General features: G+C 45.4%; 2 protein-coding genes across 8 annotated transcripts; both read left to right on the top strand.

The window, feature by feature from the left end:
- Positions 1-20540: 20540 nt before the first annotated feature.
- On the top strand, positions 20541-29155 carry simc1 (SUMO interacting motifs containing 1). Of its 3 annotated transcripts, none has more exons than XM_049029224.1 (10): positions 20541-21102; positions 22775-24067; positions 24152-24453; positions 24858-24930; positions 25423-25619; positions 26234-26344; positions 26739-26870; positions 27609-27765; positions 27890-27974; positions 28259-29155. In XM_049029224.1, exons 1-10 carry the CDS (start codon positions 21004-21006, stop codon positions 28465-28467), a joined length of 2658 nt encoding a protein of 885 aa, XP_048885181.1. In that variant the 5' UTR covers positions 20541-21003; the 3' UTR covers positions 28468-29155. The 3 variants fall into 3 exon arrangements, with proteins under 3 accessions (XP_048885181.1, XP_048885182.1, XP_048885183.1); XM_049029225.1 differs by having other exon boundaries at positions 20542-21102; positions 24185-24453; XM_049029226.1 differs by lacking the exon at positions 20541-21102 and adding an exon at positions 21163-21347.
- Positions 29156-36990: 7835 nt separating this feature from the next.
- LOC125750612 (CCR4-NOT transcription complex subunit 6) lies at positions 36991-56905 on the top strand. 5 transcript variants are annotated; one of them, XM_049028712.1, is made up of 13 exons: positions 36991-37115; positions 47280-47401; positions 47732-47918; positions 48534-48619; positions 48714-48818; positions 49113-49181; positions 49619-49776; positions 51101-51255; positions 51432-51586; positions 51729-51962; positions 52286-52488; positions 52604-53781; positions 53836-56905. In XM_049028712.1, the coding sequence occupies exons 2-12, from the start codon at positions 47290-47292 to the stop codon at positions 52814-52816; spliced, it is 1677 nt and encodes a 558-aa protein (XP_048884669.1). In that variant the 5' UTR covers positions 36991-37115; positions 47280-47289; the 3' UTR covers positions 52817-53781; positions 53836-56905. The 5 variants fall into 5 exon arrangements, with proteins under 5 accessions (XP_048884669.1, XP_048884668.1, XP_048884667.1 ...); XM_049028711.1 differs by lacking the exon at positions 36991-37115 and adding an exon at positions 37163-37521; XM_049028710.1 differs by lacking the exon at positions 36991-37115 and adding an exon at positions 46912-47033 and having other exon boundaries at positions 53856-56905.
- The last annotated feature ends 14712 nt before the right edge of the window (positions 56906-71617 follow it).

The raw sequence follows: 71617 nt of genomic DNA, 5'->3' as shown, positions 1-71617 counted from the left end.
TGGCATGATTATGAGTTCCTATGTACTGATGTACAAAGGGCAAATAAAGAATGTTGATATAAGGGAGGTCAGCTATATATTATGTAAAAGTATGTGGAGTAAGCTGCCCTGCCTGAGGACACAGATGTCTGTTTGTATGGGACGTGCCGGAAGGACATGTGGTCTGAACTGAGCCGCTTTGCTGTGAAATTCGCCCGTTGGATCAGCGCTCGGCTGGATGACTCAAGGGAGAAGACCAAATCTGCGTTTCAGAATCGGCGTCTCCTTAAAATAGCCGAGTCTCAGAGCTAACTAGGGGCATCTGTGTTCTTCATGTACCTGCTGACGATCCTGGTGGATCGAAGCTCCTGCATGTTGAGTTTTATGCCCCTGCCCCCGTTCCCATGCCAACAGGTGCCCCTGAAGGAATGCATAAGTGCGTAACAAAAGGAAGACCAAAGTGAGAAGTCTAACGGCAGACGGCCTAGGGGCAGTCTGCCAGGCGGATCCCGGTGCTGCTGGAGGCGGTCACGTTGGAATGGGGCTACCGAGGAAACCGTAAACCGCCGTCATCGCTGCAGGGTCGTCCTTGAGAAGCAAGCGAGCCCCTGAGTGATGCAAGACCAGCAGGACAGATGCGTCACCAACATAGATCATCTTAAAAAAATTATAATATAAAAAACCCATCGGCTCGGACCGCTGTTGGAATCCGAAATACACATTACGCAGAGGGATTGGCCAGGAAGGTAATTGGTGTGGACTAAATGCAGTATTATACACTCTCAGCCACCATCTATGAGGTTTATTTATTATTAACTAGAGTAAGCATTTTTTTTTTATAATCCTTTACTGGCTGTTACATAACGAGACGCGGCGAGGCTCAGCATTAAGCTGAAAGTTTCCTCAAAGCCGAGATCCGCTCCGCTCCTCCCATTTAAGGGGGCCGTGACGCTAAATTAATATATGCGTTATTTCGTTTTCAGGTAAACCTGAGTCCTCGGGGCCGTGCGAGCGGCGTGATAAATCAGCGCTAATCCTGCAGAGGAGATGAATGGGCAGAGGCTTGTGCCTGCGAGTGTGTTTTTGAAATTTTCCAGTGGGTGATTTGTCTGGTAGATCCAGCCTTGGGAGTTGAGTGGTGAGTTGTGGCGGGAGGAGAATGACACACTCCGTCAAGCCGATCTGAGAGTGCGACGAGAAGGGCTGATTTTGAGGAATAAGCAAACCATTTTGGGAGAGACGGCCGCCCTGGTCTAATGGCTTGTCCCTTGAAGCTGACGCCTTCCTGCACGGCTCTCTGTCACTCTGTTTGATCTCACTGTCCCTCTCCCTCCATCCTGTGTCTGACACTTTCCCCCTTCCTTGGTTTTCTGGGTGGGGGAACATTGCTCTTACAGTGGATAACATCAAAATGCAAACATATTCAGACCTTCGCACGGTGCTTTCCAGAGCCTCAGCTCTCCAGAGACGACCCCCCCACTTTTACATGTGATACAAATAAAAAGTTCTTAATGGAAATAGGGTCCCGTTCTTCAGCTGCAGATGTGACCCTGGGGACCCGAACAAGATGCCGGCACATTCCTGTGTCTCTGCTTTTGTTCTCAGTAGCAGATTTACCGATGCATTTCGAACTGATGCTTTTGGCAATTTATTGGTGAACCTTTTCTATTATTGTTCCGTTTAGTCTTAATTGTTTAGCAGACAGTCTTAAATGAGCTGATTTGCATGTATCTCATTTTTTGCTCTGACTGTGACCCGATTTCTTTCACGGAGCTATTTACATGAACCCGTGACCCTGCTCGGCGTTAGGGGTTGGAAGATGGATGGATATTTACATTCAGCGGCTTGTTGGATGATATCGCACAGGGCCTGCATGTCCGTGCCTTTAGCCTCTCTCTTGTTACTGCCCTTTCACAGCAAATGCAAATACAGACATGGATGGGAATAGATGTGCCAGCGACCTGTACCGAGCAGAGTGACATCATCGTGGATGTGGAGGTAAAGCGGCAAAGTGTCAGAAAGCAAAGTATGTGATGATATCAGAGTGATCAAGAGGACGACGTCGCCTCTCTCCTGACACACGTGGGGGGAAAGGGTGGGGGTTAGGGGGACGGCAAAATGCCCACGTCTGAAGCTCAAATCCCCAACCACCAGAAATAGTGCCAAGGGTCCGTCGGCACCGTGGTGTGGAATTCCTCCAACAGGGGGCTCTGGCATGTCCCACAGCAGTCAACCCCCCCCCCCCGGGTGAGAAAACACAGACTGGGGATAAAGGATGGACCCGACTCCTCTGTGAGTGGGGGAGGGGGTTATTTGGCGTTACATTATATGTTTCCTTTCCTGTCTATCATCACATCTGAGAGGATGCTGCGTATTTTAATAAAACTGCCAAAAACCCCCTGGAATATCTCACAAAACTGATAAAATGCTGGGGAAGTTGCAGGTAGAATATTTAAAGCCCGTTATCGTAAGAGTCCGGAAATAAGGGATTTATCTTAGCTGTAGCTATAATGAGAATTTAGTTTGATGCATTTCATATGGGCTCATCCTTTTAACGCGAAAGTTTGACGTGCCATTAATGCGCGCAGGATATTTTTAATGAGAGCCCTTTGATAAATGGCATTAAAAAGGGAATTGAAAAACAAAGTGGGTTAATAATTGATATGCACGCTGTGTTTTGCTCTCTGCAGACGAGTGCCTACAAGCGCTTTTTAAGAAGGTGGGTTTGCGATTACGACGAGAGGTGACATAGCGGAACGGGACGGAGAGCTTGGCGTGTCGTGGGAGCCACTGGGAGAGGGGCAGCGTGTCACCTGCGAGGACACACTGGAGTCCCTGTGCCTTATCGCCATGGCAATGTGTGCAGGAGAGCTGAGACCCCAGACCACAGTCTATGCGAAAGAGGGTCAGACTGACCCGCATCCTGTCCGGGGGGCGTGGTCTCTGTGCTGGCAGTGCATACAGGCACTCCCCCAAAGCGTACTACCCATCCTATGGCCCGCGCCCTTCAGTTCAGCTCAGCCTATCAGCATTTCCTAGCCTTTTATCTCCGCAGTGTTTTTATTTTTTGTGTATCAAGTCCCTCTCAGCTGCAATCAGTTATGAAAATCTCTCATTCTCTCACTCTCAACCACAAACACAGTCCCGATATTACCTTCCCCAAGCAAAACATCCATCAAAGGATTCAAAGACTCAAAGATTTCAAAGGATTCGAATGGATTATTGCCATTTGCACTGGTGCAAGTATTGAATTCAATGAGATACTCATTTGAGTAGCATACAGGCACAGGATAAGACTGGGCAAACAGTAACAGGACACAAGACAATAATCAGCTAAAATAAGCATAAGAATACTTGTGTAGCAGCAGACAATAGTCCTGGGGGTTGGGGACTGTAATAGAATCGGCGTAAGAACAGTGAGCAGCGCAGTGTCACTTATAGGTCAGAACGCAGTAGGGAAAAAACTGTTCCTGAAAGGGGAGGGGCATATCAGCTGACTTCAGCGGCTTGCCGGACGGGAGGAGAGTCAATAGTGTCAGCATAGGGTGCCTGTGATCCTCTGGGACGTCTTCACCATGTCCTTTGTGACCCCATGAGGATGGACTGAGGATAGATTGTGCACATGTGTGGAAGATGGTCTGGGCTGTTTTGGACGTCTCAGTCCTCTAGGGCAGTCGGCTATTTTGGCCGCTGTTAAGATCATGTCTCCCTTGCCCATTTCCTCAAGCTTCCCTTCCCTGCTTCCTCATTCCTTCCCTGCCTGTTTCCCGTTTTGGCTCCCTGTCTCTCTCCTTGTGTTTTTCCTGTCTGGTGGAAACCCCCCCCTGACAAAACAAGCCAACTCCACCCACATGGAGCAATGGCAGAGGGGGGAGGCAGAAGTGCTAACCACTCGTTCCCCTAAACCGAAGTGCCCATTCTGGCCTCCAACCCCCCATCGTGGAGATCTGCTCGCTGTCCCATCTGAAGTAGTTCTCGCTCTATTCAGCTGGTTATTATTAAGCTCTCCCAAATCGGTGCAGCTCCAGTTCTATCTGCTGGGTGGCGCTGTTGCTCGCTGCGAGTTACCATGCCACACATGAGACATCTCCGCACACAACTTCTGCTGTATTTTGATCCATTGATGACCCTTTTGACTGTGTGATGTCACTGAAGATGTGCCGGACAAATAAATTCTTGTGAAATGCAAACAAAGCCCCAGGCAGGCGACACACAGGGTCGGCACCCAGGCTGTGGTTGTTTGTCATTTTTCGGTGTAGAGCTACGGATCAACACCCATCAACTCCAGGAGTTTGACTCCTCTGTCCAAACATCGATTCCACTCCAGTCTCTGCTGCTTGGGGTAGTTGTCGGTCTTGGTATGTATTGCCTGGGCCTGATTGTGACCACTGGGTGCCCCATTACACCACGCCCCAAGGCTTTATAAAAGCAGTCGACCCTTCCCTATAGTATATGTTTGTCCTGGACAGCCGTTCCCCTCCCGAAACTGCCTGTGCTCCATTCAGCATTTTCTCCCGCTCAGGGTCTGATGTAACTTTTTAACTCACCAGCCAAGGTGACTGGTGCATAAAAAAATGCACCGGCCAAGTCTGTTTATTCCAGCCAAATTAATAAATTGCTTTTCTGTGTGACATATACATTTGTTTTCATTGTAAAGGTGGGTTACTCCTTATAAATATCACAACATTACTTTTAATCTTTTAATTAGTTTGACTGTAACTAGCAGCAGAATCATGGTGTGTGATGGTTACCTGCATTCCGCAAAGACCTGCCCTTATTCCGCCTTTATTGACTATTGTTCGTTGTTTGGTTTCGGTTATTGTCAGATGGTTAATTAGCCAGGCTTAGACAATAAATTCAAGCTCGGAGAGGCAATCAGAGGCAGAGCAGGGGCAGGTCTTCACAGAATACGTGAATATCTGTTAATTTGACCTTTTGGGGACCAGTTTCCTGACCCAATTTTCTAAAAATCTGTGACTGCAATGAAAAAACTAAAAATGCAAAAACTTGTATTTCGTGTGGTTACTTATGGTTTATGCTGAGTTAGGTATTAAGGGTGTCATTGTTGGGATTAGGGATTTGCCCAGAGAAATGAATGGACAGTCCCCGGAGATATGATTACATGTCTTTGTGTGTGTGTGTGTGTGTGGTGTGTGTGTGTGTGTGTGTGTGTGTGTGTGTGTCTTGGACTAGGTTTATATTACATTCTGGGGACCAATGTGCCCCACAATGTGATAAAAACCTGTGATTTTGATGTTGTGGGGACCATTTTTCAGGTTCCCACAAAGATCTGTGAATGCAATCAAAAAACTAAAAATGCCAAAAGTTTCTGAATTTATTTGGTTACTTATTTGGTTATGTTATTTTGGTGTGTCAATCTGAGTGCCAATCAAATGCGCTAGAGACTCTCAGGATTGTGTTTTATTACGGTGTACGTGATTTTTAGTACAAACATTTACCCACGAAAGTGGCAGACAGTCTTCCAGAATTTACGCACCATAAAGAAAATCTACCCATATTTGGCGCCTGCTGGGTGTTAAGTTTGGACCCCTACTCTTTTAATCTTTTCTCATCCCTCTCTGTCTATCCTACCCGCTACTTCATTAACCTGAGATAAACTCCCCAGATACTCCCTCCCCTCACCCTCCAGGGTAATAAATAGTGCCCCTCCCCCATCATGCAGTGTTACAGCACTGCCCCCGGATACGGCTGATAAGGGGAAATTGCCTTCTACTTTTTTCTCCTTTCATTTACACGATTCCTTTGTGAGCTTAGAGTGCGTCGCGTGTTTTCAATTCCCCCGCGTGTCCTACTTCTCCTCCCCCAGGAGATTCGGGAGCTGGCACAGCAGCTGGTGTCATTACCAGAGGGTTCCTGTACATCTCCTTAACGTCTCTTAATGAATAAAGGAGATGGGGCATCCTTCTGCATTTACCGCGAGCGTTTTCAGCGGGCCGGGCGAATGCTCGCAACGTGAAAGAGATGAATTCGTGCATCTGTTCAGCTGTGACTGAATTAGACTTGGGCTGATGTTCAGCTCAGGGTTTTAAAGTTGCCGTTTAAAGTTTCCCATTAATCTGGAAACAGTAATTCAGACCGGCAGCCAAGGCAATATTGTCCTATAGGGTAATGACAGCGCCCCCCCCCCAGGCAGCTGATCCACACACACCCCCTCTCCAGTCAGCCATGATCCATTCACCATTAACAAAGGTTGAAAGCCAAATGGATTCAGCCGGTCAGGGGGTGTCTGTCCATCGCATGCTCTGTGGTTTAGCAGGAGTTTCATTGTCTTGTGTTCCGAGGTACGCAGTGAAATTCTTATTCAGTTGCAGGGAAGGGGACAAGGGGGCACAAGGGTGTATGGGGGGACAATAAAACGGACCACAGTAAAGTAAGGGACCAAACATGACAAAAGACAGGACAATGTCAGAAGTTTACTGACAGACCGTCAGATGGAGCGGCTCTTCTTTCGACTTTACACGTTATCACGGGAGAGTTTGTCCATGTGACGCAACACACTGCTGCAAAACAGAGAAGGGCAAGATACCCACGGAGATCTTGGGCGAGGGAGAGAGAGAGCCTTTGGCCCCCGTGGACGGATCCCCATGTGTGATGCGTGGCTCGGCCCTAGCGGGAGCTCCTCACCAAGCCTGGAATGGGGTCGCTTCCGAGTCCACGGAAGATGTGAGTGGCACCCGGGGAAGAAGCCCTGCTCCTTCATACTGGGCTTCTAGGATTAAAAATGGCCTCCGGATCTTCTGCAGCGGTGGGTGTCATTATTGGGGGGGAGGGGGGGGGAATCTCGCAGACATCTGCAAGGGGCGGGGGAGGGAGATCTTCACATGTCTAAAGCCAAGCCGATGGAGTAATTAAAATAACAGATTGTTGATATTATAATATGTGACATCTGTGGCAGGGCCTCAAATGACAGGCATGCTAACTAATGTCTACAGCCAATGTCATAACACTCCATTGTTATTGCCGTTTGACTACCGGGTGTGTCCATTATGGAAGAGCCAGCCTGGAAACAGCCATTAAAATTATTAACAGCCCTGAAAGCACATGAAAAAAACACAGCGTTCCTCATGGGGGGCGGGGAGCTGCGGACGCAGTGAATGCAAAGCTGGGGATGAGACACAGGCAGCCTGATAAGGGGATTCTGCCCGTCGTGGGATTGTGGGAGTTACGCTGCGAGGGGTCCCGCGAGTCGCTTTGCAAGCTAGCTAGCAGAGTGGCTAAAGCTGGAAGGGACGATTGCGCTATAAGCGGCTCTTAGGCCCGTGATGTCAGAATCCCGACCAAAGCAACACGGTGACAATCAACTTCTCACTGAATAACAGGCGATCGAGGCCTCTTTTGATGCAGACAATTTCCATAAGCAGGACTGACACTTGCTCACAGAGCTTGCATGGTGCATAGTGGATAGGGCGGCCAGACGTCCAGATTTAATTAGCTGAGTCCGGTTTTTCAGCTCGATGTCCCTCCATCTGGTGCAAAATCTGCCCGTTGGCTTGTCCTTCTTTTCATCATTGATGTAAATTGTAAGGCATAATATATGGGCCCTTGCCAAATAAATTCATTCACACCGTGAAACATTTAAATGCTTGTATTACTGATTACAAAAGCTTAAAAAAATAGTCCAGCTGTTACTTTAACAAGAATCAACGAGCGACAAAAGTCCTGTTGTTTCCTCAATGATGCACCTGTTAAACGAATGATGTTGCCTTTCATTGGTTAACAATGCATGACCTCCCACCTCACTGAGAAAAAAATTATGCGACTTACATTAATGGTTGAACCCCCCCCCCCCTCACTCAGATGATTTTGCCTGCATTAGATGCTCTCTTTCAAAACAGAAAACCCTTACAGTTCAAAGAATGCATGTTCATTTTGAAGAGTGGGAACAGATTCCATGCTTTGAAAAGGGGTTCATATATCACTATCAGGCATGATTGTATGATTATTCACTTACTTTATCTGTTTTTCTCCTTAAATTGCTCTTTAGGGGGGTGTTAGGTTGAGTGAGCTCTGTCCCTCTGATCAGAAGGTCATCAGTTCAAGCCTCAGCCAAATCACATGCCCTTGGGTCCCCTAGCTCCAGGGGCACTGAACCCCCCCCCCACACACACACACCAAATGGCTGCCCAAATTTTCCCTCATCCACATGTGGGTTTGTGCATCTCATGGAGATCAAGCTGGCAGAAAGCTACAATCTTTTTCATTTCGATTCCTGTCAGCTAGAGTTTCCCATTGTTGGGACCTGCTAAACGTTATCAAAGGAGACCTGTCCAAGGCCCAAGAAGTGACCAAAGTCAATCAGATGGTCTGGGTGTCTGGTTGTGACCCGGACCCTCTCTGAGCCCCAACTCAGATGTCCTCCCCGCTCACCTCAGCTTACAGTTGCACCATTAGAAGATCCAGATGCATCCCACAGATGATCTCCTCTGCCGCTGGTGCCGTGCGGAGCTGAAGTGTGAGGGATGTTCTGTCGTTCTCGCTCATCCCCTCAGGACAGCATAAGGGGAGACTGGCATCGGGGCTGTTTCCTCTTCAGCACAGTCTTTAAACCTCAATTGTCTGCACTGACGGAACCAATTCCTCAGCATTTTTACTTTTACCTGAAGCTCAGAAACCATTCCATTCCCAGCGCTAATGCACATTAAGCATACCAGAGTTAATTAAAAGCGCAATATTAAGAATAATATTAGTGAGATAAACTGCCGGGAAGGGTTAGGGCTGAGAATTTTAATTAACAGGGATTTGTTTGTCTTTGCCTGCCTTCCACTTTGTTCGTAATTCTTATTTTAATTTTTCAGTATGTGAGACTCCACTTTATATTCAAATGCATTTTACCACAAGTAAACTTGAGTAATTCAGGTCTAGAGAGTAAAAGTCCAGACCGGGATTTTGGTTCAACCAAGCAGTTGAATATTCTGTGACTGTGACCTGGACCTGAATTAACCAACTCTGAGCACAAGTTAGCTTTTCCTGATTATTTGCACTTTTTAAAGCAGATCCTATGTTGCAGTTTCATAACGGAGTTGAAACCTTTTTGATACTCTGTCATTTTTTTATAACTTAAGCAACGTTAAGGTGTTCTAGTAGGAATTCAAGTAGGTCCTTGCTGGAGGATTTTGGCCTTTTAACCAGCAGCCCTCAAGCTATGTGACAAACAAGTAAACCAGTAAACCAGTAAATCACCATCAGGTTATGCGAGCCGCCACATCACCCCCATCTGCATGCACGCTCGCTTATTAAGCAGTAAACATGCACCAGATTCGCGATCATAACCACAGACTAAGCCACGCTCCCACCGGTTTCATCGATCCTCTAAAAGCCGAACACCACCGAGTGAAAGAGGCGGTTTGGATGACGCTGTGATCCAGTGTCGAGAGGAAGGACATGTTTATGAAGTTGTCTGTCTTCTGGAGTGACTCAGAAATGAATCACAGTCAGACGGTAACAGACATGCCTGCAAAACCGCTCAGCCCTGGCCGCTGTTTGCTAATTCTCTCCGCATCGGTGTTCGTTCACCACCATCGCAGTAGCCCTGGTTCCTGTCCACCACGCCGCTTCTTCCATCTGACCGCCAGACAGTTCACATGTGTCTTGCTCACATACTGCAGTTCCCTGCGGCCCCACAGGTAGTTGCATGTGCATCATTTATGGATGTTACTTTGCAAGGATCACATGGCCCCCCCCGTCCTTTGACCACAGGGTTGCGGGGGGGGGGGGGGGGGGGGGACACTCAAGCTTATCCCAGACAGCACTGGCTGGGGTACATCCTGCACAGGAGGCCAGTCTGTCACAAGGCACCTCCACAATCATACACTGCCGGCAGTTCAGAGATGCCCGTTAGCCTAACCACATATTTTCAGACTGTGAGAGAACCTGAAGTACCTATAGGAAATGCACAAACCCTCAAGCCTGGAGACGTGCGGCACCAGCGGTAGCCACCGAGCCACTAGCATAGCACAGGCTACATATTAACTCCACTAGATCAAACAGAAGACTTGTAAACATCAAAGGTTTCCTTATCGATGATAACAGTGAAGCACTTATAAAATAACAGCCACAGTGCTGTACTTCTAATAGTGCCTAAGTCTATGTCAGACAGAGCATCTCCCAATTACCTGCAGCTGAGTGTCCCCTACGTGGCACAGAGCCACTGGACTGTGTACGAACAGCATTATGGCTGTTAACTCAGCTCCTGCTCAGCACTAATTTTCTCCATAGACTGAGAATCTGCTCATTTGGATGTTAATCCCTCTAAAATCCTGGCTGAAAATTTAAACTGGTTCACTGCAAAGCCCCCCCCCCCCCCCCCCCCCCAGTCTCCCTATCTTCTCTCCCATGGGTTCACAGCCCAGTAGTTTAAGTTAGAGTTTTGTTTACGTCACGTCCTTGGCATAAGACGTAACTCTGCTGTGTTGTCCGGCAAACAAGTGCTATAGGGTTTAACGAGCTTACGTAACTCGGTTAATAGCGTATTATGAACATAATCCACAGTGTTATGCATTTAATAGCTGTCCTTTGCAGAAACATACATGAATCATCCATCCGTCCATCCATCCATCGACCATTTAATACAGGGGACAAAAATAAAGAAATTGGCCTTGTCAAGTCATCAATGCTGAACTTTAAAAGCGGGTGACGCGATGAAACAGGATCTGTCTATCAGTATGCTACTGATGGTTCGTCTGGGCTCTGGAAGGAAAACGCAATCTTCCATGTCAGAACGCTGTTTTTTATTTAATGAACATTTGGCTTCTGAACTTTTCAGTGCACACTGTACGTGCAGGGCCTGCATAAAACCCATACATCCATCGTCTACAACTGCAAGGTGAAAGTGAACCTGGAGTTGATCCCAGGAGGGGGTGCCCTGGATGACGCGGAGCGGGTCATTGAGAGACACCAGCTCGTCCTGGAATGGAATTTTCTCATTCCATGGAAAACATGAATAGGTGAACAATTCCTCATACAGCTAGGATTGGGATCAAGCCTACAGCCCTGGACGTGTGAGGCCAAATTACATACACGAGACAGCAAGTTCAAAGGTCATGATGTCCAAACTCTTTACAGTCACGCTAGCCTGACTGCACATTTATCGATGTTTTTTGGCAAATTCAAGGGAGATTTTAAACCCCTCCAAAGCGTCACTGGCTTGTTAATTCGACAGCCAAAGCACAGCCTCTCACACGAGTCACAAAAATTAATGAAAACTGGGAAACAAAAGACTGGTTGCTCTTCAAGAAATACGTGTGTGGGGAGAGGGGCAGGCAGGCTCATGTGGTCACCTCTCGAAAACGCGCGGCTTTAATGAATAGTGATGAGGGCTCTGTAAATGCAGAGAACAGCTGAGCATCTGGAGTGGCGTCTGAGAGCTAGGAGAGGGCAGAATTACAGATGGGAAGCTCTGGCTGTACTGCTATCGCTCAGGCAGGCATAAACTGCCCTGAGCAGAGGCGCTGCCCAGGTGAGCCCAGCAAGGAGGGCAAGGCAATTAATAATCCTTGGGGTACCATGCCAACCCCCCACCCCTGAAATATTGGCAGATCCCACGACCAGACTGATCCAGGAAAATCAGGATTGTGCAGTGGCAGAGTCAAACTTCCTTAAAGCCTGCATCCTGCTCTGGAGAAGCCAGGGAAGACATAGACAAGCCCCTGCCATATTCCTATGACCTCATCTGATCATTGCTGGGCACATATGGGCTTTGCTCTCAGGACACCCCCTGACCAAATAGCGGCAATTTCACCTCGACTTATGCGAGCCGACGTCACAGATGTTGAAGGAAGGAAGAAAAAAAAAAAAAACACGCAGCTTCCAATTGCAAACTCCGTAAGCTGCTAATCGCATTTGGAGAGAGCCGCGCTGCGGCGGAGCTTCGGAGCATGGCTCCTTTTGTTGCGATTGCTGCGTCTCGGGGACGATGCCTATATTTCTCTGTCTTATCTTCTCTCCCAGGACAGTTCATATAGGATCAGTGACCGGTGGGGGGTGGGAGGATGCTGGAAAATCGGCGGGGGGGGTTATGAAAGTGGGGATAGATGCACTTTAAAGCTAATTCTACACTAGAGGCGACAAACGTGGGAGACTGTGGCCCGAGCCAGCCCTTCAGAGACCCTGCTGATACGGTCGGATGTCTTCTTGAGAGAACAGAGGACTGCAAGTAATCAGGGGCATGAGACACACAAAGCTAAGTCAGAAAATCTGAAGGTGGGGGTAGTGGGGGGGTGTGGGTGTGTGATTGGCCTCCTGCGCCGAAGAGACTGGAGGCTGCTCGCGGGATGATAAATACTGAACAATCCATTCTCAAAGCGCTGCTCTATAAGGACACTGCAGGGTGTGTGGTTATGTGCCGGATTGAAGAGCACAGTGCTGCCATGACGGTAAACCCCCCCCCAACAAGATCAGCCTCATCCAGCTCCCTACAGATACAGCCTTCAGCTTTGTAGGTGCTCTTGTGCATCTAATGCACAAAATCATGTGGAATGAGGAACCCATGACTCGGATGCATGAGCGGGGTGTCGGAAATAGGGGCAGAATCCCCCTCTCTTCCCAAAAAATGAACATGACCAGAAATCTGTACAGAATGATTCTGGTAAAAAAAATCTAATTGCAGTATTTTGGGGTTTTCTGATCGCCTTAAGCAATATGAATCTGCATGTTATTGAAGCCAATTTTGCTGTGCAAAAAGACAACTCCCCCCCCCACCCAGCCGATAGTTTTAATGAATTATTATATTAAAATCTTTCTTACATCACATCCTTTCACTTGATTATTGCATGTGTGCTCATTGCGATGTTACAATACACATCGTCCCCTCAAGCCCCCCCCCCCCACCCCAGGGCAAATTCCATCCCCTCCAGTGTTAAACTCTAGTGCCACTGTGTAAGAGTTATGTGTACAGGAAATCATATAAGGAGCCACATGTGTTAAGACAATCACTGGTGCTCCAGAGAGTGACCCCTACACTCACGATGCATTACTTCCTTTGGGAGTGATTCCTGACTTGTCATCAGTAAGAAACAAACACATACAGCTGTGAGGGCTCAGCGAGGAGCATCGCTGTCTCCTACCTCTAGGGTTGTGTGTCTTATTCCCAAACCCATCTCTGTGACTGTGGAGTTTGCTCTCTGTTTCAGTGGGTGGCCGCCTTCATGCAGGTAGGTGAAACTGTGCCTCTATATCACTTATAATGAGCGCCTTGTGACAGACTAGCCCCCTGCTTCAGGCTTCTTCTCGTGCCCTGTGCTTCTCGGCATGGGTTCTGGGCTCAGCGTGACCTAGATCTAGGTAAGAAAAATGGACGGAGGGACAAGTTGAACACACCAAACAGTCCTGGCACTGCCCCTTCAGAAACATTGTTGTCCTCTTCCTTTACCAAGAGAGCTGTCTTCCGTTTTTTTTTTTTTTTGCTTTTATGTTTACGAGAATTTTTTTTTTCAAAATCCGTGAAACCTCCGTGAACCATGAAATGCACACACCCAGGGGGGGACTAGTACCTATTACAGGTAGGAGCCTGGGAATTTGCTGCAAAAAAACTTCCGACTGGGATTGGTGGAGCGGAACACTGTTGGTATGTCTTGCAAATTGCATTCATATTGGCTAAATAATGGCAGTGTTGGGGAAGACAGACCAGCCTATCAGGAACATTCCCGGACTTCCCAAATCCCCTAATTCCTGCCCTGTGGCTCTCGGTGCAGTTTGTCCTGCATAAAGCCTCATATTCCCGGGCATGGACCATCAACTGCAGACAGAAGGACTCTGCTGGCCGTCAAACATAAACCCATCTACTGTAGATGCAGAAACAAGACTGAAATAAGACTTATCAGTCCACTTACCCTTTACTGTTGCTCAGGGGTCCGGATTTTATGCTCCTTGTACCGAGTTATGCATCTCAGTAAAGCCACTGGATACAACTGGCTTTCAAACAGCAGGCCAGACATAAATTACAGCTTTGTGAAGCTCACAACGTCACGGCAATGGAGACTAGCTCACAGAGGTGCTAACTCGGTTCTATTCCAAGTATCAAGTTAGGTGTCCATCTATCCCTGTCAGTGAGCATCGAGTCTGTTTCTGCACTGTTTCTCTTTGCCTGGGCAATCTGTCCATGTCTGGAGGATGCGGTCATGTTTTGCGGATCTGTTCCCCATGACGCATTAAATAACTGCAGCTTTCCTAACTGATGCATCCATGAAACTTGCACTAACTCTGAGCCTGCCACTCTGAGCATATAACCCTGAGCCTGTAACCCTCATTGCCTCACATCCTGAGGGACAACTATTCTGTCGTACAGCTTTAAAAACTCTTATATCAAAGTTTTGATTATCAGACATCTTTTATCATTAACCCGAACGACTAACTGGCATCCAATCTGATATGACTCACTTTGCAGCTACATTTGTGACGTCAAAGTTAAAATATTTTTTCAAGGATTGTCTCTAGAATTTTGTCCACCCCATGTAACTTCCTTGATTTTACATAGATTTTATGACCTTGATTATAATTCTATATTTGTAACTGGTTACTACTGCAATTAAATAAAAAAAATAGTAAAAAATTATGACTTTAAATAGCTGAGGGAAAATGTAAAGTCCTGCATATTGCAAGGAAGAACTGTGTGCTTGACCATCTTTGGGAGGGTTTGCCAGGACGTACCTGAAGTGGATGGTCCTCCGAGGTCTGCAGTGATATCAAGGGTAGATGCAATGCTTTCTCGTACAGCTACCCTCAGCTACAAAAAGATATACGCAAGACAAAACATGTATAAAACAATGCATGAAGTGTACAACAATACAAGAGAGTACAAAACAATACAGATAGTGTGAAAAAACATATAAAAACTGTGCAAAAGAGGATGATGTATGGTCAGTGGCTGATAAAGTGCAGTAATAGATCATAAAATGCATGTGTCATAGATATCACTGTTAAAGGAAATGTGGGTTTTCTCATCCAGCTGCACACCCTCCCTTCTGGGGAGCCAAAGACCCAAAATAAGTCTGATAATTGTGATTTATTTGTATGTATAACCCCCACCTAACAACTCAAAAACCTCATTTTGCTTCTATTCCCGAGAGGGACTTAAATCCCAGCACATTCTCTATGGAAGCGTGTGTATGGACCCACTGCTTGTGGGTTGGTCGGCTGTGTAAATGTGCTTGGCGTCGCCATAATAAACACACAGCAGCGCAATCGAACATTTAGTGCAATAGTATATTACAGCAGTAACTTTATTTATCTTGAGACTGTCTACAAGACCCAGCATGCCTGAGGCATTCATTCAGGGTGGGACAGCGCAGGTCGGAGTAACACTCTGGATGGGATTCCAGTTTGGGGCCAAACACTACCGGCAAGTTAGAGATGCCCGTAAACATGTCTTATACCTTTTCAGGCCAATTAGATTTAAGCTACTTAAAAGCAAAAAAACAAAAAACATGTAGCATTCTTCATGCAAGGATCCGTCAATAAAAGAACAACATTAAGCGCCCTGCAGTTTCCTTTTCGCATATCCATACATCCTATCTATAAATAAAGCCGGCTCCCTGATCAATGTCACTCACTTTTTTGCGCCTGCATGGCTCAGGCAGACTCACGGCCACCTCCCAGATGCTGCTCCTTACTGCACCGATAAGCCACCGGGGGGGGGTCTTCACATCACTGGCACTGCATAGAGGGGGCTTGTATAGCAACCTTTCAATCAGAAGCCCACTACCCTAACCTCAGGTCATCACCACCTCATACGGATAGACATATTCACTTAGTTTATATAATAATACACAAAACATTTAGTAATGTCTTTACGATTAACATTTGTAGATGTACTCAATTCTTTATTTTTCCACATATTACACCTAACTGACCAACAAAATGCACACATGTACAGGTGAGAGTGAAGTTTGGGGTCCGAGTGCAAATTCAGCCGTTTCTTGGGTGCTCCTCAACCAGTTTTCGGGGTTAAGGGCCTTCATAAATGAGGCAACGGTGAAATAATTACTGGCTGTCCTCAGGATGCGAACCAGCGACCCTACAGTCACAAGCATCACGGAGTCCTCTCCCAGAGAGTCTCAAACTGACACACTGGGGCACTGTGAATACCTCTGTTGGCTCACAGATCCAGGGTCAGGGCTATCAGTTCCGCACCATATGTGTGCTTGCGTACCCCTGACTTGTGCTCAGTGCTGTTTCTAGCCCCTAACAGAATAAGCAGATGGAACATGGATAGATGTCTTTAAATAAACAAAATTCGAAAGGCTGCCGGCATGTTCCTGCTACAACCCACAGCTGAGCTCCAGCCCTCTGCCAGTATGAAGAGCACACCCACACAATGACTACCTGAAAGCGTCTGAAGGTACTGCATCCAGGAAACCTTCGGATGGGACTTTCATTCCCACTTGTTACATGGATAGACCTGTCGTGCCAATCTCAGGGAAACTTCTGGTAGCTTTCAAACGCCCTGTGCTGAGCACATTTATGCCTGAAGGCAGATGTTGATTTCCTCTGTAGACTGTCAAACAAGCAAAATTCATGAGGAGAATGGCGAATGGCGCAACGCCACAAAGAATAACTGACGCGTCTATCATACGACAGGAACAAGGGCTTTGCAGTTCTACCACGCAAGGGATTAGACTGAACAGGCTAGTCACACACGGCCATTTTAAGTACTATATATGTTATTCCTGTGATCTTTTTTGCGTATCAAAAGATAATCCTACACGAAGGTGCCAAGTGTATCCATTAAATATACTAAAGTACAGGTCCCCTGCGGCACATTTGTTATGAGAAACATTAATTCTATACCCCGATCAGCCATAGCATTAAAACCACTGACAGGCGAAGTGAATGACATTGACTATCTCATTACAATGGCACCTGTCCGCGGTGAACCGTTAGTTCATGGAGCTGATGTATTGCAAGCAGGAAAAACAGGCAAGTGTAAGGATACAGGATGATGGGGTCAGAGCATCTCCAACTTGGTTCAAGGAAGGCTGGCTAGTGAACAGGCGGTGGGGTCACGGGTGCCCCAGGCTCATTGATGGACGTGAAAAAGTTAATGCTGGTTATGATCGTAAGGTGTCAGAACACACAGTGCTTCGCAGGTTATTGCGTACGGGGCTGCTCGGCTGCAGACAGGTCAGAGTGCCCCGGCTGACCCCCGTCCACCACCAAAAGTGTCTATCTGGAGGAGATAGAACCAAGATGCACTATGGGAAGAAGCCAAGCTGGCAGAGGCTGTGTGATGCTCTGGGCGATGTTCTGCTGGAAAACTTTGGGTTCTGACATCCATGTGGATGCTTTGATATCTACCATCTACCTAAAGATTTGTGCAGATCAAATACAGCCTTTCACAGCAGCGGCATTCCCTGATGACAGCAGCCCCGTTCAGCAGGATAATGCACCCTGCCACAGTGCAACAACGCTCCAGGAACGGTTTGAGGAACAAGAAGAAAAGAGATCAAGGTGTTTGACTTGGCTCCAAATTCTCCAGATCGCAATCTGACCAGACATCTGTGGGATGCGCTGGACAAACAAGTCCGACCCATAGAGGCCCCACCTCGCAACTTACACGACTTAAAGAATCTGCTGTTAACATCTTGGTGCCAGATACCACAGGACATCTTCAGAGTGTTGTGGAGTCCATGCTTCGACAGGCCAGAGCTGCGTAGGTAGCACACAGGGGCCTATATAATATTAGGCAGGTGGTTTTAATGTTATGGCTGACTGGTGTGTATCACGTACAGATTTATACCAATGGGAAAACCATTTTAAATGTAAATTGCTTCTTAATTGATAATGACTACAAAGCAGTTTGGATATGCCTAGTGCATCATTAACAGCAAATGGAGGGAAATTAATATCCCTAAATATTTAAAATACCGTCTAAAACACCTAGGCACTTAATAGTGTTCTCTTACGGCCCATGTTAGATTTACTGTGGTGCAGCTCCCTCTAGTGGACATTTCTAAAAGCTGAAAATTCAGGTTCATTGACGATTAGATTAGTGTTTCTCAGTCCTCCGGGATCCCCAGATGGTCCACGTTTTTGTTCTCTCCCATCTCCCAGAGAATTATATAACACAATAGTGTATCTAAATACAGTTGCGGTCAAATGTTTACATACACTTATCACAAACAAGCTCGCATTGGCAGTTTTGGGCTCCCACTGCTCTTTTTCTGTGGCAGAATGATCGTTTAAAATCAGCACGCATGGGACAAGCATAAAAAGAGGCCATCAGACGCAAGAGGCTACATCGCACAGGAGAAACTCATCTTCTGTGACAAGTGCAACATTCATCTCTGCTTTGTACCACAAACATTTCTTCAAGGAAGCTAATCAAAAATGAAAATGGAAAACACATACAACATACACAGTTATTCAGGTGGGGTTAATGTCACAGGAGGTCCGGAACTCTCCAGTTATTTTGCCGACACAACGTGCCTCTGTATTCGGCAACCCTGCTCAGTTACCCTACAAGGTTTGCCACTTCGTGGCTAACGTTTCTGCTGTTTCTTGCCGAGAGCTTCATGGAATGGGCTTCCATAGCCGAGCAGCGGCATGCAAACCACACATCACCAAGTGAAATGCCAAGTGTCGGATAGAGTGGTGTAAAGCACTGGGTTTGGCGTATGCCAGTAGAATGTTACTTACATTGTGCCAGCTGTAATGTTTGGACAGGGGATCATTTTTCAGGTGTTAGGCTCAGCTCAAGTAAAGGGAACTCCTATTGCATCCACATACCAAGACATTTGGTACAACTCTATACTTCCAATTTTGTGGGAACAGTTTGGGAATGTGGCTTATCTGTTCCAGCATGACTGTGCCCCAGTGCACAAAGCAAGGTCCATAAAGACATAGTTGGGTGACTTTGGTGTGGAAGAACTGAACTGGCCTGCACAGAGCCCAACCCCATCACACGTCTTTGGGATTAATAATAAAAAAAAAGGTGGTTGTACGTCAGGCCTTCATGTACAACATCAGTGCTTCACCTCATAAATAGTCTTTTGGACGAATGGGAAAATTCCCACAGACACACTGCAAAATCTTGTGGAAAGCCTTCCCAGAAGAGTGGCAGCTGTTAGAGTTGCAAAGGGGAGACAAACCCCATATTGATACCTATGGATTTATAATGGTATCAATGGTATAAATGTCGTAAGAGTTCCTGTGGCTGTAATGGCCAGGTGCTCCAGTACTTTTGTCCATAAAGTATATATATACTAACTCATATGCACATACATAAACATGCGCAAACATAGAGAAATTATTAAAAATCAACTCATCATACAAGTTATTTGTGCGTTCTGTGGTTAATGTTCATCATCGTGTCCTATTCAAACTCTTTAAAATGATGTCACGCGAATGATTACTGCGTTAGAAACATAAGGACTCTTGAAGACTCATTATACAGGTTTGTTCAGTCGTAGCGTCCATTGTAACGGACATTAAAAATATCTAAGAAATAAACAAGTTAACAAGAAAAATCAGACTAATTTCTATAAGGCCACTTAAAAAATTAAGTCCCCTCCCGACCCGCGGAAATGCCTCTGACCCGAATTTTTTATTTTTTTTTATTTCGTTAAAATCGCATGGAAAATGCCCAAGAATGACGAAATTTGAATTTCCCGCGCATTCCACATCGACGATTGATCCACATTGTGTAATCCTAGTCTTGGAATGGTTTCATGAACCTAAATTTGTCTCTACATGAGATGGGCTGGTGCAAAGATTTAAATCTGGGGAAGTGATGTGGTACATGTTCTTAAGTACTTGTTTGTAGAGTTGCATTTCCTTGTTTAGCCATTCAGGTTCCTGTATTTTGTAAATTCCTCGTGTTTTAACATGTTTTAATACACTTTCTTTCTAGATATATATTTTAAAATCTTGGTTGTTCATTTAGAATGGGAATGACAAATAGAATATTGGTTTCAAATAGTATCATTTTTATATTCACGAATGAAACATCAGCATAAAGTATCCAAATTCATAGTTGGGAAGGCATTTATGAGATACACCTGGATCAAGGAATTTACATTCTTGTATTTTCTAATATTTAATATATTTGAAACGTAACAAACTGGAAGAACTGAGGAGGCGTGCTAAGTAGGTCTGCTCTCTTCGGTATTTTCAAATATGTATTTTCTTACATATTTGAAAGTCCAAACAGTCAATCAGAAAAAAAAATGAAATAAATAAAAAAATCCCGTCCGCCATACCCACCCCCTCCAAAAAAAAGGACGAGAACCAATTTTTTTTAAGTGGCCTAAATGAGAGGAGCAAATATCAGTTGGGTAATATATACATATTTTTTTTTGCTCAGTAGAAAAAAACAGGTCCGAAGGGAGCAATTGAAAAAAGCGCATGAAGAAATACCCAGCCGGGAGCGAATTTTCGTTTATTTTAGGCTGGGTCTGGGTACACTTATTAATATTCATGAGAGAGTTATCTGAATGGTCAGTGAATGCCTTGACGGAAAAAAAACTAACCAATCAGGTAGAATTTCTTATGGATGTAAATTAACTTTCCGGAACAGGTAGGGCATTCACGTTCAACGGCCAATCAGGTAGCTCCTCTAATAAATATGGACAAGTTTTTCCGAACCACACCCCAGTAAAACGGAAATTCTCTACACAGAGATAGAAAAGCCTCCTTTTGGCTTGCCGACGAGCGACGGATTTTTTAAATGTATTTATTAGACAGTTGTGTATACGTTTTATATTCCTATCGCTAAACTATAATGTGCCTCACTTTTATGTTGGGACATTCTTGTGACGTGAGTCAATCCTCCTTAAAGACGGCAAAGTAAAGCAACGGACAATCCATCATAAAATTGGGCGGCTAGTTTTCATTCCCTGGGAGGAATTACGGTTCTGGCATCACGATGGCGCTCTCTTTGGTTTTTAATTTCGCGTTAACCACTGTCGAGCCGGCTGGACGGTGGCGCTTGCCAACCCCAGAGATTAAGTTGGTTGCAGTGTGAGCAAGGGAGCGGTCGCCGTCGCAGTCGCGGTCGACTGCTAAAAAGACATGGAGGACATCATTTTCATCAGCTCCGGGGAGGATTCGGACGTCGAAAGCAGGAACGGTTCGGTAATGCAAAATGAACAGTCAAGATATTCCCCTGTAGTAAGTGTTTTTAAAATTATTTTGTTCTAATAAAAATTGCAGTTCACTGTCATGCCGCACAATTTTTGAGACGAGGTGACACAACCAAACTGCGACGGGCAAACCACGTGACACGCCGCCGCCTGCTTCTGATCGCCTGTCGCCACCCGAGTGACACAGCCGGTTAAATTAAGCACCTCCGAGCTTCCGCAAGAAACAGACCCGGTTAAATCATAGAACAAAGCGATCCACCATGAATGGTTACTGTAAGTGTAAGTTATTTCATTTATGGAAGCTTGTAGGATAGTTGAATAGTTAGCTGACGGTCACGTAAAAATATGTATGTGGAGGGGAATATATCTAATGCGAAAGATGCCACAATCATCGGTTTAATATGTAAGAATGCTGTAGCTTGTAAATACTGTAAGAGTAATGCCTTCCGCCTCACCTATATTTTCTCTTATTTATAAGAATTTCGTATAAAACAGCTTGTATTTTACGCAAGTTGATGTAAACTGTGCTGTTAATGTAATACTATTATTTAAAACATCATCGTAAAGACTAGCGTTTTGTTGTTCAGGCACGGAGGTAGTTAAAGCAGCATTCTGTGAAGGACATGCTCTTTTAACCCAGGAAGTGGCGTGTGTTTGAACGACGAAGAAATTCAACCCCAGCTGCTCATGTAAAACATCCATTTGTTAATGGGATATATTCAGAATAAAAGCGCCATATAGGTAACGCCGCGTAGACTAGTGTGATCCTGCTCATATTTTCATCCGTGCCTTAATGGACAGAAATATTGCATCTTTACTGTTAAATCGTTCAAAATAGACGATTTTTTAAATTGTGTGCATTGTATGCACGGCAAACACTGAAAGGTCGAAAAGTTAGTTGAGAAAATGTGGCCCATTTGGTTTAAACGTGCCATTGAATTCATTTTCAGCATTGTTTTCTGGTGTATACACAGAAATCATGTGAACTTGGTTTGGTACAAAAATGCATAGAAGCTGCTGTACAGGCCCATTTACAGCCCTGTTATTGGTGGGCTCATTAATATGTTGGTGAACTCTTCTCTGATTGGCTGGTTTACAGTGCAGCACTGTCATGGCTCACACAGACCCAGCATCCCTACAGTCACGTGCCACATAATAATAATCAATGATGCATGCCATGTATGAGCGGTCTCCCATAAGATTATAATGGAGCTGAAAAATTGCTTTCGACTAATGATGTCGCAGCACAACCATTATTCATGTGGTTGTGGTGATGCTGAAGCAGATAAACTCACCGCACTGCCAGTCTTGTAAAAGTACAGCACAAACAATTATACACGGTACATAATATTTGATAATGATAAACAACTACATTACTGGTTTGTGTAGTTGCTGTACTACATTTTTTATTGTTGTTTTAGAGTGTACTAAAGTTTAATGTAGCCTGTAGGAAGTAAACTTAGGCTGTACATAAATAAACATAAAAGGAGAACTTGACGCAGTTTATTAAAAATGAGCTTTTTTGCTAAATAGTCTGACCACGCATTTTTCCTTATAATTGTCTTCATAATTTTAATAATGAATCTAAGGTGTTTAGCATTCCTGTGTGGCCCATAGCATGAACCGCTGTAGTGCCGGGGGTGTTGAATTCTGGGTTTCCTTCTGTGATTTGAATTCTGTTACCTTTCCATTTGCCCCAGCTGCTGATTGACCTCACCGACTCGAGATGGGCATCTTCACAGAAGCAATGCAGGAACCATTATCGGAATCCCCCCAAGCGCTTTGTCCCGGACCTGCGTGAGTACAAACCGCGTAGGTTCATGATGGATCCATGCCCAGCGCAATCGGCTTTGGAAGAACAAGAAAAGACTCCTAAATACTTGATGAGCCTGACCGAGGGCTCAGGTCTGAACTATCCTTGTCGGGCTACTAATGTATCGCTCTCCGCAGAGGACCTGTCAAGGCCGGTCCATTTCAGCAAGATCACAGGATTGTGTCACAACTTTGCCAGTGAAGCGCGGGACGACGGGAAAACTAGAAATCAGGTCAGCGATGTCTCATGGAAATGTCCGGAGAAGTCGTATTACTGTCCAGCATCTCCAAGCACCATCAGCCAGTGGAGTTCTAGAAGCCCCTCTCTCTTTAGCCTCTCGGAAGGGGAAACTGCTGCTAGGCCTTTAACTTCTGGAGGGCACTCGTCTCACTTTCCCACCGGTCCCTCAGCCCCCCCCTCACCATCCTGTTGGCACTCGAGCGGCCACATGCAGGACATATACACAGAAACCAAAGTGGAAGCCAATGATAGTCAGATCCCTCAGATGCATGAACTGAAGCAGGAAGATTCATTGGAAAGTGGCTTTCCGGACTACACGAGTGACCCCTCCCCCGCAGGCTCCTACAGCCCATATTACTGCCCCAGCGTGATTGATCAAGTTGAATTCTCTGACATTTCCAGTCTGTATGATGAGCATCCAGACGAAGTCCACTCACCATCTCCAGGTTCAGATCATCCTCACGCAGAAGGTTTAAGCGGCACTTATGAAATCGGGGATTCGGGGGATGGCCAACTAGGCAACCTGGGCCCATCACTGGAGCCTTTCCCTGTGTCCCCAGGGACGGCCCCCCCCAAGAGCAGCCAGGCCATCGGCTGTTTATCCCCAGCCTTGGCTGATGCGCCAGATGACTTCAGACACACCTCCACTGATATAATAGCTCGTGGCTCCTCTGATTGGTTAGCTGATGGTGTAGAACTCCCTGTCGAAAGCTCATTCAGCTCGCTGAGTCTCCCCAGAACACCTAGCTTTTTCCCAGACCCGGGTGAGGACTGGTCACCCCATTGCACTGACAGCTGCACACCCAGCAGCATGCGGGATGCCTGCAAGGAGGAAATGGAAGCAAAGACTGAGCGTGAACCAGGTATAGACTGTCGTTACGTGTCCCCAGCCCGTCTCAAGAGGCTGCGAAACCCATTGTGGAGGTCATCCCAGATCCAGGTAAGGGGCATTTCTGACCTCATCTGACCCTGAAACCCTCTGGCACTCTGGACTTGTTCATCTTGCTTCCTGCTGTCACTGTAGGCTGATGACCTTCAGCTGTCTGCCCCGTTCAAGGCTAAGAAAGATGACAAAGGTGATGAGAAGAAGGGAGAGGAAGAAGGGTGCAGGGAAGCACTGTGTCGGCGGAGCTTGAGCCTGGTGAACACCACCATCGAGGAAGACTTCCCCGAGGGGACTCTCCAGCTGCTTGCGGACTTCCTACACCCCCGTGTTTGTCCCCCCCCACAAATAACAAGCCACCTTTTGCGGGGAATACTCCTCAACTGCCAGTGTCCCATCGCCCTTGTCTCGGAGGCCTACACCCTTCTCACGAGGACACAAAAGTGAGTGGCCACCAGCAGGCAACACCCCTGAATGCTGTGGGTCCTAAACCCTAAATCTGACCATGCACCATATTTTCTTTGAAGTATGCTTTTAACTGAGCCTGTAAGTGACTTGTTTCCATACACACCAAGACGAGTGTTAAACCCTTGTGACTTTCACTATTTGGGAAAATGCCCTCATGTTTCATGTGTATCACCAGTGTCCGTGAAAATAGTGAACACATGATGAAAGATCTAGGGAATGGCTTCTCCGTTGCCTAGTTGCTTGTGGCACAGAGAACTTCGAATTCATTTTCAGGCCATTATATGGAGTTGTGTATTTAAGCCGAGTAAAATCATCAGAGTAGTGGATTTGGAGCCGGGGTGAACCAGATTAAGACTGACCGAATTCCTTTGCTGTTTAGGTACCACCCAGCTGATCGCTCATCTGTGCCGTGGGACTGGGAGCTGCTCTGCTCTGTCATGAATGAGCAGCAGGTGAGGGGGACTCTAATATCAGCTGGTACAAATTGTGCTAAAGGTTAACAGCAAGTTAAATGGCAGCACGTAAAAGTAAACATGGAAAACGGATATTGTTTCAAGGCGAGAGGAAACGAGAACAGACCCAGATAAACGTTCCCTCGATTGATTGGTTCAGAGAAACAGCCAATGAGATTGTCAAGGAGTCCAAGCAACTAGAGGAAGCGGGACCACCTCCTCTATAATCTGATTTGCTATCTCTCTGGACCAATCATATTTCGTTCTGCCCTCAGAACATTTTTGTGCAAGTAAAACTTGCATGAGCTCTCAATTGTCATTCTCTTCCATTCTCACACTCACAGATTTCTCATAGAGAATATTCCAGACAGAATCAATAATTGCCGAGCGAAAGAAGGATCAGAACTGCCTCCAAAATTCAGTTATTGGAGTTATTATCAGTGAACACTTGCATGTTCTGTGAGAGATGAGTGACTGTGTGTCTTGTTACAGAAGCCTGGTTGGTACATGTCTCAGCCAGCACCCAAGGATCCGTCCAAAAGGCACCAAAGTTCCGTCGTGCGCATGCTCTTGCAGTACGTCCTGCAGACACTCGAGGACGACTTCCACCTCCAGATGTCCCAGCACAGCTTGTTCTCTTCCATTGCCAGTGCGACGCTTTCCTGCGACAGGAGGTTCTCCTGCGTCAGGTGAGTTTGGCTTTTTGGAACCTGCAACAAGACAACGTCCCCAACTCAGAACCAGAGGTGGAGATTTCAGGTCCAGAGAGTGCAAATCCAGACCAAGGTTTTGTTTTATCCAACCAATTGAGTGTAAAGAGTCAGTCAGAGCACTCAACTGCTTGGTTGGAACAAAGTCTTGGTCTGGATTTGTACTCTCTGGACCGGAAATCTCCACCTCTGTTGAAACCTCAGAAACATGGTAGACTGATGCCTAACTAATAAATAAATGTCCATTAGCGAATTTTAAGGTGTGATGACTTTATATACGCTGGTGTTTTTGTAATGGCTGGAAACTGAATTTCATGGTTAACTGACTGAATTTGCTCGAATACGATTGCACTAAAACCTTTCTAAAACATAACTTTTTTTCAGTTTTGGGGTGAACTGCACCTTTATGGGTTAAGGCCTTTGCCCAAGGTGATGTTATTTCTCTTCTGATTGCGGGATTCGACTCCTGATCTTCCAGACATAGGCGCAGATCTGTAACGGAATGAACTGCGTGTGTGTGGTTGGCACCTTCTTAAAGAGCCAGTTTGGATTCGGGAGATGCAAAACTTGTAGGGTCTGTCATTGTGCTACAGGGATGCAATTGGTTGGCTGGTCTACGCGGTGAAGAATTCTACAGGTGACCCACAGAGGAAGTCCAGTGACACTGAGGAGGAGATGCTGAAGGAACAGGACGAAAACCTCAAGTATGAATCCTCACAGCTCTCCTCTGCTTTTCTTTCAAGCGACCTCATCATATAAGCAGTTTGCTCTTACGTTCCTCTCAGTCATATTTGAACTAGATAAACTCATTTTAGATGTAATGCAGTTAAATTGTCGTCGTATGTTTACTAGTCCTGCAAAAGATAAGTAGCTTGTCTGCTACTGTTTTCAGCCAAACAATAGGAAACTGTACATGGGAAGGTTCAGTGACCGCAGTTGCAAGGTCCTTTTTGAGGCTTGTACTAGCTGCCAGGTTAGCAGTGCATATCCCTAACTGGGACACCATCTACATCCTGTAGTTAACTCCCATCCGAATGCCCAGCTCTCCTCTCCCAGACCCGCCCCCTCTCCCTCACCGTGTTTGCGACCTCCCTGCAGGGTAGTGTTCCTCCTTCAGAGGATGCTGAATTTGGCCTTGGAGGTGGACCGCTCCCCCACCTGCAGCTCCAACAAGATCTCCCAGGAGCTGTTCCAGACACTGATAGGCATCGTCCCTCTCCGGAAACACAGGTAAGCAGGAGGGGAGGAACGATCAGCAGGCAGGTGACAAACTGACTGCTTTTTGGATGGGAGCCGTCAGCGGGCGTCATCGGTCTTCCACACGCATTCCAGGAAAATAGTAGCCTTGCTATTCCCATTTCTCTTTATCCTGCCTTCCATTGCTCCTTTATCCCTCTTCTATAACTGCTAATCCTGTACAGGTTTACAGAGAGTTTTCAGCCTGTCCCACACAGCACAGGAGACACCCTGGGCGGGATACCAGTCCAACACAGGGCAAACATTCTCACTTACTATGGACAATTTAGATACAGCAACCCACTTAAATTGTGTGTCCTTAGACCACTGGTGGGGAAAACAAGGTACCTGGAGGAAACCCACCAAGACAGAACATGCAAACTCCCGGGAATGTCCTCCAGCATCAGTGGGTATTGCATATTCCTTGTAATATGCAGGACACAAACATTAGTAATTGGAAATTAATTAGTCAAAAATAGAATCATAATTGTCCTTTATACATACATTTTATGGTTTTATAATCAAGGAAGTTACACAGGGTGGACAAAATTCTAGAGACAATCCTTGAAAAAAGTAACTAAATCAGAGTCACAATGACAGTGGATTTCTCTAGAAATATACCCACTGATGCTAGAGGACAACGCAGCCCACCGAGCCACTCTGTCCAACGCTTGGAGTCTCATTTCAAGGCGATGCTTCAGATAGCTGTCCCTTGTGCTCCGGTCCTCTCAGACTGCTCCTGCTGGAGACGCTGGACAGCAGCCTGCTGAGGTGTAAGGTGCTGGAACTGCTGCTGCAGAACTCCTGCCTGCTCAAGAGCACCACACCTATGTCTCTAAAGCTCCTGCTGCACTTCTTCCAGAACGCCTTGCCAACCACTGACCCCACGGCAAGTGCCCCACGCCGGCGAATCCCTTCCCTCGGGGGTCTTTGCTTACTGGTATCCCAAGTAACGTTCTACAGGCTCGGGTGACTTGCAGTTCACATTTCCCGCCTTTTTCTCCATCTTCCAGGACGGGGCTATGAAATGCTCGAGCTGGAACGAGCTTGTCCAGCTGCTGTGGATGCTGTTGCTTAGCTACGAGGAGGTGAAGGAGGGTAAGGATGGGTAACGAGGGAGAGTTTGGGAAGAGCTTTCATTAGGAAGACGCAAGCATGAAAAGATACAAGCACACAGGCTCAGTTATAGCAAAAATGTTGTATGTCGGTTTCTGTGAAATTCACAGGTCACATGACGGTCTGTCTGGCTGGCCATCGTAGGTCAGATGTGCTTGATGATGGATGACCAGTCAGTGTCACCACATTACTGCTTCTGCTTTTGGTTTGGTGCCGCGACAAAGCTGCCTTCTGAATGTCAATTCGCCATCACGCCTCTGCCGCAGGTCACCTACGAGTGTCCATAACCGAGCGAGCAAGATACACCCGGCCCCCGATCCAGACTGTGAACGATCAGATCACACGGGCCGCAGTGCAGGAGGCAGCCGAGGATTTCCGCTCACGGCTGTCAGCTGACCTGGGTCCTTCCGTTCCTCCGCAGCTGGAAAATCTATTTTCCTCTCTGTTGGGTTACCTGCTGGATGCATGTCAGTGAAGAAATAGTTTTACTCCAGAGAGAACTGTGGCTTTTCCTATATTTCCTAAATTTTGCTTTTTTTTTCTAAGCAAAATTACCAGTGCTGTCTGTATCATGTTAACATAACAAACTCCAGTTTGTCTGCTGCATTGTTGCTTTATAGGTGGATGGGGGCAAAAAACAGATGGTGAAGCAAATAGGGAGGGAGGGGGAGAGGAAGAGAGAGAGAATTCCTTTTTAATGTCTTTATTAAGACAATGAATTACCTTTCATACACCTCAGTCAGCTTATGGTGGGACACTTTTTTGATGGGTAATATGCCGCATGGCATTATGAGAAGGGGGCGGTGTTCATTCTTATCCAATCCAATTGCCCCCATGCACTATAACATAGTTTTTATTTTGCCTTCCATGACTCATTTTCGCAGAAATGAAAGTCAAAATACAGTGATGCAGTGGCAGTGCCTATCTGTTCGTATTCGTGGAGTAAAATCCCTCTAGGGGGAGAGATGAGTAAATTGTATCAATTGTGAATAAGATTTCAAAAGCCTCGATTTGAGGTTATAAAAATACCTTTGTAAATATCTCTGTAATTTTTTTTTTGTTTGTTTCATTTTACTCTGTTTTGTACATCTGCAGTTTGCTTTCCTAAGTGCACATACTCACTTTCGATTTAAATAAAAGACCTTGCAGATTTTAAAAACACAGGCGTTGTCCGTAAATGGTTTTTGTGGATTTCCTTCCTCCCCACAGCACTGGTTGTGTGGCTGTGTAAACACTTCCAAATTAGTCACCACCCCCCCCCTGCTTAGGATGCACTCTGCCCTTCACTGCCCCTTCAGAAAAGCACGTAATTACCTCGCAGCTTGAAGCATTTTAGTTAAAGAATGAACAACAGGTTGAAATCCCATGGAGGTGTTACATTTGTTTTTGATATCCTAGAGTTATACACTAATAGGAAATGTACAGTTTGTATTAATATATGTTATATTCCAGGCCGGAATTTTCTTTTCAGTCGACTCGTTCCTCAGATCTAGAGTGTCGGAAACAGGACCCGTTCACAGAGATCGCTAAGGACACACTTGGAGGACCATTGTTGCTTAAGCTAACATGTCAAACCTCTGATTCCCAGGTGCGGACAGCTTTTTGAAATTCCACAACAAACACATAAACCCCACCGCCGACAGCCGCTTGTTCGGGCCAGGCCATAATTCAGTACCTTACACATGTATGTATAGTACAAATATACGTACGCATAACATTTTAGGGTTTTCAGCGCAATGAACACGGTCCAAGTACTCGGCAGTTTCAAGAATGGCGAACACTTAAATGGTCTTGTGTGGGCAGTACAATGGCTTAGCACTTATTCTACTGAACCACACACCTCCAGTACTAAACCTGTGTCTGTCATCAGAAGGTTATTGGTTCAAGCCTGACTTCAGGTGAATAGTTACATAGTATGTGTGTGTCTCATTCAGAGCAAGGTGAGGAAGGTAAAATAGGTTTTCCCCACAAGGATCAATAAAATATCATTCATTCATATTGTAGACACTAGCTCTATATGTATGAAGTTTGCATGTTCGTCCCCCGGACCAAAAACACACCATCGTAAGAATTACCATGATTGTATGTGCATGCTCTGTGATGAACTAGCAAGCCACCCAAACACTCACTACTGTATGTCTCCCTGTACTTGATAAGCAGGCATAGCAGAGTGATGTATGAAGAAATTGTATTGTGCATTTAAGAAATATCACAATAATAAAGTTACCAAAGGACTAGCTTCTTTTCACTACATCATACTAATTCATTCTCTTGTCAAATTGACTTTGATAACTATTATACTCCTGTTAGGCTGAAGAAACTATAAAGTGTTTTGCGGACATGACAGCGAAAAGCGCTGCACTGAAACAGCCTACCTTATCAGTGGCAGACATTCTTTTCATAGATAGTGATGTGCTGTGTGATGCACAAACTCATGCTCATAAAACAGAAATACAGAGTTGGATCAAGAGAGGAGCAATACAGCAAGGGAAAGTTTACTATATGAATGACAAGCCTATCCTACCAAAAAATTTATACAAAACAGCTGCCTTAGTAAGCCATGGAAACACTCATGTCTCAACAGGAGGGATGGTACATATTATCCAGCAATACTTCCACGCTATAAATTTTTCTGATTATGTAAAGCAATTTTGTAGAACATGCTTAATTTGCTGTAAACATAATGCACAGGGTAACATGAGACCAAAACGTGGCCAGTTTCCAGCAGCTGAGTACCCGTTTCAAGTTGTACATATGGATTTTATTGAATTATCTTGGTCACAAGGGAAGAAGTACTGTCTAGTCATTATAGACACCTTTTCTAAGTGGGTAGAAATATACCCTGTAAAGCACTGTGATGCAATGACCATTGCAAAATGTTTAGTAGGCCATTATTTCCCTACTTATGGCATACCTTATATTATAAGGTCAGACAATGGGACTCATTTTGTAAATCAGACCATGTCCCTCTGCTCACAAGCATTAGGTTTTACGCTTAAGAATCATTGTGCTTATCACCCTCAGAGTGCAGGCTTAGTGGAAAGAACTAATGGCACTATTAAAACAAGGCTCAGAAAGACAATGGAAGAGACAAAAAGGCCGTGGCCAGAATGTTTGTCTCTAGTAAAATTATGGATGAGAATAACTCCCACTCCTGCAGGATTGACACCTTTTGAAATAGTGTATGGTAGACCGTTTCCCTTAGCAACCGAAATGAGTTATATAGGGAAAATACGTTGGCTGATTGGATGCGAAAGTTGCTATCATCACAACAAAAACATAGCCCCAGTAGTCTGCCAGTAAATTCTGTTTCTAATCAACAGGATAACTTGCAGCCAGGGGATTGGATCCTGGTCAAGGTCCTGTTGCGAAAGGAGTGGAGCACACCCCGGTGGGACGGACCCTATCAAGTCCTCCTCACAACACCAACACCTGTGAAGATAGCAGAACGACCTTCCTGGATACACAAAAGTCACTGTAAACCCATCAAGCCCTTATCAGAGGCCTCAGCGACAGAGTAGCAGTGGAAGTCCGCTACAAAGGCACAGTAACCAATAGGGTGCTGCTGTCTCAACCCGGTGAAGAAAACAACTGAACTGCACTCTATTAGGATGGCTCTGACGGGGTGGGGATGTGGTAAGGTGACTCTAGGGGTCATTCTTGTTGTTGGACTTGTATGGTTGTCCTTGCTCCCACTAGCTCCATTGCAGCACCTACGGCGATGGACCCATGACGACTTCCATCTGCGCCCGTTGCCTGCTGACCACTCACACCCGTTCATGAAGAACTACTGGTATCGATATGTACATGACACCGTAACAGCAAAAAATGTGACGAATTGCTATGTTTGTTCTGTGATGCCTACTCATAGTGAAGGACCCACTGTATATGGAAAACCATGAATATGTCCCAGGCCAAATGTACCGCATCTTTTCTTTTGTTTTTTATTTTTTTTGTTTTTCTGTTGTTTTATAACTGTTATACCATGTTTGAAAATGTTTATTAATCAAGCTCTTAATGCCGCTTTTCGGACACGCAGTACAATGTTTCTCTCCCTTACCCAAAATATGGAGACAGAGTCTGTTTCCAGCGATGGCGATGAAGAAGACATGTAATTCATAATGACGGCCGAGCCGAAAGCACCCGTGCAGGGCTCGGACCTGAAGTAACGGAATTAGATGTTTTTCTATGATAAACAGGAGGGACGACTCCTGCGCGTTTTCTGTACTCCACAGTTAAGACAATGATGATGTGATCTAAATGACGGTTACACTGAAAGTGCTTTTGCATCTTGTACAATACTGATGCTTCTGATCATACTGTCATGATAAACAGGAGGGACTGTTAGGTTGAAGAAACTGTTATTAATCATTTTGTTATCATTCCTGTATGATTAGCTATGAGTGTAAATATGTATATACATTATTTTGTCTTCTAACCTCATACTCTAGATTATATTAATAATAGTATTTAGCTTGCACGTACCCTGAGTATGCGCTCAACAGCTGTACACTTAGGTAAAAAACTTTTCTTGTTCTCACCTCCCTATTCTGCGTGACTCTTGCGCCTCCCACTGACTATAAATAAAGGAGCCAAGGGGAACCACCCTTTGTAACACATTCTGCTGTAGTTTGCATTGCAGAGAGTGTGGGTACCCTTGCAAGTAAAACTATAAAGTGTGTTGTCTCATAAAAGGTGGAGTTGGGGTGGAAACGCCGGGCGCTTTCCCCAACAACTCCTGTCTTTGTGTTTACATTGTGTAGATTTGCAAGGTTTATATTATATATTGTATAATGTGTCACAAGCAATGTTGAGAGGGAGGAGTTTGAGCTAAAAGAGATTATAGCTATGTCAGTTATCTTTGGAAGAGGAGACAGAGACTCAGCTATAGCTTGATATTCTTGCAAATTTTAACTGGTTCTTGAGGAGAATATCACTTTGGACAAGCCCTATATCCCATCGTCTCCCCCAAACTTTCCTTTGTTCTTCGATGACAGGTTTCCTTCCTCCGAATGGATCCCATAACCGCTGGGTGTGTGCCCCTTTATTCCATTAAGGCACGGATACATTCAGAATTGGTTTGATTCTTTTCCAGAGTAAAGTTGCTCCTGGTCTATTTTAAAAGTGAAATATTGAAGTAACCATGCTTTGCTTGGTAACACTGAAACCTCATATTCTTCAATGTTCATTGAGCATGATGGCACTGAAATAACTGTAACCTCATATATTGTACGTAAGACCCCATGCTAGTCTGAATCACATCAGATGAGGGTGCCACCTAAAGACCATTGACTGTGTGCTGCTCATCCATTTATTATGCAGAAGAAAACATTTTTAAGTTCCTGTATCTAACTAGGGGTGATGCATGACTGTGCAGGTCCCTGGGCCATGTTTGGAATGTTCAGATTCCGTGGAGTGATGTTAATGTTGGGCCCTTGAGTAAGGCCCTTAATCCCAGTTTCTGTAGCAACTGACTTCATCAGTTATACATCACTTTGGATAGAAAAAAAATAAGAAAACAAAATTTCCATAATTTTATTTGTGTAGTTGATTATTACAGACATTAGAATGGTATGTGCGCGATCCCTATATAGTCACACACCCAGGCCCACAAGGTGACACTCCTCTGGTCATGGGTGACTTAAATACGACCACTGGCACTGACAGGCCTGGCTATGGGGACTGTGTCGGTCCCCATGGGTCTGGTGACTGGGGTGAGAGCGGCTCCCTGTTCCTTCATTTTGTCAAAGGTCAGGGGCTGTGGGTCGCTGGATTCTGGTTCCTTCGCCCCAAGCAGCATCATTGGACTTGGTACTCCAATACTGGTGATGCAGCGAAGCTCTTGTGGGCAGATGTTGGAGGCTCCTGCAGAACTGCAGGGTCTACAGAAATACCCAGTTTGTGAATTCTGACCACAGGCTTGTTGTTGCTACTCTAAAGATTCAGCTTAGATCCAGTAGCCTATCACCTACTAGGAGAATGAGGCTAGAGTTGGCCAAATTCCAAGATCAAGCTGATTCTGATGGGTTTGCATGCAGTTTCTGTGAAGAATTTGCAGGCTTGGGTGTGACTGCTGACTCTGATATGATGCGGGAGACCGTCCGTGATAAGACCCTGAAGGTTGCCGAGGGATGTGTTTTTGCTGCCAGTGTTGCAGGTGTTTCATCTCGCAGGGCACCCTAGATATTATCGAGAGTGAGTCACAGCGCACGACTTGGTGGCAACTCCAGGCTATACTGGGAACTAAGGAGGATGGCTGTGAGGGCTCTGAGGGCAGATAAGGAGGTGTTTGTTATATGAATCTGTGAGCAGGTGATACACCATCTGTGGTCCAATGACCCACATCCTGCTTACAGAGGAATCGAAGCATTACGCACATCTGAATCTGTTCCTCAGAGACTTGCAATCAGGCGGGTGATGGAACTTTACGGATGATACTACAGTTGTGACCCCTGGGCCAGCTTGTCACGGCGGGGGTTGTGGAAAATCGTAGCATTTTGTGTGTGGCAGTGGAGCCCCGAGTTATGTCATAGGGGCTTCCCCTGGGCAATCCATGACACAGCTACTTTCAGCAGATTCAGCAGAGCTGATCCTCTGGCTATGACCTTGGACATCTCTGGGTCCACAATTCTCGAAGGCTGATCTTCCAATCAGTGAACCACCCAATCTCACTGAGATTGCACGGGTAGTGAATCAGCTGGGGGTAGGGAAGGCCACAGGGATGGGTGAACTTCTCTAGGCTGGAGGTAAGGCTGTCCTCCTGGCATTGTTGGCAATCTTTGCTTCCATTTAGGAGTCAGGCATCATCCCAACTGACCAGAAAACAGGACTTGTAGTCCCTGTCTGAAAAAGGAAGAGTGATCTGAGGCAAATACAGGGGTATAACACTGCTTTCAGTGCTGGGTAAGGTCCTTGCAAGGGTCATGCTTAACAAGATCTGTGATCACTTGCTTGTCTGTCAGCGACCGGAGTAGTCTGGTCTTATGCCTAGGAAGTCCACCATCGACTGTATCCTGGCATCAAGTGTAAGCGCAAATATCGGCAGAGGTTCTTTGCAGCCTTTGTTGATTTTTGTAAAGTGTTTGACTCAGTTGATCAAGTTGCCCTGTGGGACATCCCGAGACTTCGTGGGATCCTCCTGAAGTTGCTGGATGTCATGGCCGGCCTGTACACTGGTACTATGAGTGCTGTGCAGAGTGGAGGGAGTACTTCCCTGTTCTGCCCAGTTGATTCCAGGGTTTATCAGAGATGTGTTCTTGCACCTACTCTGTTCAATGCTTGTATGTACTATGTGTTGGGCAAGGTCATGGGATCCAGCAGTTGTGGGGCATCTGTTGGTGTAAAATTCACTGATCTTGACTTTGCCAATGATGCTGTGATCTTCTCAAAGTCAATGGAGGCTCTGATCGGGGCTCTCGAGAAACTGAACGAGGAGTCTGAGTATCTGGGATTGCAAATGTCCTGGATAAAGACCAAGATCCAGGCATTTAATGACTTCTTGCACAGCCATCAGTAGTGTGTCTGTTTGTGGGGAGAATGTCGACCTTGTCGAGAGATTTACCTTCCTTTGCAGCGAGATTCATGTGACTCTTCCTATGAAGTCAGCAGACGGATTGTAAGAGCACGAGCGGTCATGAGGTCACTGAAAAAAGGGTGTGTGATGCTCCCGGTATCTTTGCAAGAGGATTAAGGTCCAAGCCTTTAGAGTCCTGGTGCTCCCTGTCTTGCTGTATGGCTGTGAGACGTGGACGCTATCCTGTGACCTGAGATGAAGACTGGACTCCTTTGGTACCACTAGTTTGACTTTCTGTCAAATGAGCGGTTGCTAGAGGAGTCCTGAATGAGGCACATTACCTGCATTGTGGGGGAGTGTCAGTTACAGGAATGTGGTGCGTTTCCTTGATGGTGACCCGATTTGCAGGATCCTTGTTGTTGAGGACCTGATGGGCTGGACCAGACCGAGGGGATGCCCATGTAATACCTGGCTGTAGCAGATGGATGACCATTTCTGGAGGATGGGACTGGACCGTGTGTCTGTCTGGGGGGGTCGCAAGCCAGGATCCGGAGGAGTTTTGCTAGGTGGTGGGTGTGGCAACGCGCTGTATTAATGCATGCTCCCCAACCTGACCTAACCTGTTTATTTTTTTATAAACACCTATTGTTTAATATTATTTATACTATATATTTTGTATATATGTCTTTATTCCCCTCTACCTCATCCATTTTACCATTGCTTTCTATATGCAAAAAATTACATTTCATATACCCTGTCAGTTTTGTTTATACCTGTACATTTCTATATTTGGACATACCTATATATTTCCATATATTACAGACCCTATATACCTTTCTGGTATCTGCTACACTTCTGCACTTTACTGTAAAATATTATGGTACTTTCTGTAAATAATGCTACTCTAGTACTTCTATTCAGATATTAACTGCATTTCATTTCCATTGTACTTGTACTCTATATGACAGTAATGTTCAATCTGAATTAGATAAACTGTTTTACTGCTCTTCTTGAATTTTCTCATAACACAAAATCATTGCGTGCACAGATTTGTATTCATATCTTTGTGGGGACCATCTATTCATTTATATGGGAAAAACCGTAATCCCAACAATGACAACCTTAACAATAAGTAACCAAACAAAATACAAGACTTTTGACATGTTTAGTTTTTTTTATTGCAGTCACTTTTAAAAAAAATAAAATTGTGTTTCTCTTTCTGGAGACAAAGAATGTGGTCCCCACAAGGTCAAAATAACAGGATTTCCATGGAATTATATACCCCCCCCACTTGTTATTATTAAATAAAACTATATGAAAGGGCTACGCAGGAGGGTGTAATATTTTATGCCAACCGATTAGTCCCTTAATTGACTGGAATACGCCTAACCACCGCTAGACCGCGACATTCTACCCAAACAATCGCGGCGTGCGCGCTCTCGACCGGCCCGGCCCCGCGTCCCTAGCCAATGGCGTCGTGCGCCGTTATTGTGGAGCCGAGAGCGCGCCCCGGCCACAGCCGCCATGATGCGCGCTCACCGTCCGTGAGACAAAGGGAAGCGAGCGCCGCTCGTCCACTCGCCTCTGCGGATTCTGGAATGCGTTTGCAGGTGAGGAGACGCCTTGGACCGAACGGGATGCGGGCGCGGACACGCCAGGGAAGGGGGCGCGCACGTTTACGGGTTCCTGCCTTTGTGTTGTTTTTCGTGTGTGAAGGGGACGGAGTTAGTGGCTTGGTCTAGCTGTTTAACAGCGCAGGTTAGCTGTTCCGCGGAAATTGCATTGTCCTTACGAGGGATACCTGGTTCCTGACAAGGTTTGTAATTGACTCTGGGAGGAAAAGAAAGCCCCGAAAAGAAGGAGTCCTGCCGACGACTGACGAAATGCCTAACAGAGTCCTTCGCGTGGCCGAGCCTCGCGCGTCGGTCTGATAACCGTTGAGATGGACTGCTGCCGATCCGGGAAAAACATACAAGTCTGTCTGTCCGGGAACTCGGCTTCTTCGCCAACTCAGTGGTAAACTACTCCTCGGCACCATCTCCGTAGACATAGAGCTTGGTAATCCATGGCCTGCGTGAATGGTACAACGCTCTAGCGGGATAACGCTGCGTCGTTGTAGCTGTTGACCTGGGTGGGGGACGCTTCGTCCCGGCGGGTTGAGCCCCCTCGGCGGCTTGCTTTACGTTGTGCAGACCCAAGGAGCGCTTTTCTTACCTGGGCGAATTGTCTTCCGCTAGGTGCTTTAGTTTTGGGATAAACGACACAATTGGGCGCCGGAGTGTGTGCGTATGTTTGTGCTGTTGACAGACACCTAACCGCGTTTGTTTGTTTGTTTTGATGCGCGCCCCCGTGTCCCCGCCGCCTCTCTTTAGAGGCCTGGCTCTAGTCGAGGATGTTTCGCCGTCCCGTTATCGTGCCCGAGGAAAAGGGGGTATGGGGGGGCGGTGACTGACAGGCGGGCGCTCCAATGATACTGAACCCCTCTGCTGCACGCACTTTTCCCGGGTAGGTCTGTGTTAGGCGCGGATGCCGGATCCCCGATTGCACCGTAACCTCGCTATATGAACCGGTTGTGTATATCCGATGAATCGGTAAGGTGAGCGTCGTGTTGAACACGGGTTTCGGGTTTGCCTTCGTTGACTGAAGGTTTGGCCCAGCACGACCCGACCTGCTGAGTGTTTACATAACGAGCTTACTCTGCGTACCATCCAAATCGGGACTGAGGTTGTCACTCAGAAGAGAGCCGACCTCAGATTTACCCCACGATCGGCTGCTCTGGGGTCGGGGAAGGGGATTCCGTTTCCAGGCGGCTATTGTATAGAGATACTGCAAAAGCTGAACGTTTTTGTCTCTCTGGTTCATAATATGGGCAAGGATGCTGATGACCCCTCATGTTTTTTTTTTTTACATAGGAGATGCAGAATGTTCGTCGTAACTGCCATATACATTTGTGTGTTGTGGTTACAACAATGAAGATGCTCTTGTATACTCAGTGTATGGCTTTAAATGATGATGGTTACTGGGGTTGTGGCGCCAACTAAATAAAACAATGAATTATATTAACCAGAATTTTACAGTCCTTTTGCGGGTGAAATGCTTTTCCTCTGGTGATCCTGTCCCTCATTTTGTTCTTTCTAAGTCTCAGAGGACCCACATCAGAGGACAGAGACTGGTTGTGTGGTCTAGGGACTGGCCTCTGTCCGGAGAGCACATATGTCCCAGGTGGATTGGAGGTCACCAGCTGGGTAGTGGGGAGGGTGCATTGCGAAAGGCCTGTGTATTCCTGCCAGGAAGCGGTGGTGGGTAAAGGCCGTGATGACCTCTTCTCCCCATGTCCCCATGAACACCTGGTGCTGCTAAAACTGCTGCTCTCTGTGACACTGGCACAACTGTCAACATTGTCCCTTATCGATTTTATTTCTTTTAAATAGTAACATGGTAAATCATTTCAGTGAAATGCATATATGCTTTTATTTAGCTGGAGTCTCCCTTGCAGAAGCTGCTGATCACTTGGCTAGAAGTGCATTTATATTAGTCTTATTAATGTAGCACACTTTTGAACTCTGAAATCGAAAGCTCAGAGACTCTCATTTTGCCTGCTCTACATTTATGGGCCAGCCTTGCATGGCCCAGCTGTCCTGTCTGTGCCTGGTGCTTCCTACAGTGTTCATTTATGATTTCATTTATTCTTCTGAATTTGTTTTTTTTTTTTATGGCTTCTTTTTGCATGGATTTACGAAGTGCTCACTGAGGAGTGCCAGTTAAATATTAACGAGGTAGTTAATTAAGCTTTTACTTGGCAGTGCTTGGTGCCCTTAACGGGGCATTCCATGTAAAGGTCTTGTGGCATGTACCATAAATGGAAGTAGATATCTGTAATTTATTTACCTCAGAAGCTTTATACAGTGGGAGTTTATGGTGAATAGAATATAATTGTAAATGTGTTTATTGTTCCTTAACCTAGTGCACATAATCTTAATTGTCGAAAAAAGTGTTCAGCTTTGATTCCACTGTTGCACTGGGATGTACTGCAATTGTAGCTGGAAATGTCTTATCTGCTTTAATTTCATAGAATGGCGCGGATGCATGCAGTGGATAGCAGAGCCGAATGCTGAAATCTGAAGCGGCTGTGGTGACGTGGAGAGCAGTTTTTCAGTCAGGGCTTTCAAAGTTGTAATGACCTGGAGCTCATTATAATGGAAAAACATCCTGTAATTGGGACACCACAAATCTCTATTTAGGTAACTTCTTTGAGGTATTTTTCTCAGCTAAAATGTACATGGACTGTTCCTTGAGGCTCACTTTTAAACAGCATCTTTGTTGCAATATATACTTTAAAAGAGGCTCCCTGCTGACCATCCCATTTGGAGTTTTCCCATGAACATTTAAAAAATTGTGGTAACTTTTATTGATAATTGAATTACTCCTTGCATCTGGCAGTGTGATCCATGTTGTGTGTAAAAGACAATTAAATTTTCATTTTATTACTAGTGACAGTACGTGCTGTCCAGTGCTAATTCCCGCCATAGGTATCAGGACGAACAAATTGAAGAATAATGAATTTTAATCTTCACCCTTATAAAAACATTATAATTGCACTCTTGAGTGAAGGTATTATATTTGTTAATGATATCAATGGTCGGTGAGAGTGCTTGTACATTTCCTTCTTCATGTTGGGAGGAACCGTAAGTGTTTAGGTCACACATGTCCAAGCAATTAATAAAGTTTGAAGCTTCTGGCCAGCTTTAATTTTATGTGTTTCCTCTAAATGTTCATGTTGATAGCTAATCAGGGCGCATTCTCCTGTTCTTTAGATCTTGAACAATGGGTAGTGATGAACACCCCTACCCTAAGGAATCTTAGGAGCGCTCAAAAAACTTTAGAGGGTGTTTCATGGATAGGTGCCAGGGCAGGCACAGTCTCTGCTGCTTTGTGTGAAGTGAGAAAGTGGAAAGTGTGTCTGACTGGGTGGTTAGTCTTGCTCTTCATCGGTTATTTTTGCATGTTTTTTGGTGTGATGCACACTTGCACAGTGACTTATCTCCTGGAACATATGTGCACATGGTCTTACCTGTGTTTTTGTGTACATTTTGCAGCTTGTAGAACTAAAATCTGCCTGTCTCAGCACAGAAAGCATAAACATATAGGTTTCACTCGAATATAAATGGCATCCTGGCTGTTCTCATTCTTAGCTAGTGAAGACTCTGAAAGCATGTTGCAGTTTGGGCATTACTGTTCCGTACTTGGCAGTCTAATCTTTTTCCAAATGTCTCCATCCTTCCCACCTAGCTAGGTGTGCTCATGGTGTCCTGCTGCAAGTCCTCATTCTACACGCTGTCCACAGCTTGCCACAGTTGTAGTAATTTTGGAGAGTGAGCTGCCTCATCTGGTGGTTCCAGTGCCGATCTGGCGCTGACTGTAACAACTCCTAAACCCTGAGGAACTCTAGCTCCCATGGGCTGGAGCTGACTACGCTGTAGACAAACCCCCAGCATGTGCTGTACCTGAGATGTTTGCTTCTTCCTTGCTATTCTGTTCCATGAGGAAGTCGGTTGGACCGAATTACTGTTTGGGTTGATCGTTTACATGATCATTATTTAAATGTGGGTTTTCTTTTCTGTCTTTAACTGTATGCATCTACGCCTACTGCCTGAAAGACAGACTCCGTGGCATTTAGTCCTCTTCCTCCCACCGTCTTTACATAACTGGCTAATGTTACTCTTCACGTTTTGCTAATTCCCCTATTTTTAGATTTTTACCTAATAACACTGCATGTGCTTAAATTTGCTCCAAGGTAATGGAGGGAACAATTCATCAAAGGTCAAGCAGACAGACTGGAAAATTACTGGAGCTTGTGGAGGAGAGAGGTCGGATTGAGGGAAATGCAAATATGGCACGCTTGCTTTTTTTAAAATAGTTTTTGTTTTTTTTAGTCAGATGTTGTTTCTCCATGTGATCACAAGCAAAGGCTGCTTCATGCCCTGGTGAAGTGTGGTGGCAGCGGTGTGCATGCATGTTTGTGTATGATGTTGAGGAAATGAAATCTTAGTGGAGGCATTTCCCACTGATGCTCCTGTCCAAACCGACTGCACAGCTTACTGTAAAAAAGTTTTGGGTATTTTTTGCTAGAGCTGATCTGTTTGCAGACGTTCTTGGGAAATAAAGCTATAGGACTTCACTGGGACAAAAAAACAATGACCAGTTTGGCCTCAGCATGTCTGACTGTCACTTGGCAACTGGCTCACAACAGCAACTCTCCAGTTATAAATGTAAAGGTTTGGAAAAGTTAGCAGGAAAATGTTAGCTAAATTTTTTTAGGAAAGTTATAATGTAGTTCTTGTGTAGGGCTAGCTTCTTGTAGACCCTGGTAAAATTTTACGATTGCGGTATTCATATGTCATTAACGGAATTGGGAAAACTAGGTGCAGAGAAATTACGTGTGTGTGTGTGTGGGTAGGTGAGCATGCATGCGCGTGTATGTGTGAGCGTATGTGCATGTGCTGTTGAATTTGGGAAGGGTTTGTTATGAAAAATTCATGTGTTTTTCTCTTGAGTGTGCTGGCCCGTTTGGTAACATAACATTACATCAACACTTTACTCTTGGATTCTCTCTGCTTTAGAATCAATTTACTGTACATTACATATGAATAGCAGCGTACATTTTAAGCGGTTAATGCACCACACATTGTCAGCAAGGAAACTTCAGTGTGGCTTCAAGGACAGAAGACTGGATGTTCTGTTAAAATAAATAAATATATTCCAAAGCAGGGTTTTTTTTCCACCCTCAGGATGGGGTTTAATGTCTTCCTAATGAGTGCTTTAAAATCGGAATGACAGCGCAGTAAGGACTTGCAGAGACTGCCAATTGGGACTCCATATACCTCCCTGGGCTCTGTAGAGAACCGGCATCTGCATATTCCTTCAGATGGCCCTGTTTAATTGCTTTACTGTTGACCCTGTGCTGGAACCTGCCCAACCTTGTCTCATGCTCGTCTGTTTCACAGCTTTTTAAAGGAACTTTGTGTATGCATTCTGGTTGTTGCTGTTATATTGTTATATAATTCATCCTTGTACCCATTCACCTCTATTCAGTCTCTCCCCCCCCCTTCCCCAAAGTGGTGCACCAGCAGCAGGGTGTGTCCACCCTTCACCATACTCACACACACATGCCTCTCTTTCAGCAGTCTGGCTGCTTTTCTGTTTAAGTATGCTGCTTCAGTTCTGTCATATCATTGCTTTGTATATTTGTCTTGGTGCTTGTTTGTTTTGTAATGGGTGTGGATTAGGATAGGCAGATGGACCATCGACAAATATATATGCCTGTATGTGGGAAAGTTCCAGTGGAAAGCGGATATCGTGCAGGTCTAAGTAGTGGGGAAATGGTCAAAATATATAATATACACCGTAAACAATGACCATTACAGAGAAGTCAAATTTAAGTCCAAAGGATGAGTGAGTAGATTATACTCGTGATGATTGAAGCTGTAACGGTACACACATTCATCATATATCATTCAGTACATCATATTCTGTTCGATACACACTGAAAGGAATGAATTTGTCATGGGTGGAACTTAAATTCGCAAGTAGATGTTCAGTGTGTAAAACATTATGCTAAATGTAGTTGTGACTTGGTTACTTCTAATGCTCATTACGGTCGGTGATAATTTGCGGTTTGTGAACGTTTTGGTTTCCCAATAAGTCACACCAACACTGGAGAGAGAGCAATAGTTAAGCTCAAGACTATCTGTCGGCTCCGTTCTACCAAACTTTAGTATATTATTGGAAATACATTCAACGTCTTAACTCATTTGAGATGATGACTTCCGAGTGTGTGTATGACCGGAGCAAGACGGAAACAGCCACAGGTCTCCTTGTGGCATTTAAAATGCTTCTGCCAGAAAATGTATTCTTGGTAGTAGAGAACATGGGATTTAGTTCATTATGATTATTATATCATCATTTTGAATTTTTAATTTTACATATTTTTACAATGTGCCAATGTTATTTGGATACTTGGACATATCCGTTGCCTTTGACATACAGCTGTTGTTAGTTGTGTTTGTAGTTTTAATAATAAACAATTTTTAATAAGATGAAGTGAACGGAATTATAAATACTGTTTATCCTGCTGTACTGAAATTGCACCGCCGAATCATGAACCCAAAACCGAGGTTAGTACCAAATCGTGAACACCCCTAATAATGATGGATGTGGCAGGTGTACCAGACAGTCTGTAGTGGGTGATGCAGAACTTTGTTGGTCTTGGCTGAGTGATGGAAATGGTATAAAAAGCACAGTGATTATAATGATACAGTATGGTTTGGAGAGCAAAGCTGATACAGGCAAAAGACGGTGAATTCCAGTGGCTCTGACCTGTAACTAACTTTCCTTCTGTTCTTTCTTCCTCCTTTCACACTTACCTGATATTAGCTTCTTCCTTCTAAATATTAAGAATGCCAAGCATAACCTTTGGTATAGTGGAAATGTAACCATGATTATGGGCACCACCTGTCTTTTTTGAGGACACAAAACTACTAGTTTCAGGTGGCACCTCCCTTAGTCAACCCAGTTGTAATGTTTATATGTGGTGATAGAATATGCTCCCCACTTTTAGCTGGATCTCAAGGCGGCGGACCGTAATATGGTCTTAAGTTCACCGCATTTATTGTCTCTCCTCTCCTACCTTTACCAGTAGATCAGGTTCTGTAATTGTGGGGAATACAAATGGTGATACTCCCATTAAACTAGTAAATAAATGTGTATTCTGTATCTGACTTTGTCATAAATACTGCTTTTTGCCTGGTTCATTGCTTAAATGACTTCACATTTGTATTCTCAGTCCCCAAACTCCGGTCAAAGAAACTTTTTTTCCCAGTTGACCTCCTCTAATCAAACAGTCCTCTGTGCCCTGGGGTCATTCCAACCTGCTCAGATTCAGACCAGGTTTGCTGAACCTGGTGCGTTACAGTGGTATAAGCTGTTCGCTGAGTGTGCCGTATTTGTACTAATTCACAGACATTGTAAATGCGTTTGAGCTGCCTTGGTTTAGTCTTTGCTATTAAGTTGTCTTCTGTTTTAACAGCATTAAAAGCACATGCCTGCCTGTTGTTCTCCCCACTCTTCTGTGTGTGTCTCACCTGGTGGTGCTGAATAACAGGCATCTGTGAGGAGACCCTAATCTGGGTAACTTCTGAACGCATTCATGGCATCTTTTTGCAGATGCCAAAGACCCTGTGCTTTCTGGTGCATGACACCCAAAGACAATGCCTCACTAGGCTTTGTTTCTAATTAGCTGCTTAATCACTAGGAACTGAATTTAAGTATCACGGTCTCTCTCTCTCCCTCACACACACACACACACTAGTGATGTGGTTGAAGACTGCCTGGTGATTCACACTGAGCATTTTTCTTTTGCTGGATGTGGATTGATGGTTTTGAGTGTTTGGTGGCAGCACTGCTGGGAATGTAGTGCACAGACGTGGTCACTTATTATGTCTGACTTATACTGTGAGCTGTCTCACAGGCTTGTGTGGACAATATTTGGGAATACACTGTCATTTATAGCAACAGCTTATCGTACTTGCGTGTAGATTTAATCTCTTGAATGTCAGTTATTCAAGAATTTTCTGTGCCTTTTTTCCCCTCCAACTGAGGGTCACAGCAATTTCGAGGTGTCTGTTAGATTGACTGTCTTTGTACTTTTGTAACACCTGGTTTTATTTGGCACAGAAAAGTGACATCAGGCTGGCCTCATGCCTCAAACACGTAGGCCTGCATTCTCATTGGAATCCAGAAGAGCTAAGCAGCTTTTAAGACTGCACGCTTTGAGATGAGTCAAGCACGGCCACCTTGTCAGAGTAGACCAGGGGTTTATTTCAGCGTTCCTCACATGCTTGAATCTGGACATGAGCTAAGTGAGACTAAGAACAGCGTGATATTTATCCCTCGCCATCCCCACTCATCTGTGACTCTCAAATGCCAAGTGTGGGTCAATGGGGTTTGGGGTAGGGCAACGTGGATGGAGGGGTTTGCTATGCTCCATAAAGTCCAGCTTAATAATTTATTCTTTGGTGGTCCCGATAGTTCTTAAATGGCTTCATCTTGGTGCTGATTCTTTTTTTTTTTTTTATGTTTCAATTTATGTTTCATCTCCCTCATCCCCGCACCCACCCAAACTGTAAACAGCGCACAGAAAATCAAGTTAAGCAGTGTGGTGATTTAATTTCGTGCCCTCGTTGCACGGCTGCCAGCTGGCGTGAGTCGGGCCCGTCTATGCATATGGTGCGATCTTGCGTGTCCCATCGCTAGCATGGTTTCTCGGGCTGATTCACAATGCAGAATGTAAAGGTGAGGTTAACGTACTGTTGTCAAGCTGGTTGTGATACCAGTGTTAATATTTCCCACAGTTGACTATTCATTTTTCTGTCCAAGGGACAGCTGTTTCTTGGTGAAGCCTACTCAGTTTATTGGACCTGAGTAATTTTAGTGCTGTGTTTTTGTTCAGGAATATTTTTTTTCCCCTACACAGCTTGTTGTTTTTGCTAATGTGCATATTCAGAGATTTTTTGTTTTTTTTAATTTAAAATTTTTTAAAAAGCTTTTCTTGCTTTCTCCCTGTTAAAGCCGTACTTGGTGTTTTAAGTTTGAGGTGATGGACTTGAAGCTTTCCAATACCCAGCCATAGCACCCTGAAAGACCATAGCTCTGAGACTGATTGTTTCCTCCTGGGCATGAAGCTCTGGCTGTTTCCCTGACAGATGACATGAGCACCTTTTGTGAAGTTATTCTCTTTTGCATGTGTGTGTTTCTTTGTCTTTTGATAATTCCTGTTATGTATATGTGATCCGACAGACGTGGAGTGTAAGCCCTCCATTAAGTGTGTGTGTGTGTGGCCGGGTGGGTTGGCATTTGTTCCTCCAGTTTCTTTGCATTATCTGCAGGATTGTGTTGCAGACTGACAGTCCATAGTAGCCGTGCAAATTGGAGAAGGATGTGGCCTGGTTTGGCTGCCGTGCTGAGAATTGTCTGGGAAGGCGTCTGCTTTGTCCAAGGAGAGGAGTTTGGGGGAGATGGATTCTCTGCATCTCTCAAAGCATGACGTGTGGCTCGATATCCCGCCATGCAGCACGGGAGTAACATGAAACGAACACCTACTGCTTCGGTGTAGATGCTCAGGCCGTATCCCCTCTGCCTTGTGGAGGCACGACTTCCCAATTACTGCAGCTCTTTGACAGCCGTTCTAATTAAAAAGTGCATTTTAATCCCCTTTGTAAAGGCTTTTTAAGACTTAGTTTAATGTTCTAATTATCATTCAGTATCTTGTATTAAAAACAGTCTGAATTTAGTACATGGACAGACAGGATCCTAGTTTGCTTGTCCAATATATAAATTTTTGTATTTTTTTTTAGCTTTATCACCATAGGAGCGCCATGTGTAATGAAGATACTAATTAAATAGCCCTCTTCTGGTAGCTCTGATGCCTGGACCGTTTTTGAGGGGTTTGAATCTCAGCTCTGTATGTTTGAGTGAGTTATGTTCTCCTTGTGTCATATTTCCTATGGGTACTTCAGCTTCCTCCCAGAATCATTGCAGTTAGTGTTAAAGTTGCCTGTAGTATATGGTTATGTGTTTTTTTTTATGCATGAATGCGCCTTAATGAGGCTAATGTTCGTGGATAGATAGTCCACATTTGTTTAAATGTTCTTGTGTGTGTGTGCGCGCGCGCGCTTATACGTGCTTATACGTAACCCCCCCTTATCTTTGTCTTACAGAATAACAGGAATGCCCAAAGAGAAATATGACCCGCCAGACCCGAGGCGGATGTACACAATAATGTCAAGTGAGGAGGCGGCCAATGGGAAGAAATCTTACTGGGCGGAACTTGAGATCAGCGGTGAGGGCGGAGCTTCTGTTTTTGTCCTTGCAATATACTAAGGTCTCACATGCTAGACATAGTTTCATGCACACGTACTCCATGAAGTCGTGCACCAATAAAGGCAGAGTTCCACCTGTATTTAACAGAATATGTAGCAAATTTATAAGAAGTGTAACTTTTGTTATTTGTGAAAAGTTTTGGCAGGTGGTATAAATATTTGTCATAAGTAGTATTACTCATGCATGTCACCCTAGGTAGTATTTGACACCTTTGTACTCTGCCACAGGCAACAGCTGCTCTGTGCTGGTGCGTGTGGCAGTGACGAGTTCCTGTCTGGCTACCCTGCAGGTAAAGTGAAGAGTCTCAGCTCAGCGCTATGGAGCCTGACTCACCTCACCGCCCTGTACCTTAGCGACAACTCCCTGTCGCGCATCCCCCCCGACATTGCCAAACTGCACAACCTGGTGTATCTGGACCTGTCATCCAACAAGATCAGGAGCCTGCCGGCGGAGCTTGGCAACATGGTTTCTCTCAGGTAGGTAGTCCGAGGTCCCTCCCAGGTCCTTCCTTGGACCAACCAAATCTGTTCTGTGTTTTAATGGCATGTCAGCTCACCATTCCCAAAACGGCATGGCTTTGGTCTATATGTGACACATCCTCTGTCTCCCCCTTCCCCTCCAACTTTTCATTACAGTTAAAGGTATTCTTCCTTGACATCTTATCCAGTCTGTCACCACCATCCCTAATTGAAAACAGTCACCTCTGTTTATTCTCTGTTCTCTAACATTATGACAGCTGTCGGATGTCTTACAATAGCATTGGAAAAAAAACTGTCTGTCATTTAGTTTCTTTTTATACTCTTGTGTACTGGCCTTGAATTTCAGATGGCTTATTTTGTGGGGGGGAGGACATGTAAATTGACAGATAGCCAATGAACCCCAATTATCTATGCTTAAATGAAACTGTTCGGAAAGCCAGCCCCTTGTCACCCTACTGTTTGATAGCCGTCCGTAGCAGCCCCGTCACCAAAGATTTTCCAACTCTGACGTCCAGTAGATTGGATTGGCTCTCGCAATTCTGTTTTGGTCGGGGTCCTACTCCTCTGCAGAACCATAATGAGAAATCTCTCCCCCTCTCCCTTGTTCCCCAGGGAACTGCTTTTAAATAACAACCAGTTGCGGGTTCTGCCTTTCGAGCTGGGAAAACTGTTTCAGTTACAAACACTGGGGCTGAAAGGTGAGTACGCTTTCTGTTCTGGAGGCAGTCGCCATGGCAACCGGCTGGAGCATCCTGCTGGCCAGCAGTGACCCTTACAGCACTCTTCCTACAGGGAACCCACTCACACAAGAAATCTTGAACCTGTATCAGGAACCTGATGGGACTCGACGGCTGCTCAGCTACCTTCTGGACAATCTCGCTGGCACCGTCAAACGCAGTGAGTCCCTGCTTCACATTCATCACCAACCTGCAGACCCACTGGGGTCTGCAGCAGTCTGAACGTAAAGCAGGATTTCATTATGTTCTATGTGGCTTAGCTTGTATCGCTGCATAGGTACCCTCTTTTTTTTATTTTTTACCCCTCTGTAATTATTAATCATAATGATCATGGACCAGACAAGATGTGCTGCCCTCAAATTGTTTATAAGCTGGTTTTTATACCCTTTTCAGGAGTGTGTGTGGTATAGTAGGTAAATCTTTTTGGAATGCTTACCCTGTGTCCTGCTCCCAGTCCCCACAGAGCAGCCTCCGTCCAGGTCCTGGATTGCCCTTCAGGAGCCGGACAGGACACGACCTTCAGGTCTGAAGCCTTTCCCTCTCTCACTGACCCTCTGCATATACTGAGATCTGCCTATGTTAATGAGGTTTAGGAATTCCGGTCCACATCCTGAAGATCAAGGGTTCTAGTGGTGTAATGGATTCGGTCCCTGGGTTTGGCATGTGTGTGAATCACAGATTAATTGCAAAGTTTTACTGTAGTAGTGTGAAATACCGTTTTACTGCCACTGTTACTTTTTAAAGTAGTAATTCCATAAATCCGTGTTATGGAATGACATGCATTTGGACAAAAGTGTCTCCTAGATACACGTACCGTGGGGCTGTACCAACATTCTTTGGCCAACATTAAGGAACTCTGACACAGTGATGTTCATTGTTTCCGGAACGTGCTTTAACTGTGCAGCATTCTGGACAGTTAACCTGCTTTGTTTGTGACCTGCCCCCTCTTCAAACCCACAGCCCTGTTTTCCGTCATGTGTTACAACGTGCTGTGTGACAAGTATGCCACACGACAACTGTATGGCTACTGCCCGTCCTGGGCGCTCAACTGGGAGTATCGGAAGAAGTCCATCATGCAGGAGATTCTGAGCTGCAGTGCAGATATCATTAGCCTGCAGGTGAGCCTAGGAGGTGGTCGGGGGAAGGCAGTTTTTTCCCCACTCTTCTGTAATGTGACCTTTGACCTTCTCCCTGGGGACTTATTTCTGAGCAGGGCCCTGACAGACCAGGGGCTGCTGCTGGTTTATGTGATCAACTTTGCCAAAAGTATTGGGACAGCTGCCTTTACGCACACAGAAATTTCAATGACATCCCATTCTTAATATATAGGCCTTAATATGGAGTTGGCCCACCCTTTGCAGCCTTAACAGCTTCAACTCTTCTGGGAAGACTGTCTACAAGGATTTGGAGTGTGTTTATAGGAATTTTGACCATTCTTCCAGGAGAGCATTTGTGAGGTCGGGCAGTGATGTTGGACGAGAAGGCCTGGCTAATGGTCTCGGCACTAATTCATCCCAAAGATGTTTTATCGGGTTGAGGACAGGGTTCTTTGCAGGCAAGTCAAGTTTCTCCACGCCAGACTCATTCATTCATGTCCGTATAGACCTTGCTTTGGGCACTGGTGCACAGACATGTTAGAACAGGAAGGGACCATCCCCAAACTGTTCCCACAAAGCTGGGAGCATGAATTTGACCAAAATGGCTTAGGATGCTGCAGAATTTAGAGTTCTTTTCACAGGAACTAAGGGGCCAAGCCCAACCTCTGAAAAACAACCCCACACCATAATTTCCCTCCACCAAACTTTACTCTTGGCATAATGCAGTCGGACAAGTGCCGTTCTCGCAACCGCCAAACCCAGACTCATTCCATGAAATTCTCTATGCAAGGCCACATGAAGTTTGTAGGTCTGTAGCTATTCACTGCAGACAGTTGGTGACTCTGCACACTATGCACTTCAGCATGTGTTGTCCCCGCTCTGTTTACGTGTCCTACCACTTCATGGCTGAGTTGCTGTTGTTCCCAATTGCTTCCACTTTGTTATAATTCCACTAACAGTTGACCGTGGAATATTTTAGTATTGAAATTTCACGAATAGGATGCCACCTGTGCAATTCCATCATGGTACCACACTTAAATTCACTGAGCTCCTGGGAGTGACCCATTCTTTCACAAATGTCTGTAGAAGCAGTCTGCATGCCCAGGTGCTTGATTTTATATACCTGTGGCTGTGGAAGTGACTCAAACACCTGAATTAAATGATTTGGAGGTGTGTCCCAATACTTTTGGCAATATAGTGTATCTTTGTTGGTGCTCTTTTGAACTTTATTATCGACAAGTGATCATCATAGAACATAAAGACAGGTTGAATTTGCAATGAACAAAAACATTTTGCTGGTGGTGTATGCCAGGGCCTGATTTATTCTCCTGTTTTGATGTTTCAGGAAGTGGAAACAGAGCAGTATTACAATTACTTCCTGGTTGAGCTAAAGGAACAGGGTTACGATGGATTCTTCAGTCCCAAGTCCCGAGCCAGAACCATGTCAGAATCAGACCGGAAGCATGTCGATGGTTGTGCAGTATTCTTCAAGACGGACAAGTGAGTTCTCTTTTCTGGGGTCGTATTTGTCTGGAGACTTATTGATTAGGGATGTTGATTGACTAGAGGTAGAACATTTATTTCAGGCTATATTATGCTTTAAATACCACACCACTGAGTTGTTGTCTTGGGTAACCTGGTGTTTCTCAGGCTGACCTCGCCCCTGTGCCCCTTAGGTTCAGCCTCGTCCAGAAGCACACGGTGGAGTTCAACCAATTGGCCATGGCCAACTCTGAGGGCTCGGAACCCATGCTGAACCGGGTCATGACGAAGGACAACATTGGTGTGGCTGTGCTCTTAGAACTGCGCAAGGAGATGATAGAGATGTCCTGTGAGTCGAATAAGCATTTTCAGTATTGGTTTTTTTAAAATTATTTTATTTGAAGAATTATAAATTTAAGTGACTACTGATATTGGTACAGACTTTCCATAGGAGCGTTGATCTTTCTCATCCCTTCAATGTTTCCTTCCAGCTGGAAAGTCTTGCCATGGAATGGAGAAGCAGCTACTCTTGGTGGCCAACGCCCACATGCACTGGGACCCGGAGTACTCGGACGTCAAGCTGGTCCAGACCATGATGTTCATGTCTGAGGTGAAGAACATTGTGGACAAGGCCACTCGCACCCTCAAGCTGTCCTCGACATCCGGGGAGGCCAATGCCATTCCACTCGTGCTGTGTGCTGACCTCAACTCGCTGCCAGACTCGGGTAAGCAGTGGAGCTCATGGAGACATGGGGAGAAAGGGAGTTCTTCAAAGGGAGCTCCTCACATTGGCACCAAGCTTGCACCTTTTGACCCTTGGGGCTTGTAACAGCTGGTGTGGCCCAGATAGTATGAAGTACATCTACCCTTTCACAATGTCACGCTCTTTTTGTGGGGTCCTGATAGTGGTGGTAGATTGGTGTGCTCCCCAGTGTCAGGTTTAGTATCAAATTCCTTAGCCTGAAAAATGGCCATCCTAGTAGTGTTTACTTTAGCCCACCATACTCCTTTGAGAGGCCCTCACCCTTTTGACCTCCATCCGGCACAGGTGTGGTGGAGTACCTGAGCACAGGTGGGGTGGACTGCACCCACAAAGACTTCAAGGAGTTGCGCTACAGTGACAGCCTCACCAACTTCAACAGCAATGGCAAGAATGGCACATCCAGCACGAGGATCACACACGGCTTCAAGCTGAAGAGCGCCTACGAGAATGGCCTGATGCCTTACACCAACTACACCTTGGACTTCAGGGTGAGTCAGCCGACGGTAGTGGGCGCAATCCTTTATCGTAAATTTTGAGTACGCCTGTAACAGCAAAGTAGTATCAAGGCTCTGTTTGGCAACTTGATGTTTGGTTTCCTTGCAGGGCGTGATTGATTACATCTTCTATTCGAAACCCCACCTCAACGTCTTGGGCATCCTGGGGCCTCTCGATCCCCACTGGCTCATTGAAAACAATATTACCGGTTGCCCGCACCCCCATATTCCTTCTGATCACTTCTCCCTGTATGCACAACTGGAGCTGGTCCTGCCCTACCCACCGCCCATCAATGGAATTCACCTGCCGGGTCGCAGGTAGTCCCGTGAGCCACCGGGGACGCTCCACCTCCCTCACACTCCTCAAAACTCAAAGGAAGAGAACACAATCTTTAAAATTCAAGTCATACAATACGAGGTGTGAGGTATGGCCAGCAGGGATTTGTTTTTTTTTTTGTATGTATAATTTTTGTGTTTTCCTTTAATTGTTTGTATTCATTTTAATTGAGGAATCTAAAGTCAATCAAGTCTCTTGCTATACACCCCCCGCATTCATGTTCTTTCGTTATACATTGATGGACCACACAGTGAGTTTGTCCTATTTCTTTAAATGTTGAGCATTTCACTTTTTTTAAAAACACCCCCAGTCCAGGTCCATTAAGCTTTCACAGTCTAGCTTAGACCGTTTGTTCACAGAGAGAGGAAGCGTTTTATTTACCAGAAGTGTAAATGTGTCTGTGTGCCCGCTGTCCCCCCACACGCCCCCTTTGCTCATGTGATGACTTGTCGGTGTAGGAGGGCACCAGCCACGTCTTTGCCTTTGTGCTTTTGGTGCTGAAACCAGCTCTTCTGCTGCTGTCACCTCCATTACCCCCTTCTCTGGGGGGCCTGGGTGTTTAGGTATTCGCTTGATTGAGGTGTATCTCATGCTGGCCCATGCATGGTCGAGTGGCCCCTCCCACCCTCATACTTTGGAATGGAGGAGGACAGTGGTGTAGTGATATGAGATGGTGGCCTTTTGGTGGGGAGCACACCGCGGAGGCAGGGTCCGTTCCGGACGTGTATTGCCACGACGGCACCCATGCTGGGTCAGAAAGGGGGTGCAGCTCGAAGCAACATCACTCCCGGCACCTGCTTTACAGCGCCATGCACCCCGAGCCCTGACATCACGGGCATCAGTCAGCACTACCCTCCAGGGTGGGCGAGGATCCACTGCTGGTCATCCTTCTGATTTACCTGGCAAGTTCTCACATGGGCACCAGCGTGTGTACACACACATAGACACAGGTACACACACAGACACAGGTACACACACAGACACAGGTACACACACAGACACAGGTACACACACATAGACACAGGTACACACACATAGACACAGGTACACACACATAGACACACACATAGACACACACAGACACACACACACACACAGAGAGACACACACACAGAGAGACACACACACAGAGACACAAAGATCAGTAGCATGGGCCATGAACTTTATATTTCACTCTGGGGGGGGATTTTTCACATGGACGTTTGTATGAAATATTATATTTGGATTTAGCCTTTACATGATTGTATAAAACCTGGTTTTTGACAATTTTGTACTTATAATAAATTAGGACCAGATTTGGGGGAAAATGATTGTATTGTAAATGAAGGCTAAGTTTTTATCCATTTATTGTGAATGAGAGGAATGTAAGTAAGCAGCTTTGGCAAAAGATGAAAAGGGCAGCTGTGGAAGGCCTGTCTGCCGCTGTGTTTGCACTCTAGGCTCTGTCCTCTATATAATTTTTAACCCCCCATATCAAAATTTGTTTTTGAACACTTGTTAAGCCTTGGAGTTCTAGCACACCCGAACACTGATGTGCACTCAGTAGTTCATTTGGGGGAAGCAGGCTGCACACCCCTTATGTCCAGCTGAATATTGATGTGCATACGACGGTCTGACCACGTCCCGTCCCTTGACCCATTTCAGGTAGTGGGCTGCACATCCCTTTTTCAGCTGCTTCACCATCTCACCTTTTTGACTAAAGTGTACACCCCCCTTATTGTAGTGCCTCTGGGTTCAGCCTTTGTCCAGAGGAACAAGCACCATCCTCAATCCTCAACCATGCTGATCTCCCTCCGTGGGACCATGGTCTATCTGTCTGCCCCCAACCCCAGGTGTCAGTATGTGGGCACATTGTGGGCTCTGCTATGTTCAATTTTGGGGCAGGTGTTGATAGGGTGTCGTTCGCAGTGTGGAGCCTGAGATGTGGAGCTAGTCCTTTGTTTGGGCTGGGCTGGGGTGGGGGGGGGGGGGCGAGGGCACCTTGCACTTCCTGCACTGCCAGCAAACACCTGCACAGCATCTCTTTTCACTTTTTTTTCCCCTGAAGATCTTCTGTGATCCTTTTTTGTTATTGCCACCCTAGCCATGACCTTTTCATGTTTCCATTGGGTTTTTAGTACTCTTGTGAGGTCATGATTCAGCCCCCCCCCCCCCCCCCCGCACCATGTTGTTACACCTATCAGAACAGCTCAGAGAGCTGAAAACGTTTGCTGGTCAAAGTTGCTTTTTGAAGCCAAATAAGTCTGCTCAGATTTAGTTTGGATCCACAAACTGTTGTCACCTGTACATAGTTTCCCCAGCGTCTTTGTTTGTGCCATTTAATGTATAATACCATGAAGCCAATGTGGCGATCGGAATCTAGTTCTTTAGACCGTTCTGAGCCATGCTGGGGATTAGATGGAAACCATGTCTGAATGTGCAGCCCTGTCTGCCTCCCACGTGCCAGACCTCCGTAGCCTTGCATTGTTTCATCCACATCTCCAGGGTCCCGGGTGACTCCCAAGTCAGCCCAACAGAATGAGACGAACTCATTGTTCAGCATACAGTTAATATCACACGGAGGAACTGGGTCGGTGTTTGTGTTTTTAAACAAAGGTAACCGATTTGCAAGCACTTAAGGCAAATCTATTATGCAGCTAGCCTGTAAAAAATGTGATCACCTTTTTAGGAATCTTTTTTTCTTCATGTAAAAAATCATATTTTAATTGCTTTTTACAAATGGAGAAGGGATTAAAACAAGGGAAAGTTTAAATATGCCGGCCTTGTCCATGATCTGCTCATTCCTGCACTCCCCTCCCCCCCCCCTTTCCCCCCCTTTTTTGGTTTGTTTGGAAAAGAAAATGTTAAATTTATAATAACCTTGAATTGCTGGTAGTGTTGTATTAGATCGAGATAGCTTTTGTAAAGTGTGAATAAAAGGTGTACTGTTTCCTTTTTTTTAAAAAAAAATGGCTGTGTTGTTGCAGATATGAATTTAGTGTTATGATTGGATGTTTTTTTTGTCCTTTTTACCCATTTTTTTTAAATCATACTATTAAACCAAATATTTTTTTAATATGTATATGGAAACGTTAGCGAGTTAAAATGGATATATTTGGTTTCTAACTGAGATTCAAGACACTTAAAGAAAAAAGAAAAGCTGTCATTAAAAGTGCAGCTTCAGAGAGAGTAATACATGGGAAAGGATGGTCATTGTCGCCAAATTTGAATCTCAAAGCTGTATCTTGAGCCGTTCTTTGGAAAGTCACACCAGGCCAGTGGATTGGCAGGAAGCTCCGCCCCCTCGGCAAGCAGCACGCAGCATATGGAGTGACATGGGTAATGTCACCTTGCTGATTTGTCATCTCCGTGTCATGAGTCTCGGTGATGACCTTTGGCCCCGCCCCTAACCCACTGTAGTTCAAGATGGGTGAGAGGCAGTCCGCTCCCCTGACTGGTCAGTCATTTGTCTCAAGGATTGCAACGGTGTCCCTCTAGGAATAGCAAGGTGACCAATGGGTTTGTAGTTTTGCGCTTTGTTTCCCTATTTTTTTTTCTTAAGTAAGTTGACTATGTATGTTTGTTGTTGACCTGCAATATTAGAACAGACCCCACCCCTCAAAGTAGACTGGATACCTCCCCATCCACATACACACAGGAGAGACTCAGATACTTGGCAATAATCGTACCCACTTTAAATTATTTTAATGCTCTTACAGCAACTATCTGGTGGAGATCTTTCCAGCATTATGTTATGGTTCGTTTTGGACAGTGTTTCCCTACCTGGTCCTCGGTGACCCCCCACACAGTCTATATTTTTGCTCCCTCTCAGCTTCCTGTCAGACGGTCTATATTTTTGCTCCCTCTCTGCTCTCTGCTAGGCAGTCTGCGTTTCGTACCGGGAGCTTGGACGGAGCAAAAAGGTGGATTTCTGGGGGTCTCTCAAGGGCCAGGTTGAAAAAGGCTAATTTAGGAGGAAGTTCTTTTCTGCTTTGATGTTTGACCTCTCCCTCCAGCCTTCTGTGTTCGTTCCATAGTGATAGTTATTTGATAAGGACTGTCTATCTGTAGCTGGCAAAGTACATGCGCGCGCATATATATATATATATATATATATATATATATATATATATATATATATATATATATATATATAAATAAAATAGACATATGTGTGTCTCTATGTATATGCACTGGACCAACTCTTGTTTACCATTCATAGAATACCAGCAAAACACTTGCACAAAGTTTTAAAAAGAATGTTAATAAAAACGGCAGCTGTTTTTAAACCATTAGGAATTGTAAAGAGGCAGAATGGTAAACAAGGCATTTCTGTTGAACCCTTAGCAGTCCTCTTGATTACCTTTGAACTAGATTTTTGTTGATAACAGGTCGCCTTGTGTCCTTTACACCGATGTATTTTCCTACTTATGGTTGACAATAAATTCTATATCTGTTCGTTTGTGTGCTGCCTTTCCTTCCAGCTTTGGATTTGATGTGCGCCTGAATAAAGGGCTTCCTGCAGCGTGGGAATAGCTTACTCACTTTTTATTGAGCTGGCTAAAACCTATAAAATATGATCATTCCTGTGAAGTATGAAATTAATGCAGATTGTTTGTCTTTAGCAGTGATTGCTTGCGTTTTAAAATTTTCATTAACCTAAGGATTGGACCCCTTTGTAAATCTGTGAGGAATACTGTGCGAGCCATTATTAACTGAAACAATGACATGGTGTTGAATTCATTTCAGATTCTTCTTCTCGTCGCTGTGACCAAGGATCGGTAACGGCTGCTTTTAGTTGCTCGCACGATGTTTGTGTTGTATCAAGAATTCCGGCGCATTTTGGGTTCAGCCACTAGATGGCGTTAAGTGACCGTACAGTGACACATTGAGCCGCAAAGCAGCCTTACGAAGCGCTCTCCTTGCAGTGTACAGCCGCCACTTCTGAAAAAGCTGGTTTTAATATAAGCGACTACAGAAACGCCCTAAATTTATTAATAATACAATTATTTCGCAGAATAATTTACCACAGGAGCACAAAATGTAAAGGCAATGTGATTTGTTGGTGTCCACAATGGAATTGTTATGATGGTCAGAGCCAAAGTGGTAAATGGTGTAAAGATGCGTGTTGTCATTTTAATGCTGGGATTGTAAAATGAGTGCAGGTGTCTGTCGATGCACGTCACAGGGATCCATGGCCGGTTCTAATCTGATGGGAGTAGGTTGTGCAGTTATGCCTGAATCCTGTGGTCTCTTCTCATTTTGGTGCTGATTTTGATTCTTACATTAGCGCAATTGCTGCCCCAGAAATATGTTTTCCTGTTTACAGTGAAAATGTAGCAAATATGCATTGTTGCATTCTTGCATTTCCATTATGGGAAAGACTGCACATGGAGTGGAATGACCGCCACCGTTCTTAGGTGACCTGACTGTGAACTGGGAAGGCCAATGGTGGGCCTCGACACACAGACCACCAAAGGGGGTTTAATGTACTTGCAGACGTATGAAGAATCCCAGGAGAATCATCTCAAACGATGTTCATACAGAATAGAAATGTAATCTGGAATCTGTCCTTCATTTATGGGTTAATGTTGGGAACAATTGTACAGCATCTCTTATGGTGCCAAAAACATCACTTTTTAGTCCGTGAAGATGAACTGCCATGATGCAAAGTGGGTGCTTGGTGCGGTTTAACTGTGCTGAGCTTAATCAGCTTGCGATCTGGTTCTTTTTCCACTGCGGTATTTTTTTGGGGGGGCGGGGTGGGGGGTTTATGGGATTTTTCTCTCTCCCTCCCTGACATTCTAACATGCACAGCCCTTGCTGGTTCTCTTGACTGCTCGCAGGCTCTTCCTCGCTGTTGACGTGGCAGTGAGCAGCTGGGTGCTCATAAAATGATAGCAGATGTATGGCTCCTGCGCTCCCTCTCTCTCTCCCTCTCTCTCTCCCTCCCCCTCTCTCTCTCTCTCACTCCCTCCCTCCCAGACCTGACCCCTCTTGCCCTTCTGATCTCCTCGAGAACAACAGCGCCTGCTGGCCCGCTCCATCACCATGTCAACCTCGGGTTTGAGGAGCGGTCGGTTGGGAATTGGGTCAGGTGACTATAATACATCTGTGACGTTCCAATCAGCATGTCTGTACCTGCTTTAGAGTGAAGGTACGCTTCCTGCCCCCAGTCACACCCTTCACTTGACCGAAACTGGAGCAACGTGTTTCTGCTCCATATGAAGAGCCGCTTCTCCCTATGGCCACGGCACAGGCCCCAAGTCACCAGCGCAGGCTTTAGGTCTGCGACTCTCCTTTCTTAGACTAAAGTGCCTGGATATTCATCGATGTGAAATTCTGCTGTACTGCCGCTCAGGTAAAGCACTTTGCTCCAGGATAGTAGAGCCAGTCCTAGGAAGTTAAAGGGTCTCCAGCATCTTTGATCCTTGTGTTCCCATTTTCCCTGCCTATAAGCAGGATGATGATTGATTACGGGGATCTCTGGTGTGAATTCCTGTCCCTATTAGGCAAACTATTACCCGAGTGAGATTTTCGTTTATCTGAAGAGTGGGGCGCTCCTTCCTCTTCTAGGAAGCTTGCATTTTGCTAGTGATGCTGCCCTCGGTGCCTTTGGACTGGAGAATTCTGTGTGGAAGGCTTCGCTAAGGTTTCATCTGCTCACTCGTCGTCACCTTGGCCAAGCTTGGGGCCCTAGGATGGAGTATAAACCAATTCTGCAGCTCCTCATCAGAATGTACATGTGCGCACAAGTTCTGTATTTAAATATGCATATATTTACTTGTTAAAGAACATAAATATTGGACTTCCGATGGCACAGACAAAAGGGTTTTGCGCCTCTGACTTCATTGCAGATTTTCATGATCTGCGTTTATTGTCTATGAGTAGAGATACAAAACAGCTGGCATATCTGCATCAACACAGCCATTAGATAAGGCTGTATGTGTCTTGACCTGGCTTGAATGTCTCCTGTTTTCTCAGCCCCTCGGTTTCAGCACTCGGCTTCCCCTACAAGACGTTCACCCCAACTCATGCTACCGACCCAAAGTCATCGTGAAGAATTCTCACACTTAGTTAAGTATTTGTTAGAGTTTAGGAAGTAAGAAGAACACTGGTACCCTGAAATGGTAGCTATCAATTTGATGTAATGCTGATGCTGTATTTGATTGCTTTTTGGTGGGGGTGGGGGTGGGGGGGTCTGAAAACATGTTTATTTGTCCGTTTTCCTTTTAAGGGAGCCGTAGCACTTATCTGTAGCATGTTCACAATTTTCCGCTTGTGCGCTGAAAACCACAGATCGCACAGACGCTGATGGAAAGGCCCACAACCCCCCCCCCCCCCCAACAGACTTCCCACCACCATCCCTCAGCTTTCTGAATTCGGATCCTTCCTATCCACAATGTCTCCCTTTACACGCTTTCATTCTTTAAATGGGTCCTATTGTGCTTTTCTGTGTTTTCCTTTCCTTTAGTGTGTTATTTAGCTTTATGCTTACATGCCAAAGGGAGTAACTCTCACCACGGATACTACTCTTCCCTAATCTGCCCGAATTACCTCGTTGGAATTTCAAGCCTTAGGTCTGTGACATGGTGAGGTCACCTCGTAACACTATCCTTATTGGCTGCCTACCTGCAAGGATCTGTCTGCAGACTACAAGATAGAGGCAGAAAGTATCGGGCAAGCTGACCATTCAGGCATGCTAACCAGTTAGACCCAACTGGGCTCACAGGGGGTGGGGCAAAATCTCTAACGGAATTTTTCAGTTATATATAGTGAATAGAGATGCACAGTATCAGAAAAATAATGTATTTTGGAGCAATGAACCATGTAAATCTAGTTTCTAGTCTTTTTGACCAAATTCTCTCCTTTGAACACCATGCGAACCACACAGTAAATACAGCTTTTTTCCCACCTCAAAAACATTGGTCGCCTTCGTCCATTTCTGTCATTTTCGTCTGCTGAAACTCTTATCCGTGCCTTTATTACATCTAGATTACATTCTATATGGCCTTCCTGACAAAATTATAAAGACACTTCGGTATGTTCAAAACTCAGCCTCCTCACACGACCTCGGTCTGTTGACCACATCACTCCTATTCCCAAAGATCTTCACTGGCTTCCTATCTGGCTTGTTTAAGGTTTTGCTCTTTATCTACAAATCTGTTTCTAATCTTTAGAAACCCCCCCCCCCCAAATACAGCCCAATACTCACTATATGATTCAAATAATGTTTACAAACTTCAGCATGCATATATACAGAATATATGTAAGGTGTAATTGCAGCATCATCGGTTCCTGTAATAACCTGCCGAGTGTGTAATGGTATAGGTCTGAGTGTGCGTGGGGGGGTGAGGCAGGCAATGCTTTCACACTGAAATAAAGGCCTCCCATAGGGCTTTGTGTCGCGGCCCAGATGCTAGTCAACCTGGGGCTGGGAAATCGAACCTTAATCAGGTGCATCTCTGGAGTTCCCCGCCCACAGCAAAGCGAGTCAACGAAATAGCCTCACAGCCTCCGGCAAGCAAAGGGCACCCAGACTGCTGCTCCGAGGGCTTTCGGGATATTCCTGCCGTCCACTAAATCCCCAAAAGGAGCTGTGGGTTCTTATCATGTCAGCTTGACGTGTCCCAGTCTCATCTCTGCTTTTTATGAAAGTCTTTCCCCGCATAATCTATCCAATTGGATTTAGCCTGTCTGAGAGCGTATTTACATAACAGCCCGATCAATAATGCTGCGAGTTAAATGTCTGTAATATAATATTCCATTGGATTCCCAGCATTAAAAAACACAGCATGACTGGACTAAATTATTACAGGTTTGGTGTGATAATTAAACAACTCTGAGGCCTGTTATGTGACAGTAAAACCTTTTCATGAAGTTTTCCCCTGATCTGGCAGAACAGATTCTTTCCATTCTGAACCTGAGATATTTTTCAGGGGTGCGATCATTGGCTTGATTAATACCATAGTTTCTCTCTGCTATAGCCTGTATAACATGATTAGTTGTAGACCTACCATTATAGACTTTCCATCTAGGGTGTCCCTCGCCCTGTGGTCTGTACTGGGATAGGCTCCAGACTGACCATTACCCTGCACTGGATAAGAGGCCGGATAGATCTATGGATGGAGATAGGTATCACTGGTCACCGTTGACCCAGGAATGTACTGCTGAAGTCTTTCCAGCTCAGAGGGTAGATCCAGGGCCAATCGCGGTCTCGGTGATCCTGATGAGAAAATCGCCTTGGGCGTTTATTAAATCACAGCGTTATTAAATGTCTATTTTGGGATGAGCTCACCGCTCATTTAAATCGAGGGAAGAGAGAAGAGAGGATTCGATATGATCGTGTTTTGGAAGAACCAAAAGTCGGAAATTGAGTCCCGGACGTAACCGTGTTACGAAAGGTAAGTGTGTTAAGGAGAAAAGCCCTTATTAGTGATTTAACATTGGCTCAAATGTTCAGACTGGGCTGTGCCTCGGTGCTATATAAAGACAGAGGTCTCAGCTGGCAGGCTGTGCCGTTACACCACGGGAGCTAATGAACATCAGCTTGTCACTGGCACCTGGCCCTGTTTGTCTTTGTTGTATTTTTTTTAATCATAGGTAATTATTGGCGGCCAGGCTGCCGCCGCAATGGCATCTTGTGGCCACACTGAGCCCGATGAATATCCGTCGTCAGGGGCGAGGCGGAGGAAAAGCCTCCTCTCCTGGGAAACGGCGGATGCAGATTTGGAATGCAGATAGCGAGAGACCCGGGGGGGGGGGGGGGGGTGCTCTTGTCTGGAAGAGGTACATCCATGGGGTCGTGAGCCCATCTCCTTTGCCTTGGCCTCCCGAGCCGTGACAGTCACAAGGAAGGACCCGCTTGTTCTGCGCGCTAATTGTCACCCTGCCAGACGAGAGAGGGATCTTGGAGGAGGGGGTCGGGGGGTGGTCAGGAGCTCCACAGCCCGGCTGGTTTGGAGACAGTGGGATGCGGCATTTTCACCGTCTGATGGCTGCGGGAGGCGACAGGGACGGTGGGCGAGATCGCCGGATCGCTGCCCTGACTTTGATGGATATGACTGGAGATGCAGTCAAAAATAAGTCCTCAGCCGCCGCGAATGGAGTTCATGGTTCACGGTTAAGGTGGGGCTGCTGCTTACGAATCGCCATCACTCTGTTTTACTGACATGCACATCTTTTGCACTTTCGGTGCCCCCGATTCTCCTGCACCCTCCAGCCCTACCATAGCTAATGAGTGGTCACCCCCCCCCCCCCAGCACACCTAATAGCAGGAGGAGCTGAACTGAAGGTCCTGGTGGACCACAGAGCCACTGTGACGTCAGCCGTCACTGTCGTATTTTTGTCTGATGCCTGTAGCTGTAAAGGAAATATTTCTTCCAGGTTGCAGGGGGGTAAAATCAGCCAGGGCATATCAGCTGTGCTTTGAGGAAGCACCTGTTAGAGCCGTGTTGGGCAGTCCCACGCAGCTGGTGGACGCCTCACATCCGCTCTTAAGCTGTAATGCAGGCCTGCTCCTCATCCGCAGTAGCACTTAGAACCTCACAGACCTTCCCAGCCCCTGGTCCCTGTGACCCAGCTCTCCTCCCAGACCTGCCTTGGCTAAACTATAAATTCCAAATGTGGTACCTCCTTTGTAGCTAGAAGCCAAACTGTGGTCTCTAGGGTTTTGCTCTCCATACTTTCCTGTTGTTCTCCACCCCGCTCATAAGTATAAGTGTTCGGTATTCCCAACACTGTTGCAGTGGTTGGCTTTTGTGTCGACCCCCCCCCGCCCCCTTGGCAGTATGGCTCTCGCATATTTATAGGTACACTGCTCCCCCCCCCCCCCCCCCGGTCAGTAATTACGCCGTGCTCGTCTGGACAATGCCTTTAATTGGTGGTTTGCTTTTGCGGACATGCCGTGCGTCTGCTCTGGGGCGCCGACTCATACCGGGAGACTGCCTGTTTTGTTGCTCTGTTTTTTTCCCTGTCGGTTTGATGCGAGCTCTGTCAGGCAGAATAGATTACATCTAGCTGTAGCCCAGTGTGTGCTGTCATGCCTAACTGGGTTGTTTTCTTATATAAAAAACGAAAATACAGCATTTGAACTGAACACGTCCAGCCTGAACTCTGGATAACCTGCTACTCCAATGGAGAATAATTATTTCAGATGTTTTCCCCACTCAGTTAAAAAGGGCCACACTGTTCCATTTATAATTTTTCTTTTATAATTTTTTTTTTAAATATAAAATCCCATACTAGATTTTTTCTTTTCCTTATTATGCATGGTGGGGAGAATCCGGCTTCTCTCAGAGGTCCATGCAAACAGGCATCCTAACCCATTTCTGTTGGTATTACGTTTTTTTTTTTTTTAAATGGAAAAAAGGTTTGCGCTAATGTCATGTTTTGGCACGACCGCGTAGCCTCTGAGTTGCGTCCTGTCGCACCGTGTGACCGGCCATGACTGCTGCCCAGACACACAGTTCTGTACGGCTCTATGCTTGCTTCCATTAAATTTAGTTTCACTTCTTAGAAAATGACCGGCTGAATGGCGATCGCTTTAATCCTCACCCAAGGAATCATAAACTCGATTGTTACATCCTCTGTGTAATAGGTAATACAATCCAGCCAGGCCAGTCCACATCTTCCAGCCTATCTTTTCCCAGAAGTCTTTGCCTGTCCTTTATCTTGATGCTGCAGCATATAAAGCTAGAAGAGACAGAAGACCCAAGCATTCAATACGTCAAAGTTCAGTGAACTTTATTCACACATCTTCAGGGCTTTGGGTTCGCCTCCATTTCCTGAGGAATCTTTCCCCCGTGTCCTCTTTCCAAACACACGCAGTCCTTATTCTCGCACCCTGTGTTTCCTGGGACAGAGTCCAGCCTCACAGCAGCACTGTACTGGATAGGTGGCAGGAAGATGGATGGGGGGACAGATGATTGATAGATGGGTGGATGAATTCTATAGACAGCCTGAATGTCAATAGATGTCTTCTCTTCTGCAGAGACCCGATTGACAGGGTAAACAATTTAATGCTTTGTTAAAAAATATATCGACAAAACAATGTTCTACTTTATGGAAAGAAGGAGAAAAAAGCATATTATTCAGCACCAGTGACGACGTTTACCGCCATTCAAAGCAGATCAATGTGGGGCCCTGATGTTTGGGGACCGGTGTCGGCCACAAGTAGTCACTACACTGGGGGGGGGCGATGGGCCCTGTGACTTTCTGAGTGGGACGCCAGAAAGGAAAGAGCTGCCCCTCTCTATTCAGCAGAAACTAACATCTGCACACCGACATGATCATGTCGACGTAACGTACTGCATTCATACAAACGTCCACATTTTAGTTTCTTGCAATAAGAAAAAATTTAATTTATGTTTGAAAGAAAAGAATGCTTGTGTGGGTAGGTTCCCAGCCCCTGCAAACCTGAATAGGATAAATGGTTACAAAAGAGGGATGGATGGATGGATGGATGGATGGAGAAAAGAGTGTGTGCGCATGTTGGTTCCAAGCCCCTGCAAACCTGAATAGGATAAGTGGTTACAAAAGAGGGATGGATGGATGGATGGATGGATAGAGAAAAGAGTATGTGTGCATGTTGGTTCCAAGCCCCTGCAAACCTGAATAGGATAAGTGGTTACAAAAGAGGGATGGATGGATGGATGGAGAAAAGAGTACATCCATCTAGAATTCAGCATATAATGGAAAAAAACCCATATCTGCCTTTATCTCAAAAACATGGATGAGTTTTGGGAAGTAAAAAGCAGATGTTCTATCTCTCAGTAGCAAGTTGGACCATATTTCCTTAAGAAAATTTAAAAACGGGTCTCACTGTTCAAGTAGGTGCTCTAAAAAGCAAATTAGTGACATTTTACACCAGAAAACCACTATCGCTGTTTGTATATGTCAGTAAGACAATGTGTCCTGCCCTGAGAAACACAAACTGTTTTACATGTTGTTATAAAAAACATCCAAAGCTTTCAAAGCTCTTGTCTTATGGTGCGCAAATATCATGCTGTAATCCAAAATAAGCAAAATCCCTTCTGCTGTTCCGTATTCTCTTCTACGCAAGTATATGTTCTTACATCGAATGACATGTTATGCAACCGACTTGCTATGAATTGTTTAGTATGGAATGTGGTTTAGCATGTTGTTGCTTTGGATGGTAACATCCATAATCAAGTCTAAGCATTTTGACTGTTACACAGAACAAGTCCCCGATATAAATGGCCAATGAAAATGTGCCCGGTAGATCTATGCTACACCTGGCTCAACTGGTAAAGATTGTTACTGATGCTGTTTAAGAGCGACACCCCATAAGTTTCTTCATAAAACTGACATTTTACAGAATTATAAATCAGTGCATAAAGGTGAAGCTAGAACCACGGCAAATGTTAACAAATGTTAGGATCAGCGAGCTCACCGGCATCAACCTCCAGGGTGTTCAGTCACTGAACCAGTCACCTCCAGGGTGTCCAGTCACTGAACCAGTTACCTACAGGGTGTCCAGTCACTGTTCTCTATTCGAGCTTTAACGTTGTTCGTTACCATGTTCTGCGGTAAAGTTCTCCATGGTGTTCAGTCAATGTGTTATCCATAAATTTTCCATTGTGTTCAGTCAATGTGTTATCCTTGGGTTCTCCATTGTGTTCAGTCAATGTGTTATCCATGAATTCTCCATTGTGTTCAGTCAATGTGTTATCCATGAATTCTCTATTGTGTTCAGTCAATGTGTTCTCTAGGAGTTCTCCACTGTTCAGTTATTTATTGTCTCCCGTCTGTTCAGCCAGTGTGTTTTCCAGTAGCTCTCAAACAGTCTTAATCAGTGTGTTCTAGTTGCTTTCCAGTGTATTAAGCTGGTGTTCTGCTCTGAAAAGTGTTCAATCACATATGGTTTCCAACTGTTCCCCGGGCACGTTCTTTATCTGGATTCTAAGATTTGTAAAGAATGTATTTCCGCTTAGGTTAGCATGCAGTTTATGGAAAGCAAAAATAATCTGTAACCTAGGAAGGCTAAAGATGTGTCTCGCATAAATACTAAAGGGCTTTTTGGAAGCTTTGATTCAGCCCTGCAGATTTTCCCTGGTATTTCAGAGCTGTGAGACATCTCTTCCTGTTTGTGCACTCAGTGAGGTCTTCTGCTAGGCAAACTCAGCAGCCAGGCAGACCTGTGCTCTCATCCATGATGGCTCCTTCTGAATGTGACGAGAGTGGGGGACACAACTTGGTTGGTCTGGATGAACCAGCCATCTCCACCTGTAGCAGAAGACGTCCTGAACCCATCCCTCTTCAGCTAGCTCCACCACGCACTGGCTACGGTCCTCCTTCACCTGTGTCAGCTCGTCCTGAGTGAACAGCGGCTTCAGGTGCTCGGCGTGCAGCTGAGCAGGAGGCTTCGGAGCGTCGGTGTGGGTAGCAGGTGAGTCTGCGGCTCACAGCAGAAGGCTGTACATCATGTCCACCTCATGTTAACCAGGTTGCATATCAGCCATAATAAGATTCTGCATGCGTGTCCGCATGGCTGTGCAGCATGTGTTTCAGTCCTGAGCCCTCAGATACGAAACAGATGGTCTGAGTAGTGAGACTTACTGCCGTTTGCATTCTGGAATGGTAACCTTGTTTGACATCTCTGCTTTTTCAAAGCCCACGCTCCATGTGAAGTTTTCTTTGACTCGGTCCAGATTCGCCTGGGAAAAGTGTTGTAGTCTGTAGCCATATTCTCTCTGGGGTTAAATAATCCCACAGAAGCGAGCATGCGGGCCTCTGCAAGAACTGCTCAGACAGTCGGCGAGATTCGTTCTTCTGCTTGTCATCCACCCCATACCCTTCACAGATTTTGGGACACGTGTCACCTTTTGGTGTTAATGGTGAGTGAGGTTGCGGGTGCGATGGACTGGGGGGTGTTTGGTAGATGAGATGGACAGGCACTGTGGTAAGTTTTGATCGGCCAATTCAGCCATGCCCACGGCATCTCCTGGGGATTCAGCCGAGTGCCTAAGTCCATTCTTTCATCGACCTGTCTGTGAGGTAAACCTCAAATTTAGTTCTGTAAAAAAGTGCTTATTCTAACCTAAGCACCACAGATAGTAAACTATGAGCTGCCACAACAGTCAGACTAATACGAGCATAGAGTCTGGGGCCAGGGGGCCAGCCCTAAGACGTCTGACCCACTTCGAACCCTGGTGCCCACCCCAAATACCTACTGCAGGATAGCATCCTGATAACACTACTGGTGCCGCCCCGTGAAAATCCTGGGTCCTGCAGTCAGACTTGTTCTGCTGCCGACACCGAGTACATTTACATGCACACTAAGAAAATTGAATTATTGTGTGGGTCCAACTAAAACCGGATTCTTAAAGTGCATGCAAACACGTTAGTCTGACTGAAATTGTACTAAATCGAATTTCTCAAAATTAGACTGACACCCAGATAATGCGAGTGGGAGTCGATTTACTCCTGCATGAACAGACGCTCCTCTACTTACGAACGAGATACATTCCGAACAGCTCTTTGTAACTTGAAATGTTCGTTAGTCGTTATTCAACATCATTTTAAGGGTACTCAAATCTACATGCATAAGTAATATATGGGTCATGCCCTGCTTGTGCCGATCCTCCTGTGTGTCACGCCCCCCTCGCTACCTCGGGTGGAATCCCCGTGTCATCAGCTGTTTCTAGTCTGTGTAAGAGTATGTTTCCCGAGTCCGATCATTCTGTCACGCAATCGGCCCGGGGAAGCAGCACAGGAGCCGGTGAAATCAGGTGAACACGGCGTTTATTTATGGGAAACACACTCAGGAACATGAAAACGATGTCAAGACGTTAATGACTGCGGAAACATACTCTAATGCGGACTTAAATACACAGCAACAATGAACGTGACTTGAAACAGCTGGTAACCCGGGGATTCCATAAGAGGTAAGTGAGGGGGCGTGGCACACGGGAGGCTTGGACGACCGGGGCATGACAGTATGATATAAAGTCAATACATGTCTTCTTATCCTAAAACATATTACTAATGATGCATAAAACAAAAATGGATGATGGATACACAGAATATTTCGCAATAAAAACGAAGTAAACTTAGATCTCAAGAGAGGACGTCTTACCGTTAAGCTTGGAGCATAACAGAGGACGTACAGCATGTATGAAATGTACAGCGCTGTAAATCTGTCCAATTCACTGCTCAGCTAAAGGGTGCTTTTCCACTGCCCCAGGTACTGTACTTTTGGTACTTCTAGTAGGTACCAAATGTACGATACTTTCTACTGGTGCAAAAACTGGTACCGGCTCTAACTGACATCACAGCTCCAGGCATGGTGTTTTGTACTGAATTTGAAAAATGACTGTAGTAGGACTGGACGACGTGCGATATTAATGTGTTCTGCAGATGCACACATGCAGTTCTTACATCACTAGTGAGCCAGATTAACATCAGGCTTTTTCTTACCTTCAATCTGGTACGAATTTCATAGTGCAGGAAATTTAAGTCTCGCTAAGACAGTTTTCCTCTGTCACAAGAAAAAAAAACCTAGCAAGTTTTGTAGTGCTAAAGATTATTCATTTTAAAGATTATCTAGTATGTTTAAAAAATCAGTTTAAAGTTTACCTCCGCTGCTTTTTCATGGTGGCAGCATGCGTTCTCTGGGACAATCATAATCATCTTCATCCTCACTGTTTAAATCACTCCTAGACTGGTTCATGAGCAATTTAGGTTGAACTCCTTTTTTTTGCGTCATAAATACCCCAAAATTTATTACAACAAAAATCACACTGCAATATCTGAAAGTTTTGAAATACGGTGCTGTCGTAGTATATTATACAAAATACTTTTTCTTGTTATCCTGATCTTGTTGTGCCTGTTCTTCGCAATTAAAGCTTCGGTCACTTCATTTGTCCACGCTTCCATTATTACTGATTTTATTTTATTTTTTACGTCTGCGCCGTAGTAGGTCAACCAGAAAAAGCCAGATACTAACTGAAACGAGCAAAATCACTACCGTAGTCGGAAATACCCCACTCAATAATTTGATTCACGTGGTGCACGTATACTAGGATAAGGGCAGTAGTCCGATTAAATGGCGTAGTTGAGTTATAACCGTAGATCGACTAGGCTGTGCATGTTAATATAGTTACTGTGTGAGCACTGTAGTCTGCCAGGCGAGGCTGCCCCTTTAATTAGCCCTCGTCCTGTTTTTCACAGAGGCAGCGTAGCAGATGTGTTTGGGACAGTAGTGCGGGCCCTTGTGGGGCCGACCTCTGGCTACAGGGCCAAACCCAAACCAAGCAGAGCACTGCCTCCCATATGCATTTTGTCCCTGGTTTTGTTTGAATGCATGCTTGTGATTTCTTTACTGCTCTCCTAGTTATTTTTATTCCATTTATGTGTCGTTGTTGTCTTTCTTTGCGAATAACACTGGAAGCTCTTAACAGAATCTGCTTTGTAATCTTCTCCACTCTGAACATGCGGCAACGACAGTGAGCTCCTTCAGACATTGCAGACGTCCACGAGTCAGAAGGGGGGCCCTGAAATGCTCATCACCTGTGCCTCATGCAGGTATGGGCGTTCCGCAGACGTTCAATATTCACCCAGGGTTTCTCCATCTGGGGTTCGGTGGGGAGGGTTAGAATTACATCTTATTAGCGAAAGTGCTGGTGATAAATGATCTGGTCCATAAAACGTCCCAGAGGGGTGTTGAAGGACTACTGCTGAATAGACCTAATTATGCAGGACCTGAGTTGGTCCATCTGTAGGCATTCATCAAAACGATTATACTGATGCTTTCATACTATCCCTTCGTATGGTTGTATTTGAAGTATAGGATTTTAATATTGTATAAAATTAGCAATGGAGGTCAAGCGCAGGTCTTAAGGCACCTATAAATATTACGGTTTTATTGTTTCTTCAGGGGATATCAGGATTTCACGAGCGTTCGCATGGTGGACCATGGATGTTCTCGACGCATGGGGCACGTGACACAAAATGGCCGTCCAGTCCCCTGAAACAGGCCACCCCTTAAACAATTACTTAGCAAAATGAACGCGGCCTTACTGTGGGATATTCTGGGCTTGGATTTTGCTTGCTTCTGGTCACGCTCAACACACTGTTCAGCACAGAGGGGAGAAAAATATACTGTCTCGAATTCTTGGTGAGATTTGCCACTTTTCAGCCTCGCTCTGCGGTTTCAACCTTAAAATATGACATGTGGTCCAAACCCTGGATTCCTTCAAGTTACTCCACCCAAGATTATAAGCTTCACCGATATTTTGAAGTCGGCGTTTCATTCGCCCACCGTTGTCTGAATTTTCATGAGACTGTCTCGCTGCTCTAATGAAAGTCACTGCAATGCGTTACCCTTTCTGACGGGGGCCTGCAATGAACCTTTAATATTTTTATGTTATTATTATTTTCAGTTTTCCTATTCAAACATAATTGCTGAAGCGGGAGGCAGAGAGCCTGGGGTTTGTATTAGATGATCTGCTCAGGGTAAGGCTGGGAGGTCAGGCCATATCAAGAAAACAAAAGTAAGAGGTTGTTTTAATTTCACTCTGGCAGCAGCGGCGGTGACAGCGCCCTTATGTAACTGTTTCCATGGCACGCGGCTGTGTTTGCTCCAAGGTCACAGTGCTGGTCAGGTTCCGTTCCTGCAGTAACGAGGCATCTCGGCTGCTCTTGAAAAGCGTTCAGAATGGCCAGTGAGCTCTTACCGGGCCAGAAACGGAGCCGGCGCATGCGAGTCGATGCTCGGAGATGTCCCCTCGCGAGACGTGTCCTTCCTCAGGACGGCACGAGGCAAACATAAGCGGGGCAATTGTT

The sequence above is a fragment of the Brienomyrus brachyistius genome, chromosome 10 (assembly GCF_023856365.1).
Source record: "Brienomyrus brachyistius isolate T26 chromosome 10, BBRACH_0.4, whole genome shotgun sequence".
Taxonomy (NCBI): domain Eukaryota; kingdom Metazoa; phylum Chordata; class Actinopteri; order Osteoglossiformes; family Mormyridae; genus Brienomyrus; species Brienomyrus brachyistius.
This window is presented reverse-complemented; position numbering and strand designations above follow the sequence as displayed.

Excerpts from the sequence above, each read along its gene's own strand:
- simc1 (XM_049029224.1), top strand. The coding sequence starts at position 21,004 with ATGGAGGACATCATTTTCATCAGCTCCGGGGAGGATTCGGACGTCGAA. Across the intron at positions 24,068-24,151 it reads GGAGGTCATCCCAGATCCAG|GCTGATGACCTTCAGCTGTC; the intron begins GTAAGGGGCATT and ends CTGTCACTGTAG. Across the intron at positions 24,931-25,422 it reads CTGTCATGAATGAGCAGCAG|AAGCCTGGTTGGTACATGTC; the intron begins GTGAGGGGGACT and ends GTCTTGTTACAG.
- LOC125750612 (XM_049028710.1), top strand. Across the intron at positions 47,402-47,731 it reads GGCGGAACTTGAGATCAGCG|GTAAAGTGAAGAGTCTCAGC; the intron begins GTGAGGGCGGAG and ends GCTACCCTGCAG. Across the intron at positions 48,819-49,112 it reads CGCTGGCACCGTCAAACGCA|TCCCCACAGAGCAGCCTCCG; the intron begins GTGAGTCCCTGC and ends TCCTGCTCCCAG.